This window comes from Trachurus trachurus, assembly GCF_905171665.1.
Source record: "Trachurus trachurus genome assembly, chromosome: 7".
Lineage (NCBI taxonomy): Eukaryota > Metazoa > Chordata > Actinopteri > Carangiformes > Carangidae > Trachurus > Trachurus trachurus.
Genome location: NC_139901.1, coordinates 3,270,832 through 3,342,920, shown reverse-complemented (window position 1 = coordinate 3,342,920; position 72,089 = coordinate 3,270,832). Strand labels below are relative to the sequence as shown.

General features: G+C 42.3%; 2 protein-coding genes across 3 annotated transcripts in view; both read left to right on the top strand.

Moving 5' to 3' along the window:
* The window catches only part of edem2 (ER degradation enhancer, mannosidase alpha-like 2), a 12,801-nt gene extending 8,355 nt beyond the window's left edge, over positions 1 to 4,446 (top strand). The window contains exons 9-11 of the mRNA XM_083975583.1: positions 791 to 935; positions 1,374 to 1,495; positions 3,549 to 4,446. Coding sequence (XP_083831709.1) covers positions 791 to 935; positions 1,374 to 1,495; positions 3,549 to 4,031 — 750 coding nt within the window. The 3' untranslated portion in view covers positions 4,032 to 4,446. The remainder of the gene's footprint in view (positions 1 to 790; positions 936 to 1,373; positions 1,496 to 3,548) is intronic.
* A 29,151-nt stretch (positions 4,447 to 33,597) lies between these two features.
* On the top strand, positions 33,598 to 53,844 carry LOC310988468 (peptidase inhibitor 16). Of its 2 annotated transcripts, XM_083975066.1 has the most exons (7): positions 33,598 to 34,129; positions 48,114 to 48,264; positions 49,344 to 49,411; positions 49,600 to 49,709; positions 50,956 to 51,047; positions 52,688 to 52,788; positions 52,966 to 53,844. In XM_083975066.1, the coding sequence occupies exons 1-7, from the start codon at positions 33,833 to 33,835 to the stop codon at positions 53,173 to 53,175; spliced, it is 1,029 nt and encodes a 342-aa protein (XP_083831192.1). In that variant the 5' UTR covers positions 33,598 to 33,832; the 3' UTR covers positions 53,176 to 53,844. The 2 variants fall into 2 exon arrangements, with proteins under 2 accessions (XP_083831192.1, XP_083831191.1); XM_083975065.1 differs by having other exon boundaries at positions 52,688 to 53,844.
* Positions 53,845 to 72,089: the final 18,245 nt, after the last annotated feature.

Below are 72,089 nucleotides of genomic sequence, written 5' to 3'. Positions count from 1 at the left end.
TTGCTGCCCTTTCAATTTGGTAGTATTTCCTGTTGCACCTGTCCTGTGCTTATTCATCACTTGGAGGCTATGTGGCCGTTATGCAGCCGTCCCTGTGAAGGACGGTCAGACAATAAACACACAGACGTCTGCATGTGTGTCTGAAGGATGGTGCGCTAAAAAAGAAAAGAAAAAAAGGACGGCACAGCAAAAAACAAAACAAAAAATATTCTCCCAGGATGCTGCGTTGCCGATCGGCATTTAAGCCTAGTCACATTCTGTTAACGGTTATTAATCGGATAACGACTTTCTGTTGTCAGTTAAAAAATATATTAAGAATGTGCATCCTTAACGGCGACGACTGCGTCCTCTCCAGCATCTGATAAATGTTTTCCACTGACCAGATATCCAGGAGGCAGCGTGTCTGTCTGTGCTCCATGTCGACCCACAGCTCATTGTTGATCATTTCCACATTTTCTGACAACAACGGAAGCCTGTTGAATCCAAAAAGGCGCTTGGATTTTGCATTTGGTTCGGGAAAGGTTCAGTTTGCATTCACACCGGACGCGAATCGCACCAGGGTTCGTTTGGGACTCTGGTGCGGACCAAACAAGTGAACCGAGTCCCAGCTGCAGAGGTGGTCTCAGTTCACTTGTTTGATCCGCACCAGAGTCCTGTAGCTCCCGGTAGCCCAAAAGGTCCGCACCAGAGGGAAAGTCCGTTTCAAGCGGACCAAACGAGCCTGGTGTGAATACGCCCTTAGTTCCACGACACTTTTTTATCCTAAATGCTATTATCCTTTGCGTTCCAGTCTCTGTTGGGGAACCTGGACAGCGCTGTGAGAACTTTCCAGAACTATTACTCAGTGTGGAGACAGTTTGGAGGTCTACCTGAGTTTTACAGCATCCCTCAGGGTTACACCGTGGACAAGAGGGAGGGATACCCACTGAGACCTGGTCAGTCCACCATTTGACCAACCAGCCAGCTTATTGCTTTTCTTTCTTTCTTTCTTTGACTGTAGGGTCATGTATTTCTTTAAGTGACTAATTCAGTAGAAGGTTGAATGTAAGCAGCATCCCTAACATATTGGTGTTGGATCTTTCTTGGGCTGCATTTGAAGACCATCTGCCTCACATGTCCTGTTTGGAAGGCCCCTTGCCTTCTCTACAAAGATCCACATCTTTGTAGACCATGTCTTCCATGGGATGTGGCCCTGAATTGGACCAGTGCAACGTAATATTAACTGAAGTTGTTTCAAGTTGCCTAGCACCCAGCAGCTTTAATTTTTTTGAAAGTAAGGAAAGGTTTGCCATGAGCAGATAAATTGACCGGCTAACTACCTGATAGTCTGGTGAACTGCTGTGAACTGGCTTGTGTTTTTTTTTTTCCCCTAGAGTTAATAGAGAGTGCCATGTACCTGTTCAGAGCGACAGGTGACCACACCTACCTGCAGCTGGGCCTGGATGCTCTGGAGTCCATCGAGAAAATCGCCAAGACGCCCTGTGGATATGCCACTGTAAGTCTGCAGGTCACATGGCAAAGCTTAAAGGAATAGTTAAATATTTGGGCAAATTGGCCCATTGCTATAATCCCTATAGTTCTAGCAGTAGGTTCGTTACCTTTAATTGTCGGTGCAAGCTATTTTTAGAACGGTGGAGCAGAGCCGCGAGCTGCTCAGAGCTACGCTATGGAGGCTAATGGGATTTCTTGGTTTTCCTCATCAAATACACAATCCAACAACTCCAAAACGCTCTGGTGGACAAGTTGTGACCTGCACATTAACCACGCTATGAAGTAATAACGGAACGTTACGAGACAGAGTTGTTTTAGAGGGAAATTCAGGCAAAACAGCTGATGCACGTTCCTACCAGGGGCAGTTTTTTGGCAAGCAGTCTCTGTATTTACCTTGAAAACAACGTAATTATCTCATAGTGTGGTGAATGTGCAGGTCACAACTTGTCCACCAGAGCGTTTTGGAGTTGTTGGATTCTGTATTTGATGAGTTTGATGAGGGAAACCAAGAAATCCCATTAACCTCCGTAGCGCAGCACTGCAGCTCACGGCTCTGCTCCGCCGTTCTAAAAATAGCTTGCACCGTCAATTAAAGGTAACGAAACTACTCCTATATTGACTGTAGGGATTATGGCAATGGACCAATTTGCCAAAATGTTGAACTATCCCTTTAAAGAAACAGGAAGACAAACACACACACACACAGCAGATATAAGCACCTGATTTAGATTTTTAAAGAATAAAGTCTTGCTCTTCTTATCAACTCATCTTTAATTCTTGAATTGAACATTGTTAGTAAGGATTTTTAAATTACATTTTCAAAGAATTATGACTTGACACATACACTGAATTTTACTTTTATTAGCATCTGCTGGGCAGTGGGCAAACCATGTTACAGAGACATTTATCCCTCAACTCCCCTGATATTCCCACTGTACTTAATTACATTCAGTCTCTTAAAGGCTGGCTACACACTTGACCATTTTGGGCTCGATTTCAGGAAGAACACAAAGGATTATTTGATTATAAGTGTGTTGTGTCAACACTATCATTTTACTGATCCTGATCCAGTCACAGCCACACCGATCGGAGAAAGCAGACCAGGAAGTGTTGCCAACTAGATGTTGCTTACTTCTACAGCTCACAAACATGACAGCTAACCAAGCTAAATAGTGAAATTATGGTAACACCTAGGGCTGTCCCGATTACCATATTTAGATAATAGAGTATTCGTGGATAAGGGTTACTTCACCCAAAATCGATAATTCACCAATTTTTTACTCACGGTCATGCCAAGGAAGGGTTTGGAGAACTTTCAGAGTCATCAAAACGCTTTAGGAGTTCCAGGGGGGGTCCAGCTGGCAACGGATTTTCATATAATGGCGGTGGATAGAGTTCACTTTTGAATTGTCCAAAACACACACTATGAAACATCCAGATACCTCCATACTGCTCATCTGTACTGAAGCCACCACATGAAAAATAATTTGATCTCTGTTTTTAGTCTTGTTGTAGCAGTAGCTCCCAGTGGCTGTGTTGATGTTTGTGCTGCGAGATGTTCGTTTGTCGTTGTAAACCATTGGATGTGTGATGTAAACACGGAAGAACATCTCATAGCAAATCTTGTGCATCTCTCTCAGCCACTGGGAGCTACTGCTACAACAAGGATAAAAACAGAGATCACATTAATTTTTTCCAAACAACTTTTCCATGTGGCGGCTTCAGGACACTTGGGTCAGTACAGACGAGCAGTATGGATCTGGATGTTTCATAGTGTGTGTTTTGGATGATTCAGAAGTGAACTCTATCCGCCGTTATATGAAAATCTGTTGCCAGCCGGGACCCCCCCTGGAACTCCTAAAGCGTTTTGATGACTCTGAAAGTTCTCCAAACCCTTCCTTGGCATGACGGTGAGCAGAAAATTGGTGAATTATTGATTTTGGGTGAAGTATCCCTTTAAACCAGTGTCTTTATTTCCTCTATGTGCACCACCTAGTGCTCCGAGGTGGATGTGCAGCTGCCTAACTGACTCTGATGACCTGTGCCCCCTCCTGCAGGTGAAAGACCTGCGAGACCACCAGCTGGACAACAGGATGGAGTCCTTCTTCCTCGCCGAAACCATCAAGTACCTCTACCTGCTCTTTGACCCCGACCACTTCCTGCACGGCGGTGGGACGGAGGGGGACGGGTCTTGGGAGGAGGGCGGCGAGGGGGGTCAGTGTGTTTTAGGCGCGGGGGGGTTCATCTTTAACACGGAGGCTCACCCTCTGGACCCGGCGGCGCTCTACTGCTGCAGCCGCCACGCCCAGGACCGACGGGACCTCCGGGACATTCTGCTCAACCTGTCGCAGCCCACGGAAAAGTCCGACCGCCGGTCAGACGGGCCTGCCGGGGGGACAGAAGGCTCTCCGTCCGGCCAATCAGAGAGCATCGCTCTGAAACCGGGTGAGAAGAAGGGGCCTCCCCTGCTGTCCTGTCCCGTTCAGCCGTTCAGCGCTCGACTTTCCATCCTGGGACAAGTTTTCAGCGATAATACCTGATGCTGTCGGCTCCGGTTCACTCAGTAGACTCTAATGTTCCATTTCTGGGCCGCAGCCTCTCGTCTGATTGGTCGGTTTCCAGCACAGGAGTCACAGCGGCCGACGTGTTGCCTCTCTCACTGGTTTTCTTGTCACTTCTTTTCGCTGTCATGTGAAAAAACCTTTCCACTTGTCAGCTTTCAGTGAACAGGAATATTTTGCTGTCAGCCACCAGGAGATCAGGAAATCACATCTGAAGCCACGTGATTCAAATTTCCAAGCCTGTTCAAGTCCAGTTCAGGGGAAGGACAATCATTCCTAAATTATATGCACCACCACTTTTCATAAAGTTTCTGTTGTGATGAAGGGATTCGGGACCAGTGAGCCAAGACCTGGACTCTGTTGACTGTGTCGCTCTAATTTAAATTAAAGGTGAAATATGTTTTTATTTATTAGAAATGTTGGGTTATGTGTTTTCATTTGTCTTATTCTCATTGTGAAACTGATCTGAAAAACTGAAAAAAGATCACAATTAAGAACATCGTAACTGAGAATGAAAAATTTGATGAAGAAAATAGACTGTGATTCTGAGGCATTTTTAATGTCTCAACCATCAGAGCTACAGAAGCCTTAAAATCAAGTTTCTTTCTTTCTCCAGGATCACTTTTGAAATATTAGCTTTTTTTCATCTGTGAAAACAAACTCTAGGAGGCAAGACATATTTGGCCATCATAATTCTTTTCTCTAATCTGTATAACAAACCCAGGGAAGAAATATATTTCACTAATGGAAAAAAAACAACTTGTCTCTCAGAGTTTCCTTCCAAACCACATGCTTTTCTGCATTATTTAAATGTCTATGGCCTTTCCTATTTAATAGATTTTGTAGTTTTGCGATGCACATACTACTGTGACTTTTTTTCTAAGTATATTTTTGGGGCATTTTTTTTTTTTTGCCTTTATCTGATAACATAGTTGAGAGAGACAGGAAACAGGGAGGCAGAGAGAGTGGGAATGACATGCGGTAAAGGGCCATCTGTTGTGGAACGCGAACCGGGGCCAACTGCAACCTCTGCATATGTGGGGCCTGCTCAACCCACAGCGCCACATGGCACCCCACTACGGTGACTATTAAAGAATAATTACTGTTTTTTTACAATCTGGACCTTATTTCTAGCATAAAATACGATTATTTACTCACCCAGATAACTTTGGTGTCATTACAAGTCCTTCCGACGAAGTTAGATCCAGCCGAGAGCTGCGTGTATCCGTATGGGTGGGGCAGCGCAATGCAGCCTCTAAATAACACATTTTCTGCCGAAGAACTCCAATATTTTGTTATGATACGCTAGTGCTATTCCCCTCTGAGTCCGGGGTTAGCTGTTATCAACATCCGGGGTCTGTAGGTTGACCTACTGACCTCTGACCTGGATGATGTCATCTCTGAGCGCGGCGCGGCTTGTTGCTACCGCTAATACTATGGTTCGTTTCTGACTTGTCAGAACAAAATGAGCAGCTGGATGAAGTTCAGCTTCCACAGGCTTCCTCTCCTCAACCTGGACTCACTAAAGCTCTGGCTAGTTGAGATAAAAATGGACCCAAATGCCGAAGCGGAATCATTATTATCAGAATGAGCCGGGCAGCGGTCGGAGATGACATCATCCAGGTCAGAGGTCAGTAGGTCAACCTACAGACCCCGGATGTTGATAACAGCTAACCCCGGACTCAGAGGGGAATTAGCACTAGCGTATCATAACAAAATATTGGTGAAATGAACGAGCTTTGTGGCAGATAATGTGTTATTTAGAGGCTGCATTGCGCTGCCCTGTAGTAGACTCCATTATACACATACACGCGGCTCTCGGATGGATCTAATTTCGTCAGAACGACTTGTAATGACACCAAAGTTATCTGGGTGAGTAAATGATCGTATTTTATGCTAGAAATAAGGTCCAGATGGTAAAAAAAACGGTAATTATCCTTTAATACAGGAACATCATGCCCGAGTGTTGTCTGTGTGTGTGTGGGCAGCAGTTCTGTGATTAAAAGCTGCCACAAGGAGGCAGCATAAGAGCAGCACCAAGCCTTCATCCATCATCAGACTGAGGGACCTGCAGGGACCAACATACTGTAGATCATCACACAGTCTCAGAGAAAAGGATGAAACTAGTCAAAAGCAGTATTAACTTTTGTGATTTTAAATGAAAATACAGGTCACAGACGGTGATTGTGTCCTACGCCGTCTCATGCTCCAAACAAGGCGCTCATCAGGCGGTCCCAACACTTTTTGAAACCCCTCACTTTGTTGGTGGAATGCTCGTAGCTTTTCCAACAGTTTGGGTCTTACCCAGGGGGCAAAATCCCAGTTTTTTTGAAAAACGGACACAGAGCGTTGTAAAAGGTTTGACACCAGAAATTATATCTAGGAACTTCAAGGATTAAAACCTGGGTGGACAACCCGGTCAACTAGCTGCTGGAAAGCTACAGGGGACCAAAACCCCTTTCCTGGGTCATTTTGCTGGCGAAATTATGTAAATGCAAATATTTAGGTACTACAATGGCATAAATAGTCATACAACTATAAAATTTGGCAGAGAGTATCTTGACACATAGGGGGAGGCATGAAAAAAAGATTCTGGGGTTTGTTGCAACTCGATTTTAAGATATCACCCTCAACATCCCAAAAAAGACCAAAAAAAGTACTGTTCGCCTGACAAATTCTAATGAAAATTATTATTTTTCTAGCCTAGAAATCTAGACGCACCCTAGCGGCAGCAAAAATATTTGCTCCGTAGGTGGGTCTAGAAACGAGCCATAGGAACTTTTTGAGTCTCGAACACCGATTGTGTTCACCAATCACAGCGCTCTATCTGTTTAGAGAGTCGTTGGGCGGGCTTAACGTGATGACGACATACATTTTAATTGGCTTGTCAGGCTAACGTCATCCTGCTCTTTGCTCTGATTGGTCGTAGCGCTAGCTAGCGCTACCCTATTGCGTGCAGAGGCAGTTTGAAAGACAGCCTTCATCCCGCCCCCTGGATTGAGCCGAGGTCTACCGGTCGTTTCCAGACTATACATTTTAGTGATATAGTCTGGCTCGTCAGGCTATTATTTTTCAGCACTTTATGGAGAATATCTATGCTTAAAGCAGATATCAGTGGAATGTTTTTGTTAATATAAGTCCTAAATAGTCCTATTTTCCGTCAGCAATCACTTACATGAAGTATTTCAGCCTAAACACGAGTCTCTCCGTCACTCTGCTCTGCTGTAACCCGAGGAGAAAATTTTCCTTGTGGGATACAAGTGTTATCCAATGAGGAGAGAGAACGGCATGAAGGGCTGTGTGTGCAGCCAAGGGATGCGCGTGAATGTGGTGACGTAGCACGAGGACCAATTGATGCCTGACAAGGGCGGGGGCTGCTAACTCATGGTGCGTTCAAAGAAACTCTTACTTTGTGTTTTTCCTTCCTGTGAAGTCATACCAGTTCGATCTGGTACGAGTTCACGGGTCGGAAGTTACGAGTGGCCGTTATAGGGAACTTTCACAGACAACAGGATGGTAAAAACACGAGCTACGGGTTACCTGGAACGCTACCAAGTCGTAGTTGTGACTTGAAGCTGTAACTTACGGTTTCAAAAGCCTGCCTTGAACGCAGCATTAGCCGAAACGGCCGTGAAGCTGATATCTGCTTTAATATGTAGTATATAGAAAATTTCCTTAATTCATAAGCTTCCATTTGAGTCCAAGATAGCCTTTCTACTAGCTACTGGAAAGCTACAGGCTAATGCAACACCTATTGTGAAAAACTAAATGTTAACTGGCATGATCAGAAATCATTCTATTTCTTGTCTCCCCAAAGTGAACAGATAGATAGAGAAGACCGTTGGCCACAGCAAGTGGGGCTTTTGAGATAGAAAGGCTATCCTGGACTCAAATGGAAGCTTATGAATTAAGGAAATTTTCTATGTACATGTTAAGCATAGATATTCTCCATGAAGTGCTGAAAAATTATAATTTTCATGAGAATTTGTCAGGCGAACAGTACTTTTTTTGGTCTTTTTTGGGATGTTGAGGGTGATATCTTAAAATCGAGTTGCAACAAACCCCAGAATCTTTTTTTCGTGCCTCTCCCTATGTGTCAAGATACTCTCTGCCAAATTTTATAGTTGTATGACTATTTATGCCATTGTAGTACCTAAATATTTGCATTTACATAATTTCGCCAGCAAAATGACCCAAGAAAGGGGTTTTGGCCCCCTGTAGCTTTCCAGCAGCTAGTTGACCGGGTTGTCCACCCAGGTTTTAATCCTTCAAGTTCCTAGATATCATTTCTGGTGTCAAACCTTTTACAACGCTCCGTGTCCGTTTTTTTGCTTTGCCCCCTGGGTATCTGTTAATACAGCGACTGATGAGGTGTTAAAAACGTTTTCTCTTCTCCCTCGCTACACACAACTTAGTGCAGAGACCATGAATGTCTCTGAGGACATTTGTGTGAGTCATGGCTTTGTGAGCACAAAAACACAAGAGTTGATGGAGGGGAGGGAGGGTTATCGAACACCAATCTCTGTGAGGCAGACAGAGCGGTCTAAGGTTTAATAAAATGGTACAGTCCACTTTAGGTGAAGGTGACAGATGTTGCCACTGGAGGTCAGTGTGGAGGAGAGTCTGGTTCTGCTTCAGTCTGTCATGTAGTTTCAGTAGAAATCCCCTCCTCTGTCTTTCAGGGTGGGGCTGACTCCCCCCGCTCCTCCTCTCTTCACCTTTTCTCCCCCTCTGTCCTCCTTCCAGTTCATTGCCCTCGCCTCTTATTCGTTCCATCTTTTCGTCACTTGACATCACCCCCACCCTTTCTCTCTCTCTGTCTTTGGGTGGGGTTCCTCTGTTTTATTTGACCTTTTCATTGCCCCTCCATCACCCCCCCCCCCTCCCTCCCTCAAACCATCCATCAATTCTCTTTGGTCCCTTAAAAATGTTTATTGTCTCTTTTTCTCGCTCTTTCTCGCTCTGTTTTTGATCCTCCCTCATTACTGTTTTTTCATTTCCCATCTTTCTACTTTACCACCAAACCTTCCTCAGCTTCCTTCTCTGCCTTTCTCTTTCTATCCCTCTTCTCTCCATCTTTCTTCTTCACCTTCTTTCTTTGTCTACCTCACTTCCTACATCCATCTTTTGAAATGTTTACCATCTCTTCCAACAACATCCAATCTTTCTTTTCTCTCATTCATTTATCTGTTTGTCACCAAACTTTCCCTCCATGGTCTTGTTTGCCGCCATTGCTTTTTCCATCTTTTACCCATTCCTTCTGCTATTTCACTCCTTTCCCTCTTCTTCCTTTCCTTCCCCTTCCTCTCCTTCCTTCCTCTTACCCCTAGCTCTCTCTCAGGGTGGGTCTCTGGATCTGTCCGTATTGATGACTGAATCATGACTAACTGAGTGTGTATACTTGAGTTTATTCCAAACAAGTCTTTAAAACAGATTAGAAAGATTCATCCCCATCCTCCCTGCTCACTCTTCTTGATGCTGTGTCTGATATCACTGTTTATCATTCAACTTTTCTTTTCTTTTTTTTTTTTTTTTTATCTTTTATTGACTGTCACATGAAGTATTTATGGTTCACACACTTCAACTCCTTTTTAGTGCTTTAATCGCTGTTATAACATTTCTTGACTAGGTTTTTTCAACACTTCAGCACTTTGTCTGGCACTTCAGGTTGCTTTCACAATTTACCTACACTTATATTTCCTACAGATCTCAGGCAGAAATTTCACCTGTTTTTAGCATCTGCACTTCAACTGACAGTTTAGCTGCTGCTAGTGACCTTTCACTTATTCCATCTCTTAAACTCCATTTGACACTTAATTTGCTTTCAGCAAAAACAATTCAACTTATCTCAACAGTTTCAAGGCATTTTTTTTTTTTTTTTTTTTTTTTTTTTTACTTTACAGCCAACATTTTGATTGATAGTAGTACTCCTACATTAGCTGACACTTGTACTGCCTGCAAATCATGCTTAACCGACTTTAAAGGAGAACTATTCATGTCTGGTAACTTTTTAGCTGTTTTGGTCACTTTTTTCTCTACAGAGCTCCCCCTACAGTTTTGAGTGGATATTTTCACTGTAGTAAAGACTCACGGGTCACGGCTAACCCACGGAGGAATACTGAGTGAGTTGGTTAGTTCCAGACAAACTAACTTTTTTCAGACCAGCTGATGCACTGTAAAAAAATTTCTCTTGAAATGGTTTGTTATTTTGAGGCAGTGAAAATACGCTGATTAATCATCCCCCATTCACAACAGTGTATTGCCTGTGTCTCGGTGCAGCACGATCAGAGGGGGGGAGCAGAGACCTTTCTACTGCAGATATTAGTGGCCATTTGTATGTCATACAACCCCACTTCAAAAAAACTGAACTATCCCTTTAACAAGAGATTACTAATTGTCTTGTAGTGCTGTAAAGCAGCCAATGTTTCTCACGAGACGAGATCTGGGACACCGGGTCAGAGGGGCTGATCTTCAAGGTTGGTTTTCAGCCAAGAGACGCTAGGTGGCAGCATAGATTTTAGTGGGAGTCTACAGTACTTTCCATATTTGGAGGAGATGCGGCGGTTAGCCGTCCGAGAAACCCGCCCGCTGAACTCGAAGCAACCAATTAACCCCCCCCCCCAAACAAAAAATGTACCAGGCTGTAAATATGTTTTTTTAAGCTGTAAAGTCGGCTATTTTAACATAGGGGTCAATGGAGAGTTTCTCCCTTCTGGTCCCAGCCCCTAGTGGCCGCCGGAGAACTGCAGCTTTTTGAATGCGGAAGTGGTCTTCACTTGTAGAACCCACAACTCCCCCCTTGGGTGGAAGGCAGAGAGCTTCCATTCTCCCTGGAACAAGTCATTTAGCCATCACAATTACTGAGAAGCTGTTTAATTAAGCTAAAAATCTTGCATAGTTCCTCTTTAACTCTTCCATTTTAAAATTCAAATGACACTGAAACTGACACTGCAATTGCTTACACATCCATTAAAATTTAAATTGCTGTTGGTGATCTTAGATCAACTTCAAGTGCATAGCCTTCTCCCTTATTTAACCTGAAATCTCAACTCTTAATCTGCTCACGGTTTTCAGCACTTCGATTCCTTTCAGGTTTTTCAGTTAATTACAGCTTTTTCATTTGCAGTCAAAATGCAACTTGCATATCCTCTGTGAGGCAGCATGGTGTGCATGGAGATTGCATGTTCTCCCCGTGTCTGTGTGGGTTCCTTTGGGTTCTCCAGCTTCCTCCCCCAGTCCAAAGACAGTTACAATAGGTTGACTGGAGACTTGTTGTTCATCACCCTGCGATAGACTGGTGACTTGTCCAGGATGTAGTCTACCCCGCCCTCGCCCAGACTCCCTGTGATGTTATCTGGCCCTCTGCGTTGTGTTGCACGTCCTTTATGGGTGAGTGAGTGCACCACGGGCCTTCTGTTACACCGGCACAGACATTCAGTAAAGACAATGGATGGATATCAACTGTCATCTCATTTCCAATATTCAACAGATAATTCAGCCGCACACACTTCACAGCTTTCGTCACTCTACTGACAGTTTAACTGCTTTTAATGCCTGCACTTAAACTGACACTTTAGTTGCTGTAATCTCAGGCATAGATTGACATTTAATCACTTTTGTATAAAACTTGGTGTAAAACTTTGTGACTCACACTTTTGTATAAAACTTTGTGACTCACAAATCAAATCAGAACTCACCCTTTTATGTGATTCAGTTAAGATGCCAACTTCCACACAATAATTTACACTGTTTACACCTTTGCAGCAAATCCAGAAAGATCCACTAGTCCCACAGCACCCTTTTCACCTTTATCATGTGTTTGCATAAATGTTTATTTAACATTCTTATACTTTTCAGTGTTCTGTCTCTACATCTCTGTCTAAACATTTATTTTTGACAAGTATTACTCAAACAAAGCCGCCCGTCCTGTTTGTTGGCTCACGGGTTTCTCTGCTCTCCACACTACAATAGTAGAACAGTAAGAGAAACATGTGGTGATGCAATTGGCCTCAGCTGCTCTGTTTCCTGTAGGAGTGAAGTCAGTCAGAGGGGATTTACTGCAGCTCAGCTCCAACACATCAGTTTTAACTGTCTCAGCTTTTCCTTTAAAAAAAAAAATCCTCCTGGAGTTTAAGGGTCTCATGAGAAACATGTTTAAATTCCTTTACATAAGTTCAAAGGTAGATTTAAAACTCCACCTGGCGTCAGCACCAGCTCTGTGACACCAACTGTAGCCCCACCCTTGGAGACATGCTGCAGCTGCAGGTGCTTAGTTTGTTGGTCTTTGGACAGAGGCAGGCATGCTCAGCTACGGTAACAACACTGATTTCACTCTCACTAACAAAGAGAAAAAACAACATATTACCCTACATATCCAACTGCTCCTTTATGATACTAATTCAATGAAATAAGTCAATTTGTGAAAGGACGTGAAGAGAGTTGTGTCATCGGAAGGGACCTCACTTATTTCACTTCTCTGATTCTGAGGGAGTTGCCCTGGATTCTTTTATAAAAACCTATTCTAATGGAGACTTGGAGAAATACTCTTCGTCTTTAGAGTTCTATTGTTCAATTCAACAATTTTCCCAGACAGGAGGAGCTGACGTTCTTTCTGTCTGCGTCTCTTCTCCAGAGTCTCAGTGTGATTCGGCATATTCCTCCTCCTAGCTGAAAGAGGAGATTCACATGACGGGGAAAAACGTGGACCTCAAGTCCGCAGAGTATTCACTCTGAGAGGCTTACTTCATCAAATTTAAAGATATGCTGTTTAGTGCTGATGTGTTCCTACAACAGAGATATCTCCACAATCCTGTTATTTTTGTGAAGACCCACTGGCCTTTACTTGTCACGGCTGTGCAGCAGTAAATGTGAATACATACTCACATGAGTCACACTTGTCCTTGTGGGAGTTTCCACTGCTGCTCGACACCACAGTAGGTGTTCTGGACACATCCACAACAAAACACAGGAGGGCCGCTGTAGAAAGAAAAAGTAGGCGCAGGGTGATTGCTCTCATTGTAGAGCAGAAGGTGCTTATCTGATTTAAGTGTATTTTGTTTAACAAAGACCATCAAGCTCATCTACAATAGTTGCAGTTACAAACTGAATGTTTATGGAGCCTGCTGTGATGTATGCAACAGGCCTAAGTACATCCACGTCAACAGCCTGCAGTTTTTTTTAGTTTTTCCTTTATTTGTTTGAGAGGGACAGTGTACATTAATGAACATTTAAAAAAAGATAAAATGTAAATGCACCCAGTTTTTTTTTTTTTTTTTTTTAATTTTACGTGCAGTTAACAAAACAAGACAAGACAAGACAGTGACAGTGATAGACAAACAAGATGACAAGAGACTCATTACGTGTGTGTGTGTGTATATGGGTGGGTGCGTGAGTGTATATGCGTGTGTATGCACGTGTCCATGCATGACTAAGATAACATAACATAACATAACATGACATGACTTAATAAAGCATAGAATAGCATAATATAAGACAAAGATGATCATTCTAATAAGAGTTCTGTATAACTTGGTTAAATGAGATACAATAAACTGAGATATTGGATGATGAGGCCGGACCAGGGATCTGGAGCACCGAGCGAGGGGGCACCCCGCACCCGGCCCGAAACGGGGGCCCTGGCGGGATGCGGGCCTGTTGCACCCAGTTATAGCCAAAACGCTAATTTCCAGAAGGAAAATGGCAATGAGACCTATAATAAAAGTAGCAAATTACATTAAAACAAATACGGTACATGCACAATATTTACAACAGCAACATTACACTTTAACCCCCACCCCTCCCACCGCACACATGCACAAACACCCTCCAATCCACAACCAGTATTCTCTTTACTCCTCGGCAACACAGTAATGTATACATCCCCCATTCAGGCAGGGGAATATTCATATCAACAACAACAACAACAAAAAGTACATATCAAATTACAATGAATGAATTAAGCCATGTACTACAGGGGATTCACTAGTGTTCACAAATTTGGTTTTCGATTAACCATTTCTTTAAATTGACTTTAAATGCACTGTATGAAATGGACTCTCGTATGTTTTGTGGTATTGTATTCCACTCTTTGCCTGCCCCACAGGAAAAAACTGACTGACCAAATAAAGTTTTTTTGAATGGGATCTCGCAATCTCCTCTAGCCGCCCCTCTAGTACCACTTGTTGCAGGTGATCTGAATTGTATAAGGCTGCAGAGTGGAGGCGGAGCTAAGCTGTGACGGATTTTGTATGTAAGGCAGCAGTTTTTAAAAAGAACCAGATTGTTCCAGTTTAGAAGCCTATATTTTTTGAGAATTGTGCAATGATGGAAGGATCTTGATTTTTTTTCCCAGGATTTTGAGTTTGTATAATGATATTAACGGGTTTTAAAGTAGTGGGGGTTGCAGTGGCCCAGGCGAGTATAATAGTTAATATGAGATATTATGAGAGAAAACATGTACATTTTTGCAGCTTCTGTGATTTCTGAGGTGCCTGAAATTTCCAAGTGTGACTTTGAGAATTTTGCTCACTTTTTTTTTACATGTTTAAAAGTGAGATTACTGTCTAACATAATACCTAGACATTTGTATTCACTTACAATTTGGATTCTCTGTCCAGAAATAAAAACATCAGGCTCAGTGTATGATTTTTTTTTACAGCTAATACACAGTATCAAAGATCGGTTGGATTATTTTTACACACCCCATGAGACATAACTCCATCTTCTTGTCAAGCTGTGATCTCTGACGATTTATGAAACATAAGATGAAGCTGTTAACAGTATGTTGGCTGTGGCTCAGGAGGTAGAGCGAGTTGTTAACTAGCTGGAAGGTCGGTGGTTCCATTCCTGGCGTCTCCGGTCTGCATGTGTCCTTGGGCAAGACACTGAACCCACACTTGCTCCCCAATCTGTGCATTGGGTGTGTGAATGAGTCTCCAGCACTGTTTGTGAAAAGGTGAATGCGACATACAGTGTAGAGTGCTTTGAGTTCATAGAAACCACAAAATCGCTATATAAGTGTAATTAGCAATTAACAATATCATTACCGCATGAATAAATAAGCCTATTAAATAAATGGTGCGGCGAACTAGCCCTATAAACTTCAAAGTGGCTAACTGACTGACTGACTGAGTGATGGTATTTAGACCACCAGCCAGCGGCCTGCAGACTGCCTTGGTGTACTCTAACAAGCTATTCTTCCTGGCTTTCTAGCTACTTGAGAGCAGCAGGGAAGTGGAGGAGGCCTTTCAATACACCGAGTCTCACTTACATTACATCAGATATACTACTTTCAGAACATGTGTCAATATAATAAAAGGAGGCAGAGGAATAACTAAGAGAGAGACAGGGAGATCATTGGTAACAAGGCCAGATCTACATAGACAAAGGAAGTTAGACATACAGATGTGTATTATAAAAGTCTAACACGTTCTGGAGCTTAAAGGGACAACGAGGAGTTTTGGAAAAGCGAAGCGTTTTCACACTACATTTATGAGCCTCCGCGCGCACCGTAAAATCCTTTTGACCGGCGCGAGACGGACTCATGTTTTCATTCATCAAGAATTAAAGTCAGAGGTTCAAAGAGGTTCACATACCGTCGTAGTTCCGACCATAAACGGCGATTCAGCTGCGTTATTCTCATGACTCGTTGCGAAACCGAAAGTAAAAAACGCTGGTCGGCTCGACCAGCATCTCCGCAACCACTAATAATAACAAAATAACGATAGAGACAGAACGATATATTTATCGAAAATGGGCCCATTAACAAGTGTGGGTAGCGGAGATTCATCCACATTAATGTGAGACTTTTTTATAACCGAATAGAAACTCCTCGTTGTCCCTTTAAGTTAAATTAAGGCTAAACTTTTGTGTATCCTATATTACGTCCCTTCTAACTTTCTCTCCTGCAATCACAGATTAAAGGGGAATACAGTTTTTTTTTTACAATCTGGACCTTATTTCTATCATAAAATATGATAATTTACTCACCCAGATAACTTTGGTGTCAAGGTCAAGGTCACGTTTATTTATAGAGCACCTTATAGACAACCTAGGTTGACCAAGGTGCTTTACATAAAATAAATAACAATAAAATACAAAGGTACATTTCAAAAGACAATTTCGGCAATGACGCATACATTCAGCAAACCAAACAACTTCGTCTCACACAGGTCCAAAAGCCTGGAGGAAAAAATGGGTTTTGAGAGATGTCATTACGAGTTCATGACATCATCCAGGTCAGAGGTCAGTAGGTCAACCTACAGACCCCGGATGTTGATAACAGCTAACCCCGGACTCAGAGGGGAATAGCACTAGCGTATCATAACAAAATATTGGTGAAATGCACGAGTTTTGCGGCGGATAATGTGTTATTTAGAGGCTGCATTGCGCTGAGTAAATGATCGTATTTTATGCTAGAAATAAGGTCCAGATTGTAAAAAAAAAACGGTAATTCCCCTTTAATCTTTTCATGCTCAGTTATAAAATCAGGATTTGACCACAGGTTGTTCAGACATATACAACATTTTCACCTCTTTAGATCACCTCTAAAGAAGGTAATTGAACATGAACAGCAACACATTCTGTTTATTCACCTGCTTAAACATGTGTTCTTACTGATCCAGATCAGACATCCAGATACAGATCAACAGCCACAGGAGATAAGGTCAAAGTGCTTCACATTAACAACTGTACCTTATTAAAATGATCATAAACATCAACCAGATTTGGGACATCTCTTCGATGTATAATGTGAATCTACTGACTGCATGATATTGACGCCAACATTCCCAAGTGCTCCAGGAATTTGAGCCAGCAGATTTTACAACTGAGACATAAAAAGACAAACTGAGGAACTTCCTGTCAAGCAAAGAGATGGAATAAAACATTTATCTGAAGATATTTTCCTCTTAGTACCAAGAGAGCTGTGAAACCTTGCACACCAGTAGAACCATTACAACTTACCAGTAAATCAAAGAAGAACAATAAATCACTGAAACTTGTGAATCCAGTAGAGAAACCAGTAAAACCTATGAAAACCACTTTTAATGACTGTGAATAAACTAATAAACCCAAAAATCAGTGGGGCCAGCAGACCCAAATGCCGCGTTTCCACCACGTGGTACTGGCTTGACTTGACTCGGCTCTGGTACCAGGTACTATTCTAGAGAACGTTTAAAGCAAGTAAAATAAAATGAAATTTAATATAGAACAGACCCGCTGGTGACGACTCTGACCAATCAGTGGTCTGCAGTGATTATGTGTCACATTTTAGTAAAAAATAGTACCGGGTACCAGATTCCAGGTACTTTTACCTGATGGAAACGCAAAAATGCAGAGTCAAGTTGAGCCGGTACCACGTAGCAGGCCCGTGCTGAGACCTTTGGAGGAGCGACTTTCTTTTTCTTTTTCTTTTTTCCTTTTTTTATGCAGCCGCATCCACACGGCTGCATCTTCACGTGGCCGTTGTGGAATTTGCCCATATTTCCCCACGGCCAGTCCGTCACTACTCCTGTTTTATAGTGTAAATGCAATTAGCGATTGTTCTCATGTTATGGTGCGATCTGTCGGATTTTTGTCCGAGCCCCGTCTCTTGCAGCCAGGGGCGTAGCACCAAATTCTGGGCCCTGTACACTCGTAATGTCAGTGGGCCCCTATCTCTATCCAAGCCAGTGCACGAAGCGCAGAGTTGTTTTTGAGGTAAATTTATACAAAGCCGTCAAAGCGTGTTTCCGTTGGGGACAGTTTTTCGGCAAGCAATCTCTTTTCAGCACGATACTGGCTTTGCATTTACCTTGAAAACAACTCGTAACGTTCTGTTATTATCTCATATCATATCTCCGCCGTTCTAAAAATAGCTTGCACCGACAATTAAAGCAGATATCAGTGGAATGTTTTTGTTAATATAAGCCCTAAATAGTCCTATTTTCCGTCAGCAATCACTTACATGAAGTATTTCAGCCTAAACACGAGTCTCTCCGTCACTCTGCTCTGCTGTAACCCGAGGAGAAAATTTTCCTTGTGGGATACAAGTGTTATCCAATGAGGAGAGAGAACGGCATGAAGGGCTGTGTGTGCAGCCAAGGGATGCGCGTGAATGTGGTGACGTAGCACGAGGACCAATTGATGCCTGACAAGGGCGGGGGCTGCTAACTCATGGTGCGTTCAAAGAAACTCGTACTTTGTGTTTTTCCTTCCTGTGAAGTCATACCAGTTCGATCTGGTACGAGTTCACGGGTCGGAAGTTACGAGTGGCCGTTATAGGGAACTTTCACAGACAACAGGATGGTAAAAACACGAGCTACGGGTTACCTGGAACGCTACCAAGTCGTAGTTGTGACTTGAAGCTGTAACTTACGGTTTCAAAAGCCTGCCTTGAACGCAGCATTAGCCGAAACGGCCGTGAAGCTGATATCTGCTTTAAAGGTAACAGATCTACTCCTGAAACTATAGGGATTATGGCATTGGGCCAATTTGCCAAAATGTTGAAATATCCCTTTAACAGTCGCTTCCCCTAATTCTGCCTTCTTTCTTTTGCTTTCCGCTTTTTCTTTTTCTGATACCCCGATTTATGTTTTTTTGGGTGTCATGATGAAAGCTATAGCCTCATTCAATCTGGGTTTACTGATGTTACACTTGTTGCCGGCCGCTGTTCAATACATTTGAAATAAATTATGACATAATTAATTAATTGGGGGGACAAATTCATTCAAAATAAAAACATCACACAAAAAAATTATAATTTCAGGATTTTCAGGGGCCCTCTCCCTACTCGGGCCCTGGGTAGTCAGGTCCCCTTTTCCCCCCACTACCACACCCATGCTTGCAGCGGCCGGGGCACGTCAGGGCACATCAGGGCATGTCTTGGTGGATCATGTGACCAATGGGAGCCAGGTCATTTCATTTAGGCTATGGTTAGCAGCCCCCGCCCTCGTCATGGATCTATTGGTCCTCGTCCCTACGTCACCACATTCACGCGCATCCCTTGGCTGCACACACAGAGAGGATCGCCCCTTTATGCCGTTCTCTCTCCTCATTGGATAAAGGTTGTAGGATACAAGGAAAGTTTTCTCCTGGGCTTACAGCAGAGCAGAGTGACTGGCAGACCCGTGTTTCGGACCAAACACTATAAGTGATTGCTGTCGGAAGATATAACTATTTAAGACTTATATTAACACAAACATTCCGCTTACTTCTGCTTTAAATGTTATTCTTGAAGGGCCACTGGCAGGCCTTCATAACACGCAAAAAAAAAAAAAGCACTGACCAAAGGGCACTTTGACTCAGACAACTTTATTAATCCCACCGGGGCAATTGCTTTCAGTGGCTTGCATACTGGCACAGTACAAAGAATGCTAAGGAATACAGTGTCATCAAGGATGAATAGTTGAATAGAGTGAATAAATAGATAGGTTGCACATGTTGACGAATAAGATGTACATGGTAAAAGGAATGAAATCATTATAAAGAATTTAAGAGACGAATAGCAGAGAGGATAAAAGATTTTAAAAAACGGTTAGTCTTACAGACAGGTGAGACTTTGGGCATCAAGGGGCAAAGGGGCAGGTGCCTCCTCCCTGCACGTGTCTGCCACGTTCGGCTAAAGAGTCCAGTGAAACCAAAGACCAGTTGCAACAAATAAAACAAAAAGCAAAATCAGTGGATACAAACCCAGTATAAGCAGTGACTTGACAAATGAAGCAACGGCATAGCTACCTGAAACCTACAATTCCCCTGAAACCAGTAAAACCATTTAAACCAATAAAACCAGTAAAAACATGATATGAATCAGACCAGTGACACCAGAGCCACCAGTAAAACCAATGAACTGAGTGAGACCCCAGTGAAACCAGTTCCCAGGGTCTCTAGTTACAGGGCGAGGTGCAACAGCCAGACTGTTGAGCGAGTCGGTCGTCAAGGTTTGACGTCGTCTCTAAGGAGCGGTCGACTTCCTGTACCCATGACATCATCAGGGAGCACGTGCGCTGTAGACAGATCCAGGAACAGATGATGGTGGTGGTGATGAAGATGACGATGGTGATGATGATGATGACGATGACGATGATGATGATGATGGACCAGTTGTGTCTCACACACCCACACACACACACACACATTATGGTCATGCTACACTATTCTACTTTTCTCTGCTATTGCATAATATTGCATGTGTGTTGCATGTGTGTGTGTGTGTGTGTGTGAGAGAGAGATTTGGCTCTTACACTGCGAACTAATCATACACTGAAGGGCTAAGAGGGTCCACACCCTACACCCTTATACACACACACACAAACACACTCAAATGCACACAGGCTCATCTGTTAGCCATTAGCAGCCAGTCAATGACAACAGAATCACATGGGCTGGGCTCAGTGCACTCACACACCATCACATACTATTCACATGATGTATGAATCTTTCTCTGTGTGTGAGTGTGCGTGTGTGTGAGTGTGAATGCGTGTGTCCATACCATTGCCAGGCCTGTCACGGAGCAGCTGGGAGGTATGGACGACCTAACATCAGCCCAGTTTAACATCAGTCCCAGTGTGTGACTGAAGGGAAATTCCAGTCAAGTCTCCTCCCTCTCCTCAGCTCTATTATCTCATCTCTCCTCCTTTTACTTCTTTATTCTTGTCTTGTATCCTGATTTTTGTTGCTGTAAAACCTGCACTGCCGCCTGGTTTCTCTTCTTTGTCCTAGGCTGCGTTCATAACAACTCGGAGGTCGGAAATCCCAACTCGAACATTTCCGACCTCTGACGTCATTGCGTTTACGCTGCAGGAACTCTGGAGAAAGAAAACATGGATACCTGAAGGAAGTTTGGCATATTGTGGCTCATAGCTGAATACGAAAAATAAATGCAGCAGTAAATGATGTTTATTTTGGAGGAGAGGAGACGCCGCAGATGAGTGCACATATAATGTTACAGCCTTGATAACAGTTAAACGTTATTTCCGTCACATACGAGGACCGCAATTTCACACCATACAACAATCACAGCTTAATATAAACGTATTTCATATAGGCTACTACAATAATACACAAAAATATGCATTCGAACATCAACAAATAAATTAAAATGTCTAAATTCTAACCGTTTAAGACAAGGGCTGCCATGTTTTGATGTTGTCGTGACGTGAAGTCGGAAAGTCGGAGCTCTGATATGATACCCGAGTTTCCGACCTGTAATTTCCGAGTTCGACGCCGTTCAATTCATTTTTTACAACTCGGAGCTCGTTTTTTTTACGACTTCCGAGTTGTCTTGAACGCAGCATGACTCTCACTTGTTGATTTGGCCTCTCCCTGACTCATTCTGTACATCCATCCTCTCAGGAAAACACTGACTTGGATCCCAGATCATCTCTGAGAGCAGGTGGGATGTACAGTATAATCCTCCAAAACTGGTCTCGTCCTAGGAGAGAGGCATCCTGATTGGATGCTGAACCCTCTCTGCTGGCTCCCCTCCACAGGGAGCTCCTCACCCTGTCCCCAAGGCTCACATCCACTATCTCTCAATGAGTGAAGCTGAGGGTGTGGATGTAGGTCAGCTGTTAAATCAGGCTCAGCTCCCTCTTGAGCCTTCAATCCAGGCTTCTCTCATTCAACAAACAGGGAATGTCTTCACGTGTACACTGAAGCTGCACTGAGCAGAGCTGCAAACTGTCAGAAAATGCTGCACAAACTGGGAATACAGATGGCTGTAGCTCAGAGTGAGCTGCTGCACCGTCGCCATCTTGGGAGGTGTGGCCAGTTTGTGGAAAGTGTACAGTCACTCGCCCAGCTGTCACAAAGCAGCCACATTCCCAATTATGCAGAACTTGAAGTCATAACGAAAAGAACCCTCTGTATAGCTGTCATGACTAAAGAAAATAGCAGAATAGACTGAAAATGTTTCTACCATCTTATTTCTGCTGTAAAGTTGGTCTCAAAGCATCTACAAAGAACTTTCATTTTATGTTGATTTTGGCGACCCCTGTGGACAAAAGCAGTAGTGTTTTGGCAGAATGCAAGACTGCATTTCCCATGAGCTCTACCGTATATTGTCCTAAAGACACTTATCTGGCTAGCACGTGCCGTCTCCGTGCCGTAAATCATTTTGTCCCGTGGACTGACCCGACCACTGCCTCCCGAAGGTATAGAGTTACACTATTTACAAATAGCCTATCTTCCCACTGATGGCCTCATTTGCTTTTGTAGGTCAAACAGAGACATCAGCAGAAACCAGAGACATTTGCATATCCAGTTAAAGGTAAGTTTAGAGGAACGAAAAAGCACTGGGCTTACTTCAGGCACTCACGTCAAGGGTGATGCGTAAAAGCCTTTAATTAATCAGGGCATACCTATAGAACAAAACTAAAATCTGCCGACCGTATCGGTAAAGGACATTTACCGACACGCCCTGAAGAAGACCAAGATGGTTGAAACTGGTCGGCGGTTTTTACTTTTGTTCTATATGCCCTAATTAATTAAAGGCTATTACGCATCACCCTTGTCTCCTGCAAGTGAGTGCCTGAAGTAAACCCAGTGCTTTTTCGTTCCTCTTATATATTTTTTTACTTCAAGTAAGTTCAAGTGCACCACGCAACACCTGGAGTTTACTTCTTTGTTCCACCACCAGCACTTGGTACCCCCCGCAGTCCCCCCTTTGACAAAGGTAAGTTTAATTCCTCCCAGCCAGTAGGTGTCCCACTCATACTCGCCCGCTCTCACTTTAACCTTCAATTGTAGCTACCGGTTGTCAGGTACGCCTATAGAGTGCCGAAGCGGAAGCAGGAAGTAACGGCCCCATGGGTCCTCAATTCGAAAAAAGGCTCCATAGAAATGAACGAGACTCCAAGATTTATTTTGTGATCCGGTTGAATTGTGCCATGACAAAAAAATATGTCCTCTACCTGTTTAAAACATCAGGTTTCATGCCGAGAAATCAGCAGTTTATCGTAAAACGGCAACAGAAGAATGTATTTTGTGTGACGACGCTCTACGGACTACAAATCTGTGTCCCACAAAAAATACATCACCAACTGACACGGGAAAGGGCGGCATGTGGTGACGTCACCTACGCGACTTGTAGTCTTTCTGGTTACGGATTCTTCGGAATTTTATTTTACAATAGGTTTACAACAAACTGCTGATTTCTCGGCATGAAACGTGATGTTTTAAACAGGTGGAGGACATATTTTTTTGTCATGGCACAATTCAAACGGATCACGAAATAAATCTTGGAGTCTCGTTCATTTCTATGGAGCCTTTTTTCGAATTGAGGACCCATGGGGCCGTTACTTCCTGCTTCCGCTTCGGCTCTCTATAGGGAGCAGCTAGTAGCTAAAGCTAAGCTAATGCTAACTGTATTTAACGAGCAGCAGCTCCGGTGTTGACAGCGGACAGGAAACACATCTGAATCATTTCACACTAACTCGCCTGCAGACAAACCTGACAAACCCACAGCATCACGCCTGCACTGGAAACGTTAGGCTACATCACCGGCTGACTGTTATTTAGCATTACCATTAGCACGATGCCATTTCTCCACAGAGCTATCACGATCTGGCTCGCCCTGAGTTCCGCCTCACGTGACATCAACATAATGTTGTTGGCGCAGAGATCATTTCATGCTAACGTTGGCAACGTAACCAGATGTAAATATTTATATATTTTGGTCTCAACAAAATTTATAAAACAATTATTTATAGGCTATGCTATAAAAAAACAATCAGTTCTTTTATTCTGCACCCCTCTAAACATTCTATGGATGTATTATTTTTGAAAAATTAATCGTTCTGATGAAAACATTGTAGCTATAACCTTTAAATGTTCTTTGTAGTTGCTTTAAACATCGTCTGTGGGGGCTTACCTCACTTTTAGTGCCAGCATCTAGTGGTCATTAGAGGAACTGCAGTTTTTAGCATTTCAGTGACTTTGCTCTTTAATCCCAGTTTACCACTTGTTAATGGTGATAACACTAGAGCTGGGACACACTGCCTGTGTTGTGTGTGTGATGACATCCTCCTTGGATTACTGCTCTTTGAATGTATGGACAAACAGCATAGAAAACTGGAAAAATAAGGCCACGTCCACTTGCACCACCTTTAAAATGAGCTTTGCTGACCTCACCACCTAACCTGTGAATTACATTCTGGTCTGATCCAGCAGTGATCTGACCTCAAACAAGAGGTTGTTGCACACCTGGAGAGAGTTCACACCTCAGCATCACCTCACAGCTGTGTGATATTTGAATGTACAGCACATTTGACCCTCTATATGTCTTATCTTCTGACACCAGCTCTGTGGGGACCTGTGCTCGGAGGAGGCTCCTCACCTCAGCATGAATGTGAGTAAACTTGTCTTTGGCTCGTCTCCATCTTCCAGCTGGAGAAAGACTGCGGGACAAAAGAACAAACTGACACTGAGCGCTCTGACTCCACCCTGCAAGTTTCTCGTATCTGGAAGAAAGATCTTCCAGGATGTGATTCACTCAGACTCTGCAGTACATCTTGTAGCGTGCTGTGTCGTCGCTCATATGGTTTTGTTGAGGGTACCAGCTGCAGGACGCTGAAACAGCCTAGTGTCCTGATATACAGGAATAAAAGATCAAATTGGCAAGTGAGGCATACTCTTGCTCCACTGCTATATTCATTTAATAATATATGCCTTGCAAAAGTATCCCTACCCCTTAAACCTTTCCACATTTTGTCATGTTACAACCACAGACTTAAATGTATGTTATTGGGATTTTATGTGATAGACCAACATAAAGTAGCACATAATTGTGAAGTGGAAAGAAAATGATACATGGTGTTGAAGATTTTTTTTTTACAAATAAAAATCTGAAAAGTGTGGCATGCATATGTATTCAGTCCCCCGTCAATACTTTGTCGAATCACCTTTCGCTGCAATTACAGCTGCGAGTCTTTTGGGGTAAGCTATGTCTTTGCAATCTTTGACCATTCTTCTTTGCCAATATAGGGCCAAAAAGTTCCATTTTGGCCATTGATTTGTAAAAATCTTGAACACCATGTATCATTTTCCTTCCACTTCACAATTATGTGCTACTTTGTGTTAGTCTATCACATAAAATCCCAATAAAATACATTTAAGTTTGTGGTTTTAACGTGACAAAATGTGGAAATGTTCAAATGGTAGGAATACTTTTGCAAGGCATATATATATATATATATATATATATATATATATATATATATATATATATATATATATATATATATATATATATATATATATATATATATATATATATATATATATAGCTACAGCTATATAAGAGAGAGAGAGAGAGAGAGAGAGAGAGAGAGAGAGAGAGAGAGAGAGAGAGAGAGAGAGAGAGACTTTGATTTACTATTCAACCTGTCCAATTTATTTGCATTCATAATTGGAGTTATTGTAAATATTCTTATCATCCAAACATGGAAACCTCACAGTTACACAAAGGCTGTTATTGGATTTCTCCAGCCATCCCTTGTCTACACTGTTTCCCCTTGCAGGGTCACTGGAGCCAATGCAAACTGATATAGGGTGAGGGTGGGGCGCACACTGGACAAATAACGCACGCACACATTCCCACTGACTGTGGGGAGAACCCGGAGAGAACATGCAAACTCCACCCAGAAAGGCCCCGGGCCCAGGACTCAAACCCTGAACCCTGTTGCTCAGAGACAATGGTGCTGAACAACATTATTTGTGGCCAAATTCAAGGCATATATTGTTAGTGCAGTGCACTGTACAAGTGTGTGACAGCGAGGTCAGGACACACATGTGGTGTGTCGCCCTGCAGACCGTCGACACGAGGCCGGTGTTACGGAGCAAACGGTGACCCCACAGGATTCAGTTTCAAACACTCACCCCCTCTGCTTCCTTTGACACACACACGCACGCACGCACGCACGCACGCACACACACACACACACACACACATTTAGGAATGTGTTTTACAGTGAAATCTGAGTCTGTGGGTACAGCTGGGTGTGTATTATGATGTGATGTACTTGGCTAAAAGAACGAAAACACAGCTTTAGTGAGTGTTCACACAAGCCACAGGCTCTAATTGCATGTGAGTCATGGATGGTACCTTGTGGCCCCCAACACACACACATGCTGAGGTAGCTCTACATGTACTGTACAGAGGGCACATCTCACTTATCTGATCCCTCTTCACTTCTAGATCCTTGTGTGATCTGGGTATATCTATCTATCTAAATATCTGGTCCAGAGTCTCAACAGATATTCAGGTCACAGATTGACTATAGGCGTCTCCGTCATTGCTTCTAACAGTCTCCTGTTTTTGCCTGTCCTACTACAACGCAGCCTGAAACAGCGTCTGATCTGATTTAAAACATGGTGTGAACATAATCTAAGACCAGCATAGCGTCTCATCTAGAACCGACTCGTGACTCTGGGCCTCCCACATGTGGCAATAAACAATCAAACAAAGCAATGAAAACAACAGCCAGAGCCCTATGTGACATGGAAGTTCAACATACTAAATGTTTTTTCAGTTTGAAGTGTATCCATTTCACACTTACTCATGAGCCTGAACACTGGAATACACATAGGAAAAATTAAGACACAAAATTGAACAGAAGTCACCCTAAAATCACTCTCAACGCTCACAATGGCCCTCGTTTATCAAACGTACCGTCAAATCTACCGCAGGGATCAGCATTTATCAATCTGAATGTGAACATATGCAAAAATCTCACAAGTGTCCGCACATTTTGAACCAGCGTAGAACATACTACAGGAATGAGTGCTGATGTGTCAGAATGATTATTAAACCATACTAATGCAGCGATGCGGACCTCATATTGTTGTTGTTCTTATTAATAAAATAAAATAAATAAATAAATACGATACAACCACATATTCATCAAGTCCATGTTGCAAACTTAACTCGACTTTTATTGCAACTGAGCAACTGAGGTATTAAAAACCACAATATGACAGATGCTCATGAATCAGCTGTGTAAACAGAAACAGTCAATGACAGACCTGTTACAGTATTGTTAGATCACAGACTGAAACTTCTAACATCTCCTGCAACAGACTGATGAACGGCTGCTCAGTCTCTTTCTCTGCCACTCTGTCACTCTATTAAAGTCCAGATATTTAATGGTGCCGCCCTCTCCATGTTGAAGGTGGTAGTAAAGTCCCTCTTCTTGGCCGTCTTCCACGCTGGTTCTACACCGAAATCGGCAGTGTACACACTTTAAAGGGGAATTGCCGTTTTTTTACAATCTGGACCTTATTTCTAGCATAAAATACGATCATTTACTCACCCAGATAACTTTGGTGTCATTACAAGTCCTTCTGACGAAATTAGATCCAGCTGAGAGCTGCGTATATCCATATAATGTGAGTCTACAGGGCAGCAGAATGCAGCCTCTAAATAACACATTATCTGCCGCGAAACTCGTTCATTTCACCAATATTTTGTTACGATACGCTAGTGCTATTTTCCTCTGAGTCCAGGCTGACCTGTTATCAACATCCGGGGTCTGTAGGTTGACCTACTGACCTCTGACCTGGATGTTGGGCGGCTTGTTGCTACTGCTAATGCTATGGTTTCTTTCTGCGTGTTTCCGACTTGTCAGAACAAAATGAGCAGCTGGATGAAGTTCAGCTTCCACAGGCTTCCTCTCCTCAACCTGGACTCACTAAAGCTCTGGCTAGTTGCACTAAAAATGGACCCGAATGCCGAAGTGGAATCATTATTATCAGAATGATCCGGGCAGCGCTCAGAGATGACATCATCCAGGTCAGAGGTTAGTAGGTCAACCTACAGACCCCGAATGTTGATAACAGCTAACCCCGGACTCAGAGGGGAATAGCACTAGCGTATCATAACAAAATATTGGTGAATTTTTATGAATATTTAGAGGCTGCATTTTGGTGCCCTATAGACTTACATAATATGGCTCTCGGCTGGAGAGTTGAAATCGGTTGAAAATAGTAGGGACCGGAGAGCATTCAACCAGAACAGGTAATAATAATAAAGGGGGGAATATTTTATCTTAACTTCTTGTTGTTTGTAGCAGTGGGCCAATGTTTCAGAGCTGCTTTAGTTCAGCTACTCCAACTATTGAATCCCATGCTAGACCAGGCTCCTTATCAGGACTGAAAAAGCTAACAATGCCACAGTAGTACAGCTGCTAGCTTAAAATGCCTCTGGTAGCTTGCACTAATGCTAGTAAACCAGGTGATGGTGGAGCTTTCAGGACAACTTCACGTTCTTACTGAAAAGGTAATCTTGAAAATGGAATTCCGATTAACCCAGGCAACCAGTCTTCTTCACTACTCACCGACTTTTGCTGGTCACTTTTCCACCTAGTAGGCTATAAGCAAATACCCGGAAGATTTTTCTGCCCACAACTTAACAAAATAGAATTGGCTAAGGCACTAGTCAATATTAGATTCATGTTTACATTTCATTGAATTACACAGGCCTTCGTTACAGCTACTGAAGGCCCTGCCTGCCAGGTGGTGTCACTGTTTCACCCAGATATCGAAGAAATGCGACTGGTCCATTTCCCCATTTTGTTATTGTTTGCCAAGAAACAGCTGTGACTCCGCCCGCTCCTTGATGTGGTTCTGGATTTCTGACTTCTGATGCTTATTTTTTTTTCTTCCTCTGACAACTTTTAAAAAACAAAACAACCTAAAAACCAGAAACAAAATGCACTTTCCCACTGATTACACTTATGAATGTAAGGGAGTGGTTCAGATGAGCAGCTGGTGATGCTTATTTTCAACTTAGTGCCAATAAATCACAATTGTCATTGTCAATGTTCAAAACTACAAGAAATGTATAAAAAAAATAATGATACCACAGCAAAGACTAATGTATGTGAGTCACAACCAGCAGTGTGGGCTGGTCAGTAAGTTAGAATGAGTCTGCATGTGTGTGTGTGTGTGTGTGTGTGTGTGTGTGTGTGTGTGAGAGAGAGAGAGTACATACCAGACTTCCACAGATTTCAACAAAGTTCTCATTGATCGAGACAGAGAGGCAGAGATAGAGGAGGAAGTGATTCTCAAGGACAGAGAGGGACAAAATGCTTATCTTATTTATCTTTTTTCATTACATCATACTGTCTTCTGTGTATCATGGTGCTATGGATATTTGAGAACCCATGAAATCTGAACATGAACGACTTATTTTTATTTATTTTTTTTACTGAAAAACAATAAAAGTGAGGGATTGTGGAGGAGGGGAGAGCAAACAAGAGAAGAGTAAAGGAGGAGTTGAGAGATCATGATTGATTGAGCCTGTCCTGTAAAAAACACACCCACAGGTCATCTGTACAGCAGGTAATTATGACCCATAAACACATTTTGTTTCTAGGCGACACCTAGTGGTCGTAGTGATCATGACGTAGTATACAGAGATAGATACTGTACGTATATGTCAGGGGAATGTGACACAGGAGAGCAGTGTTTGATTCCCGTGTGAAACTAGCTGTAATATTGTAACCATGTTACAATGATTACCTAATGCTGACAAAATATGGATTTTAACCCAAATCACAATCTTTACAGAATAGCATAGAACAGCAACTGTAAAACTAAATGTCAGTGCTACTCAAAAATGACACAGGATTGAAAGATAAAATCCACCTTGACTCAATATAGAATACATAAATTACTTAAAACAGAAGTAAGCGGAATATTTGTGTTAATATAAGTCTCAAATAGTTATCTTCTGACAGCAATCACTTATATAGAGTGTTTGGTCTGAAACACGGGTCTGTCAGTCACTCTGCTCTGCTGTAAGCCGAGGAGAAAACTTTCCTTGTATCCTACAACCTTTATCCAATGAGGAGAGAGAACGGCATAACTGTGCGTTCACACCAAAAGCTTCCAAAGCGTCAAAAACGCTCGAGGGTGGGCGCCAGACAAGGCAGCTCCCAAAACGGCAAATATTTTCAGCCGCTTTGGCCGCTCGTCACGTGACTGACGTCAAAGTTCGTTCGCGCTGGTCATTGGGGAGCCGAAATACAAAAAAAAGAAAAAAAAGGCAGCCAACGGACATCTCTATTCTGACAGGCTGCCGCCGGTTGCCGCTTAAGGGGCTGTGTCCACCAGACGCGCTTTCAGCTCTGACAGCGCTCTCAGTGCTGCTTTCCCAGCGCTCAGCGCTCTCTCTCTCCCTCGTCAGAATGCCGCTGTTGCTAGGTTACAAAACGAGTCCTCTGACACTTCCGTGTTCCTGCCTTGTTTAATGTAAACACTACAACGAGTGTCAGAAATACACAACAGCATTAGCAGCAGCTTTTGACATGGACCCTGAGGTCGGCCTACCTTCAATACAAGTGTGGGTCATGATATAAACCGAGCCACGTCTCCGGTTGTGTTGCTGTCGGTAACCTAAGTCCCGCCCCTTCTTGATTCTGATTGGTCAGTGCGGGGAAAAGTGACATTGACGAGCGTAGCGCTGTTCTAAAAGTTGAACAGATTTCAACTCGAAGCGCTCTGAGCGTCGCGACAAAAAGAAGCAAGCGCCCAGGGCGTTTTACCGCCGAGGGCGCTGAGCGCTGTGAGCGCCCAACTCAATAGGGTTTGAATGGAAAGTAGACGCCCAGAGCGCTGAAAACGCGTCTGGTGGACACGGCCCCTAACCGCGTCATAGCTCATTACCCTAAAGTTAAACCTGGCTCAACTTCTCATCTGGTGACGCTTTGGAAGCGCGGCGACGAATGTTGACGCTTTGGACGCTCAGTGTCGCGCTCATTGAAAATGAATTGACTTCCGGCGTTTTTGACGCTTTGGAAGCTTTTGGTGTGAACGCACAGTAAAGGGGCGGTCCTCTCTGTGTGTGCAGCCAAGGGATGCGCGTGAATGTGGTGACGTAGGGACGAGGGCGGGGACTGCTAACTCCATCGGCTGACAGGAAGTTAGCCAAAACCACCGGATCGCTTACTTCTGCTTTAATCATAACAGTATTGCACTTGTGCAACAGTATAACTATAACAGTATTGCAAACAGTATTGCACTTGTGCAATGATAAAATCCAGTTCCTTGATGGCTTATTATGAATATTAGATTAGAAAGACTGTAGGTGCGAGCCCTCATAGACCTGTAATGGCGCCCAGAGGGCAGCAGAGTGAGGAGGTGATTGACAGGGTGAGAGGAGTCCTGTATTATGTTTTCATTCTGTAGCTGTCTTCAAGGGAGGGTACAGTGTGTTGATGCCCTGTGCAGTTTTAATTACTTTCTTTATTGCTTTCTTGTCTGTCGTTTCCTGAACCTAACTCAGCCATGATTGTTACTACAGTAACACAACATGGTGACAAAGGAAGGTATGCAGCTATCAGTAAAGTCTGTCCATCCATCCAGTAGGTTAGGGTCACAGGGAAGCTGGAGCCAATCCCAGCTAACACAAGGGTACCCCAAGGACAGGACGGCAAATAACACACACACACTCACATTCACACACTATGGGCAATTTTGAGTGGCCAATCAGTCTTGTGTGCAGGGTTTCCATTGTCCGGTAATTACCGGACTTTGACTGGTAAAATCTGCCGAAGTCCGGAATTTTCTAACCCCGCCGGTCAAAATGTCCGGTGAAAATATTCCCTCCGAGTCCGAGCACAATTTGAATTTTATTAAAAGAACAAACAAACAAAAACGAAATCAGAGATTTCAGCGACATCTACCCCGAGTGGAGAGAGGCTTCTCTCTGCATAATCGCATCAAAACAGCACAGTGAAGTCACCTGGGGGAGAGCAAAGTCACACGACTGATGCGCATTTCAAGCTGCGTGCAGACACTGCACACATTTGATTTTAAAACAGCTGTAGCACATTTCACACACGCAAAAATGCGTAAAAAGTAAAAGAAAAAAGAGAACTTTTCAGTTTGTTTGTAGAGTTATTATTTCAAAGCAGAAGACTTTTTATTATTATTAGCCCATGTCAAGTTGCCAGCACGCTGCATTATTATGAAATGAGCCAGTCCAAGATGTGTTTTATGTTTGCAAATTATTGTATCTGAGAATAGGCCTTCAGCTTCTTTATGGTCTATGAGCGCAGGCTTGTGCAATATTTATTTTAGAATTTACGAGGTCAATTAAACAGTAAATTACGTCCGCCATGAATAGATGTTTCGACCAGCGCAACATCGTTCCGCTCAGTCATCTCCGCATAGCTCTCTTTCAGAGCAGCGCACATGCATGATAGTCGTGCCCCCCCCCCCCCCCCCCCCCCCTGGATGTTACGATTGCGACCCCCGCCACAGTGTGCTTGCAATAAACCTGTGGGAAACACTGACCTGGCTGCATATCATTTATCATTTTGAGCTCAATAAATTCAGATAATATTTGACCGGAATTTCAAACATTTGTCTGGTAAATTGAAAACCTGCTGGTCACGTTGTCCGTTTTTTTTTCTAGTGGAAACACTGCTTGTTTCCGGAAAAACACGGATGTTTTTGGACTGTAGGAGGAAGCTGGAGTACCTGGGGAGAACCCAGGCAGACGGGGAGAACATGCAAACTACACCCAGAAAGGACCCTGGCCTGGGAATCAAACCCAAAACGTCTTGCTTGGAGGCGAGCGTGCTAACCACCCCAGTCAGTTAAGTCCACCATATGGAACCACATTTCAGGAGACTCTCATATGGATCCTATCAAAGGGTTGATACAAACAACATGTGAGTAAATAGGTGTACGATGAGCTGCCAACACCAGTTCAACTTTAAGTAAAGACATTTTAAAACCTGCAATCTACAAAATGAACATATATTCTGTATAAGTTCAATCAGATTTTACATTTCATTACTGCTAAATGCTTAGAAGTTTTTTATTTGAGTGCTATGGTGAAACAGACGTGTCACAACATTTATACATCATTGCTGGGGCCCTGTCATTATTCCTCCCATCCATACTGGCTGGTCCCCTCCCAAACAATGTGGGACCAAATCCACAGTCCTGGCTTTGTGTAATATGGAGTCTTAGAAGTTCCGTGTGACTCAGACAAAATCAGTGGTTATATTTCATAGTGACTGCCTGTTTAGAACAATATTGCCTCTTTGATTGACTGTGTCTTTCATCACAGCAAACAAACACTGAGGGGAAACAGAAAGGGCTGATTTTCTACTAAGGACACTGTAACTGTGGAAGACGCCAGTTTGATTTGTCTATTTGGACTCACCAAGCCTAAAATTAAACTTCTGCTGAAGTAGAAACTTCTACAGAGAAAGGGTTGGAAAAGTTAGTTATAAGTCATATAAGGAAGAACAGTCAGGATAAATAATATATCAAGACTTGTTCAGACAGGAGAATAAAATGAAGGGAGGTAGAGAAGGACAGGAGAGGTTAAAAGGGTGAGAAGAAGACGAGGGGGAGAAGAGATCGACATAGAGAATATGGAGTAAGAGGATTGAGGGGGGTTGTGTTTGTTACGCGTACCAGTCAGTGCAGTGTGTGAAATGTGAACCGAAGTGTGTGTGTGTGTGTGTGTGTGTGTGTGTGTAGGGGAGGATCCTCTAACTCTTAAAGCCGGGTCAGAAAGAGAGAGATCGGCAGAGCTGAGAGTGAGAGGCACTGAGGAGGGAACACACACGCACACACACACACATACACACTTTTACCGCCTCTTAAACACACACACACACACGCATAGACACACACACAGACATTCACACAGACAAGGACAAGCGGCCTATTGTGCACACACACAAACCCGTGTGTTGATCACTTACAGACAAACACACGCTCTTCACTGGACTCTGGACCGACCTCTTGAGGATACGTCCCTCAGGAATCTGTTTCCCATCATGTACCAGTGGAGCCTCTCCAGGGAGCTCCAGGGGGCCTCTGCACAGCGGGGGGCCCCGACCCGGCGGACTACCCAGGATCAAGCATCAAGGACCTCCGGGGTGATAAGTAGGGGGTCCGTGGGCCACCGCCTGTGCCACAGAGGTGCTCCTCTCTGGGCCTGGCTGCTGCTGGGCGTCCTGCTGCTTCCCGGGGCATGGAGCTTTCTGAGCGAAGAGCAGGAGGAGCTGCTGGTGGAGCTTCACAACCACTACAGAGGACAGGTCTCACCCAGCGCCTCCGCCATGCTGCCACTGGTGAGACACCTACACCCCACACCCACAGCTTAAAATACTGGTACAACCATGCCAGGAACTTCATGTCGTCAGGTTACCTTACATCAAGACACACGGTATAATGAGTTACGTAATATTACCCATTAAAGCAGAAGTAAGTGGAATGTTTGTGTTAATATAAGTCTTAAATAGCTCCGACAGCAATCACTTATATAGAGTGTTTGGTCCGAAACACGGGTCTGTCAGTCACTCTGCTCTGCTGTAAGCCGAGGAGAAAACTTTCCTTGTATACTTCCTTGTATCCTACAAGCTTTATCCAATGAGGAGAGAGAACGGCATGAAGGGCTGTGTGTGCAGCCAAGGGATGCGCGTGAATGTGGTGACGTAGGGACGAGGGCGGGGACTGCTAACTCCCTCGGCTGACAAGAAGTTAGCCAAAACGACCAGATCGCTTACATCTGCTTTAATATTGCCCATTAACTGTCAGCTTCATTCACTCTAATTATTCAGTTGTTTTTTGGTGAATTAATCATTTTTGAAAAAGCACCATTACGTCAGTTTCTCTGAAATTAGGTAGTGAATCAAAAAGGCTTGGTCTTAACAAATGGGATGCCTTTTGATTCACCTTCTTCTAAATACCTCATAACTTGAAATGTCATCGTGAAAATAGAAGAGGTGATGCTATGTCCAAGCCAATCAGTGAAGAGTTTTATTGACTGTGACAGTGATTTTTTTGTAGCTCAGACAAGAAGAAAAAAAAATATTTGCCATGATTTTGGACATTAAATGGTATAAATACAATAATCATCAATATAAAAAATAATTAAATCCCAGTCTGAAAATATAGGTGCTGATCTTCAAAGGGTTTGGTCTTCAAAAGAAGTCAGACCCATTTTTTCAGTCAATACTACAGTCACCTACAAATGTCAGCTCTCTGAAGACTTTTCTCCAAGTGGTGAGAATCAGAATTAAAACAGAAAAATCAATTACACATCCACTGATTTGTGATTAATAGAAATTTCTGTCTAGAACAAACATGAAATTGGCAGACATTATCCTTTAACTGAGACTAGAACTATAGTTATTAAGGTTTCACGTAGTATAAAGGCAGATGTCCGTGTCCTGTTTGGTGATAAAGAAGCTCTAAGTTCTCTATCAATACTGTGAGAGTTATGCACACTGAGCCTTAAAATGAGCCATCAGGACTTCTGTGACGTTGTGATGTCACAACGTCCCAAGCCCCAAGCTCCGCCCACTGGGAGCCGCCATTCAACCTTGCAGGATTTGGTTCCTCTGAGTGTTACCCTGAAATCTGCTACAGTCATTTCAGTCAGAAAACAGTCAGAGGAGGGCTTCAGAGCCTGCTCTGCTGATCACTGGTTGAGGAACTTCTGGTTTCTGGTCAGTGTGTCATCGCTCTTTAGTATGTGACTAATGTTGACTGTAGTGTCACTTCCACTAAATCTGAACTACTGTACGTCATCATGAACACTGATTTACATCACACCACCTGCAGTTTATAATGTTGCAATACAAAATAAGCAATAATGTTTGGTAACACTTTACAATAAGGGTCCCTTAATTAATGTTAGTTAGTACATTATTAAGCATTAATTAACTGTTTACAGATATATTAACAATCATTATTACGTGTTACTTAGGATTAGGAAACACATTAATTAAGGAAGCCTGTTAGTAAGCAGTTAATTAATGTTTACTACTCATAGTTAGTTAATAAATTATTAAGTAATAATAAAAGTTGAATAATGTAATTAGTTATCATTATGTATGCATTCATTAACACATTAGTTGATATATTAATGCTTAATAATGTACTAACTAACTAACGTTAATTAAAGGACCCTTATTGTAAAGTGTTACCTAATGTTTTATTCCTGTTAACCAATGTGCAGTCTATCAGGCCAGTCTATGACAGTTGATCCAGACAAAGTGTTTCATGTTCATACAAATGTGTAACAGGGTTTCAGGAGAACTGGCTAAACAAGCTGTAAATGTCAGGAGCAGGTTGACTGAGATAAAAAGCTGATGGGACAGGTTCTCCGGTCAGTACCTACAGCAGAGGAAGTTCATGAAAAAAAGGCTCTAGTCACAGCTCAAATGGTGGAAAAACATGTGGGAATGTGAGGAAGGTGTCATCACTCCGCACAGCTCCAGATATTAATGGACATATTACAGTATGTATGGATGTATTCACTAAACCTTGTGTTGGTTCCATTGCACCTTGTTGCAATGGGAATATTTTTTCTGTAATACTTTCAGTTTTTCATTTTATAGTTCAGTGCAAAATTGTATTAAAGCTATTGTAATAGGACAAACTAAGGACACAATACAATACAATACATTACAAGGACAATTTACAGAACTAACTGACTGAACACTTTTGCCTTCAGTCATGCAGTACTTCTTTGATTTCTTCAGAGACTTCACTCTCAGCAAATGGTTTGATCAAACCTTGCTCTTTAATATATAATTATTACACATCTGCCATCACAGAAACCTGTGATTGGTGTGCTTTGCTTTCACAGGAGCCTAAAGGAACTGAACCAAATGGATAAAGGCACCAGTCCTAATCTTTGTTATTCTTATTTGATCCTTGATATCCCTAATTAACCATTTAGATATTAGAATAGAAACAGTAAAACCGTATAGACTGATAAGACAAAAACATCTAAGAAGATAAGAACTTTAAAAAGATAACCTTAAAAAACATGAACTAACTCTGTAGCAAAAACACAAGAGATGTCTCAAACAATCGACAAAGACCGATCTGAAACAATCAATGAGATCAAGCTGTATCAAGATGTATAATCAAAAGAAGATGAGTTTCTGTGTGAATTTCTGGAGACCAGTCTTCACTTTAACTGTAGAAGGTCTAAATTGATGGGAACAGCCAATGATAAAGACTCAGACCTCTGGAACGTCACAGTCTTGTTATTATGCTTGGAAAAGAGATACGACTGTTGAGTTTCACTAATCTAATTCATTAACTGCTGGAAGACCACAAATAGGTCATTGAGTTTTATTATTGTATGAGGATGATCTGATGATTCCTCCCAAACCTCAGCAAGGCACATTGGAAGTATTTGGGGTAGAAACAGGGAAAATATATTTTTATTTTTTGGTGTGACCACAATATTTAAAGAGTTTTAACAAGAAGACAAATATAACTAATCATTACTCTTGGTGAGTTACATAAATAATGTCTGAGTTGCTTGAAATGTGCATCCTTTCATTCTCTACCACCAACTGTGTCATAAGGACAAAGAATACCAACACAACTGCTGTCAATGGAGAAGAAAAATCAGGATTTATCTTTTTTTCCACAGCATCATAGCTCAAAAGTCTTACGTACGTAGTGTCCTTCATTGCATATTCTTCCTGTTTTCTTTATATCCCATCATCAGATTCAAACTACTGAATGTCTCCAACTAGGCTAAGCCTGTTTGTGTATCACGGCTTGATGTAGGCTATGTGGTTCCTTTGACCCACAGAGCTCCATTGTTTCTGAGAACCATTAAAACACATCAGTGAGTCACACTGATCACCATGAACACACACACACACACTGTAGGACTCAGCCCCACCCTCAGCACTAGAGGATTGATCCTAGTTAGCGCCCTACCTGATTAGCCATAACCTCAGCTAACTCCCTTTTAATGCTAGTTACTGTAGCTAACAAGCTAGGTGGGATATGTAGATCGGAGACTCTAATTCCTTACAATTACTGGTGACATGTAAATGATACTTTGACTCAGGGTTTGTCAGTTAACCAACTGGTCAGATTACCACATGCCTATGTTCCCACAGCCCTTTGTTCCCTCAGCCCTATGTTCCCTCAGTTTGGCTCGAGGTCCTGGTGCAAAGGACCCTAGGTTGAAATTACTCTGAATCATCCCTTTAAATGCGGTATAAAAATAAAAATGATTTGACTTAGAGTTTAATTTTGAGGAAATTCTTAGAAATAAGAAAAATCTTAGAAATTAGGCAACATAGGGATGAGGGAACATAGGACTGTGGGAACATAGGGCCTAATTTTCAAAAATTTTCAGTGAAAAGTTTTTTTTTTTTTTTTTTTAGAAATGAGGGAACATAGGGCTGTGGGAACATAGGGCTGACCCCCATTAAAACATTAAAAAATAAGCTTTGGGTTAGCCTCTGAGCTAGACACCCAGCTGTACAAAAAGCAATGAACCCCCCCCCCCCCACCCCTCTTTGTCCTTTTCTGGATTAGCTGGGAAATCATTGGTGGAGTCAGGCACTGCCAAGATGGCGCCAATGGAGCAGCTCACTCTGAGCTCGACAAGAATAAGCAATGATTCTACGCAGATGTTTGTTTTGTCTCATCATTGTCCACGATCTATTGTAATCATCTCCAGCTGTGAGCTGCTCCTTCATTTCTGTCTTACATTGTGTGGTGTGATCACAGTGTCCGACGACGGCGGCACACTCTGCAGTGACTTCAGCCTTCCATTTACTTCTCTTTCTCTTCATGGTCAGTGATGTGTGTCTGTGGTGACACAGACGACACAGGATGAGGGTCAGGTCAAATGATGGATTAGCCTAAAAAAGAGGGAAGGGGTCAAATAAGGAAGTCTGGCTAAGAGGAAGTCTGATCTGTTGTGTCTGTTCAGATCTTTGTCATGAGTCTAGGACAGAACTGATCCAGATTTGCTAACGTCATGTACATTCATCCTCCTCTTCTGTCTTTGTTTCTTCATGTTGAATAGTCCCGCTACACAAACAAACAAAGTTCTGGCACTGTCTACTCTTGCTCTGTCTTGTTCCAATTATCCCTGTTTATAGCTGGGTTATGTTTCCTTTACTGTAAGTGTTTTCATGATCAAACCACTTTTTATATTTATTCCTATTGTACACATAAAATCAGACCATTACAGTCATTACGGTTCATCTCCTCTAGAGATCCTGACAGGGAGTCGCCATTCTGACTAACAGAATGACACTGTTACTCAACTTAGGCTAATTTAAAAGTTTCCTACTCCTTACATTGCTGCCCTCAAGTTGAGAACAGTTAGTAACTCTCAGTTGGACGTGCAGGTGAATTTAAGGTCAGATTAAATTGCTGTGTTGGTTTTGTGTTTTGGGCTTCGGGCACTTGTTTTGGCTTGGTTGATGGAGCAGAGAGAAGCTGGAGGTTGTTTAACTGTTTATGGAGATGTGGAAGCGACCGATGTGCCCTTCTGGCACAGGTTTCAGAGAGGGGCTGTGACCACGTTGCCCATTTTAGGATAAAAGTACAGAACTATGACTTTCATCCTAAATCCTGTGACGACTGCGTTTGTTCCACAGTCTGGTTTTATCAAGCTTGTACCTTTCTGATAAAAAAAATGGATCATTTCATATTGTGAAGTATGTTTGTTTCAGATACTGCTGTAAAAGAACTGGTACAGAACAGATCAGGCATCTGTACAAGGTGAAACATGTCCAACAAGTTGTTTTCAGTTCTATGAACATGGAAGAGGATTCCTCTTGGCCTGAGCTACCAATTTGTTTTTCATATTTCATTGAGCAGAGATAAAAGATCAACTATTATGTAAAAGGAGGAGTCTCCATCTGACTTTTTCCCCGAGACGAACTCAGTTGAAGTTTGATAAAAACTCAGACAAGATGCTGACTGTGTGAAAAAACAATTTTAATAGCACATCTAAAAACTAGGGCTGACCCAAAGAAAATCGTTGAAGTCCGTGATCGATTTTTTTTTTTTTTTTTCCTTTTTGACACCGGTTCTCATCGGCAATTGTTACATTAAAATGAGCAGGCTACTTGGCATCCTGGAAACCTGCCTGATTTTGGAGATATGCAGTGTTTGTCTGCCATTACTTTCATTATTTCCGCTACGATCACGCACCCCCCGGCCATCGAAGCTTCGATTTTGAACGATTTTATGTCCACGAATATTCGATTATCTAAATATGATAATCGGGACAGCCCTACTAAAAACAAACCAAGAACTATGTAAAACACATGAACTTATACAGTGTTTGTATACATCCCAAGAAACTTTATGTCTGTTAGATTAAAGTAAGATTAAAGGTTCTTGTTCTCTATTCTGATTTGCTGACTGCTTTCCTAGTGTGATTTTATATAAAAGTGCAGCAGATTTCAGGTAAACACCCAATCTACAAGGTTGGACGGGGGGTCCAGGTGGGCAGTGGCTTGTTTCCAAGACCGGTGGCTGTTGTGTCGTTGTGACATCACAAAAGTACAAAAGCCTTGACAGACACAGTAGCCTTGGTTTCTGAATACAAGCTGTGTGCATTTCTCTGTGCTTTTGATACTTTTGCAGTAATAACACAGAGGCTAGACCTGCTTTATAATCCAACAACACATGGACATCTACCTTTATAGTACGATAGTATGAGATATGCATATGAGAGCTTTAATGCAATCTAAAATGGTGAAGATCATGAACAGATAAATATCTGTCATTGTGAGTTGCATCATGTTGTTACATTCAGGTCAGTTACTCTTAGTCTTGTATAGTTGACCCAAAGTTACAGTAATATGTTGCCTCGCACTCTCACTACACTTGTTTTTATTTCACAGTCGACGGAGCCTAAACGTGTTGAGAGAGAAGTGCGAAATGAAGAAAAACTTCCTCCGACTGATAAAAATCACAGTAATTAAAGACACATGATGGCGTACATCCATTTCAAGAATCTACCCCTCTAGTTCTAGTAGTGAGAACAATTGTTAACATCAAATCAGGGATTGCAGATGAGGATAGCCTCCTTACATAAAAACGCTGACTAAATCAAGGCCTGGGTTCCAGGAACAGACGGGTGTTTCCTCCTCCAGGCTCCATCCAGTTAATAACATGAGTGTTAGTGGAGGAACGCAGCAGGGAAATCATCCTCCAGGACAGACACACACACAGACAGACAGGGAGGGAGGGCAGGAGTCAGCTCTCAGGGTTGAGCAACAGAGGAGGAAGACTGTTGGGAAAGAGCTCGGAGACGAAGAGCAGGAGTGTAGTGTTTAGACAGAGAGAAATGAAAATTAGGTAGAGACTGAATGAGGACCCAGAGGAATCTCTCTCTCTCTCTCTCTCTCTCTCTCTCTCTCTCTTTGTGTGTGTGTGTGTGTGTGTGTGTGTGTGTTGAGCGGCAAAGGTCTCAGCCTCTATCCATCAGTATGGAAGCCCCACTGGGACATTTAAATACTGATGTTTTCTTTCTGCCTTTTAACTGGACTAGAGCGAAAAAGGGACAAAAAGAGGTAGAAAAGAAGGAAGGAGTGAACTGAATAGAGAGAGAGAGTGAGGAGCAAAGAGGGAGGGAGAAGCAGAGAAGGAAGGAAGGACAAGGAGACAAGGAGAGAAAGAGTGGAGAAGATGGAAGGAAGGGAGGATATTGTCAGGACTGGAGAGAGGAGAGGGCGAATGAAGGGAGAAAACAGAAAGTAAGGAGTATGTGTGAATCTGGGAGCAGTGGAATAATACAACATTATTAGACTGAGGTGTGGAGAGAGGTCAGTGTGCTGTAACATGACCAAATTCACATGAGAAATACATGTTGCTGTTGGCAACAGAAATATCTGGTCAGTTTAATTCATTGGTTTATTTGACACGGGCAGTGCAACACTGATCAACACAGAATTAAAAAGAAAACTGCAAGTGAGCCAGAGTTAGCCAGTAAGGCTAATTTTTATCCGTTGTCCCTGGCCGGATATTACAGGCAACCTAAGAACCAAAAAAGGGTAACAATTAAGCAATGCATTAAAGCAGAAGTAAGTGGAATGTTTGTGTTAATATAAGTCTTAAATAGTTCTATCTTCAGACAGCAATCACTTATATAGAGTGTTTGGTCTGAAACACGGGTCTGTCAGTCACTCTGCTCTGCTGTAAGCCGAGGAGAAAACTTTCCTTGTATCCTACAACCTTTATCGAATGAGGAGAGAGAACGGCATAAAGGGGCGGTCCTCTCTGTTAGTGCAGCCAAGGGATGCGCGTGAATGTGGTGATGTAGGGACGAGGGCGGGGACTGCTAACTCCATCTGCTGACAGGAAGTTAGCTAAAACCACCGGATCGCTTCTGCTTTAAGCAATGCATTAAAATACAACTTAACTTACATATCAATTTACCTAGTAAAAGCTCATAATAACAAATAAGACATGTACGTAACAACAGTCAGTGATTCCACAATCACTCCAATATGATACATAACCGGTCTGACCAATTCAGATACAACCAGTCAACCAGTTCCACTATTAAAACCAATATCTGAAACTAAATACGACATAAAAGCATGAGTGAAACCAGTTTGAACAGACTGGAGAGGACCAGTTAAAATAAAACAATACACAGGCTGGTCTACCACTTCAAATGCAATAGGTCTGAACCACACAGAAAAAACCAGAACCAGTTCAGATCCACCTCATACAAACCAGTTAAAGGGATAGTTCACCCAAAATTCAAATTTCACTCATTATCTACTCACCCTCATGTGGACTAAGGGCTGGGAGAAGTTTCAGAGTCCTCCGTGGCTTCTCTGAGTTACAGGGGGTCTCGGCGTAGCAGTGCATGTCCATATGATGGTTGCAAATGGATACCAACTGTCTTCGTAACAAAAAGACACACCAAAAAACATCCAAATACCTCCATGCTGCTTGTATGTAATGTCCATCTTGTATTGAAGCCCTGAAATGCGAAATTGTCCCGAAAAAAATTATATAAGTCTATATTTCAAGCTTGTTTTGTAGCGGAAGCTTCTCGAAGCTCCTCTTCCCAGTTCGTCAAAATTGGATGAACTGGGAAGAGGACAGACCCTGGTTCGTCCAAATTTGACATGCACTGCTACGCCGAGACCCCCTGTAACTCAGAGAAGCCACGGAGGACTCTGAAACTTCTCCCAGCCCTTAGTCCACATGAGGGTGAGTAGATAATGAGTGTGAAATTTCAATTTTGGGTGAACTATCCCTTTAAAGCACTTCCACACTTGTTGAGTGTGACCAGTTCAAATACAGTCTGATAGACATACCAGCACCATACACATGTACCAGCACAGATACAAGCAATCAGTATAAGCTGTTGATCTCCAGTGTGGTCAAGCAGTGTGTGTGTGTGTGTGTGTGTGTTGTTACTACATGACCATGTACATGACCTGAGAGTTATAACATAGACCAGATGTTGAGAGAGCGTGGAGAGAGAGAGGAATGTGAAGGAGACCCCTGGCTATTGTTTGTGTTGTGTGTCATCGCCGGACAAATAAACCAACACACAGAGACACACGCACACATGCGCGCGCACACGCAGGGATATTAAACTCAGTCAGGGTCCTCTTGCTTATTCTTTCAGTATCACAGCAACAGGGACACCTCGGACCACGACATGGAGACAACAGAGTTTCAGATATCCGTCACTCGTCATCAAACCATGAGGCCTCAGCTCTGAGGACACTGGCTGGTTCCTACTGAAGACGTCAAGCTGTAAAAACACCTCACTGATGGCGATTCATTGGAAACACATTAGTGGAGGACAGTCAGTGAACGTCACTCCCAAAAATCACAACAGCATGCTGCTTTCCCTCGTTAAACTGGAGAACATGATTGTGTTTGTCCATGGGAGTCAAAGACTTTGATCAGTGATCAGTGATGTGACATCTGAAGGCACGTCACTGGATAGAACTCTCCCATTGGCTCAGGTGGCTGCCAGTCAGAGCGTCTGACTCAGAGGCTTAAAAGAATAGTTCACCCAAAATTCAAATTGCACTCATTATCATCTACTCACCCTCATGTGGACTAAGGGCTGGGAGAAGTTTCAGAGTCCTCCGTGGCTTCTCTGAGTTACAGGGGGTCTCGGCGTAGCAGTGCATGTCCATATGACGGTTGCAAATGGATACCAACTGTCTTCGTAACAAAAAGACACACCAAAAAACATCCAAATACCTCCATGCTGCTCGTATGTAATGTCTGTCTTGTATTGAAGCCCAGAAATGCGAAATTGTTCAGAAAAACAAGCAAGCAAAATGCGATTTGCGCCGGGGTCAGTAATCGCACTGACGCTGGCGCAAATCTCGCGATATTTGGACAGACCAGGAAGAGGAGCTTCCACTGCAAACAAGCTTGAAATATAGACTTATTTAATTTTTTTGGAACAATTTCGCATTTCGGGGCTTCAATACAAGACGGACATTACATACGAGCAGCATGGAAGTATTTGGATGTTTTTTGGTGTGTCTTTTTGTTACGAAGACAGTTGGTATCCGTTTGCAACCATTATATGGACATGCACTGCTACGCCGAGACCCCCTGTAACTCAGAGAAGCCACGGAGGACTCTGAAACTTCTCCCAGCCCTTAGTCAACATGAGATAGATAAAAATTTCAATTTTGAGTGAACTATCCCTTTAAATGACAGTTGCTTGTGCAACGGAGGGTCCGGGTGCACCCATAAAGGATGTGCAAACCAGACTGCCAAGCGGTCATTGACCTCTTGGCACAACGGTGTGCATTGCCGCCCAAACCCCACCTGGGGCAGTCCGTACCGAAACTCAAAGCAGAGGGCCAGGTTGACATCGGCTACACATGTGTACCCAAACTACGGCCACATTTACACAGAGCTGGGAATTACAAAAACAATTATTTCCCCCTCTTCGTTTTTATTTTTTATTTTTTAAACATCGTTCACACTAGAGTGTTTTCAAAAATTCTTCATTTTACCAAACCTGTATAAATGTGCCACTCAGAGCTACTATGAGCCTGGTAAACCTATAGGCAGCAGTGTAATGAGAAGCATAAAGCCATGCTAGCCAATCAGAATCCTGGAAAAAACACAACAACGAATGACACAAGTTACTTCCGGTTCCTTCCGAGATGGCACGAGGTTCCTTAATAAACACAGGTGGCACACTTACCGTCTCATACTGTGACGCTCTGAAGCCTGAAACTCTGTCTCCTCCTGTCTACATGCAAACAGGAAATCTCTGAGTTTTCAGATATAATCATTTTTGGTGACTTGAAGCTCCGTTTCCATGTGAACTAAAGGCCAAAATGCAGTGAAATATCACAGTTTTTGCTTTGTGTAAACGGGGCCTTAATGGAAGCTATAATGTATTACCCTGCAGCTGAAAAGAATCACCAGAACTCATGAACTGGTAAAGAGAGAAACTTCTACTCACCCCTAGAACAACTCAAACACTTGTGTACAACGGTTTTTTTTTTGCTTGTTTTATTGACTATTATCCTAATGCTGTGTATACATCTTTATTGAGTATGTATATATTTACCTTTCATAGAGTAGAAAAAAGCAGAGTATGACTCTTGAGCTTCTTATTCAAATGAGAATCAGAAACATTGATATTTCCTTGCTGCATCATGTTACTTGCTGCTGTAACAACCAACCTTTGCCCTACTTTGTGAACTCTGCAGATGGAGAAAGGTTTCACATACTAATATGAATGAGTTCAGCCCCTTGCTGTGATAACGATGCGTGGACATTTCTGTCCTGCAGGCAGCAGCAGCAGCGAGCCGGCAGCTTGTCAGACATGAGTTAACAGGCTCAACAAATAAAAACATTAAAATCTCCTTCACAGCTCCCCATGTCTCAGATAAAAAAAATGTTTTTTGATAAGCTGCCCTTATATCTTAAATCTAAGTGGTCCATTTCTCATATGAAATCCTCCCAGGACTAAATCTGGCAACATAGAAATAGCTGAATATTGCTGAAATATAAAGCAGCCAAACAGTTATAGGTTTGGCTGCTGGTTGATAATAAATGCAAGCATATAACTCTAAACTCCAACCCTATAAAGAACAGTACCAGGCATCTGGAGCATTATTGACTTAATGTGAACTACAAGTCAGTGACGGGTTGTGAGGGAAACAAACATGATACTCGAACACAGACGTGTTTGTTGCTGACTCATGGTCCATCGTTCACTGGTTTCTCACTTTCTGAAGAGGAAACAGTCACATGTGTGATGGAAAGGAAATAGGCACCTCAGACAGGCAGGTTCACGCTGTGGTCAGGGTCAGAGGTCATCATCAGGGATAAGTGGGTGACAAGGACATCGCATTGCAAAAGTAAATTTCATTTTCATTTATTTAGATCTCCATTAGCTTTGGCAAAGGCCATCGCTATTCTTCCTGGAGTCTACTTTCACAGATAAACTGTCCATTGCAGTCGATAAATACAAAAAACACATCACACCATAAACACAATAACAACATCCATAACCACAACAACTCACAACGATCTACAAGACAAAACAAGACAAAACAAGACAAAACAACAAAACATAAACAATACAAACAACATATACATATTACTGGACCTTATTCATTTCCACAGTGTAGCTAGCTATTAACCATAGTTGTGAAATAATCAGATGTTTAAAGACATTCGTTCCTCATAATTACATTAACTTACAGACAGTACCCAATACACAAGCAGACTGAAGATATTTCAAGTAAATCAGACAAATACTAATTAATTGTGCCAAATAGCTTCAGCTAGATAGACAGTTGTTTGACTAATAAGTGTTCCTTCAATAGCTCTTTAAATCTGTATTTGTTATGTTCTTGGATGATATGTCGTGGTAGAGCATTCCATATTACCATGGCCCTATACATTACCGTGCTTTTTATCTTGTTTGTTTTTACTTTGGGTAAGGTGAATTTACCCTCCGTAGCATGTCTTGTTTTATAACAATGCTCATAAAAATGCCTGTCTGCATGTAAAGGAAACAGGACAGAGAGCAAAAACAAACCGTCCATATGAAATACTTTTGGATGAATGTCAGCCCTATGATTTCCTGACCTCAGGCTGATTCAGAGTCCGGGTCAAACACAATGTGCATTTAATAATCTAAATGTCTCTTCACTTTCCTGTTCCTGTGTTTTGTTTCCTTAATGTGATATTAAACATCCCATCATCCTCCAGTTAACCTGCCACAGAAAAGACCAATCATCACCCTTTCACTAAACCATCTTCAAGAGCACATAAAGAGCACTTTGATTATAATACTCAAGGTTCACACATTCACAGTCCACTCAAATTTGTCCAGTTTGATTGAAGCTGATGGAAACAAGGCTACATCAGCATTTCTTTGTAACACAACTACATCAACAGTGATCAATGGAAAAAAAAAAAAAAGATCTGTGTAGGTGTGGTTTGATCGGATTGGTTGACAGTGACCAAACCACTCATGTCGTCAGATATTTACTGCTGTGAGTCTGTGACATCACCTTTTCCAAAATGAGCCCTGCCTACTTCAAACCAGTGAGAAGTCCGCAGAGACAACAAGAACAGACATCATTCATGTCATATATCCAAAAAATGTTTTCCAACTTTGGCAGAAAATAGTGGTTTCTAGATGAGTCCCGTCCGTCATGAGAAGCTGACTGGAAAAAATAGTGTTTTAAAGGAGACATATTCTGCCCCCTTTCCACAAATTAAAATAGTTCCCAGGTGTCTTAAAGACATGGCTGTAACATGCTTCGGTCAAAATCCCCCAAGGATCAAACATCACAGCTCTTTTCATCCTCTCTAAACAGCCCTGTTCAGAACGGCTGGTTTCAGTGCCTGTCCCTTTAAATGCAAATCAGCCACTGCTTGCCCCGCCCCTTCTACTGGTACCAGGTAGGGGTGGGGTTATGCAAATTAAAAAGCTAGTTACATCATTGGAAGACATCTGAGGGAACAGCTCACAAAACCACATGGATTTCAATCTAGGGAGCCTGAAAATTACAGATTTTTTGGTCAATTCTCACATTTTGGGGACCAGAAGGCAAGACAAACACCTAAATATATGTGAAAGAGCCTTCAGAAAGTGATATTTACATAAAATGTCCCCTTTAAAGACGTTCATATCAGCCTGTTTGTGTATAGTGCTAATGAGTAAATGTTAGCATTCTAACACTGAGTTTTAGGATGTTAGTATCGTCCCGTGACCCACAGGATTCTTTAAAATGTGTCAGTCTGTCGTCCACACTATAGATCTTGACTGATCGAGTTTGTGCTGTGCAGAAATGGGACCCGAGCCTGAAGTTGCTTGCAGAGGGCTACGCCGCTAAATGCATCTGGAACCACAACCCGGAGCTGGAGGACACCGGAGAGAATCTGTTCGCCGGCGACGGGCCTCTGGACCTCAGAGAAGCTCTGGAGAAGTGGTTCCTGGGTGAGTTGGTTACAGGGTTGTGTTTCTAAAGCAGCTCATCCTCCCTCATAGAAAGTCACATATCTTGGCTTTTTTACTTAGCAAACTGCAGACAGACACAGTCAGAGAGCAGCTGGTGAACTCAGTGGAGCAGTTAGCAGCTACAGAGCCAGATGTTTCCTTCAGGAGCTGGTGGAGGCCAAACCCAGAGCTGAAGGAGAAGGAACACTGGACTGCTGTGGACGCAGGTGGTTTTGATGCATCACTGTTGGAAGAGCGCGAGTGTAGCTATTAAAATTATTGATGCGTTCTTCCATTCAGGGTCATATTTCTGCTCATGATGGCCCATTGTCATTGCTTGCAAGTGAATGATTGTTGATGTTATTGATACCACATGTGATTTCCCAAGTCAAAATATTTCCTGCGAAAAAGCCCTTCAGCAATCTGATGTGTAACAGGTTTGTTTTATTCTCCCTTTGCTTCTTTGGATAGTTTTTTCCACAGTATTTGTCAATGTTAGGGTCCCTGAAATGTCTGAAATGCTAAGAGGCATGTAGTCAGTCTGACTATGGCCCAAAATAGCAAAAACAATGAAATAATGAAATAACTGCATCAGTGCTAAATGGTGCAGGTTTCTAACTGCAGAGCTCATTATCAGTCCTTCCATATATGACATCATCTAATGTCCAACCTGACGTCTACTCTGATCCAAGAACTGTTACTCAAGCACCGCAAGTGCCAGTTTGAGCTACACATTTAATGGTGGAAGAATTCCTCCTCTTTCCATTTGACAGCCAAAGCCACTAGCTGAAAATCTGAAATACACCTCATATGATTCATCATCTCTATGATCGATGAATAAATTATTTTTATAGCGGGAGTCACGCACAAGTACATTAAGTCATTCAATTGACTTCCACCATGGACTGATACGTCATTTAAATGCTGCTTGACCTGCAGATACAGGTTAATGCATCTGTAATATTCACACATTGACAAAGGTCTGTGCTGTTACAGGTTCACTGTGATGGAGTATTTCTAAAGGCTGCAGGAGCTGATGTCATTATACTAATGTATTATAATGTGATTGATGCCTTTAGAGCACCTGGACTATGACTACCAAAACAACAGCTGTGATGAAGACAAGATGTGTGGACACTATACACAGGTCAGACACACTCCCACTGTACATTTATACACACACACACATTTATCTCTGGGCTGGATTAGCTAAATTTGAACTGTGTGTGTGTGTGTGTGTGTGTGTGTGTGTGTGTGTGTGTGTGTGTGTGTGTGTGTGTGTGTGTGTGTGTGTGTGTGTGTGTGTGTGTGTGTGTGTGTGTGTGTGTGTTTTAGATGGTGTGGGCGGACACACACAGAGTCGGCTGTGCCTTCCATATGTGCAACAACATGGAGGGACTGGACTGGGAGAGAGTCTCCTTCCTTGTCTGCAACTACTACCCAGCGTCAGTACAACTACTTTACTACAGTACTGTCATAGGATCAACTGTTTAGAACTGCTACTACACTGCAAAAACTCATATACTTATTTCTAGTCAAAACAAATCTCATTATACGTAAAATCACATTAAAAAGTAGCTTGTTTTTAGACACTTTTTACTTCTTTCAAGCATTTTAAAAAAAACTTGAAATAAGTAGAAAAATGTGATAGTAGGGCAAGTTTTTCTTTTTTATTACAAGCACAAAAAACGTCTTTCACTGGCAGATTTTTCTACTTATTTCAAGTGAAAATTAGTTTGAAACAAGTGAAATAATCTAAAAACAAGTTAATTCTTAGGTGATGAGTCTTATTTAAAGTGGAAAGAGATTAGTTTTGATTAGAAATGAGACATTTTAACAAGAAATATGACAAATATTCTTGGAAAGATTTTGAGTTTTTTCAGTGTATTGAGCTGTACATTTACTTGTTTTCCTACAGAACTACCACCACCACTACCTATGCTACAACTTTTAAAACTACTAATCCACTGCTGGTGTTCCCACTGCTGTTAGTATAGCCACTGTTACTACCACAGTTACAATTACCTATGTTACCACTACACTGCAAAAACTCAAAATCTTTCCAAGAATATTTGTCATTTTTCTTGTCAAACTGTCTCATTTCTAGTCAAAACTAATCTCTTTCCACTTAAAATAAGACTCATCACCTAAAAATGTACATGTTTGTAGATAATTTTCACTTGTTTCAAACAAATTTTCACTTGAAATAAGTAGAAAAATCTGCCAATGAAAGCAGGTTTTTTGTGTTTGTATTGAGGAAGAAAAACTTGCTCCACTATCATATTTTTTTAAACTTATTTCAAGTGAAAATATGCTTGAAATAAGTAAAAAGGTGTCTACAAACAAGCTACTTTTTATGTGATGTTTCTTGTTTTAAGTATAATGAGATTAGTTTTGACTAGAAATGACATTTTGACTAGAAATAAGACAAATATTCTTGGTAAGATATTTGAGTTTTTGCAGTGTACAGTACTGCCACTACCACCACAGCTACTGTGGGACAACAGCTCCCTCTTGTGGTCAGTACTGATCTTCTTCACAGGGTGTTGATGTGGAAATATAATTATTCCCTGTGTCACTGGGAGGAGCCTTTACAACAAATAATGAATCAGACTATAATAATGATAGTCTGCATGTGTTCATGAGTAGGCTACAGTATATCTATATATGTGTGTGTGTGTGTGTCCTCAGAGGGAACTATGAAGAGGTGAGGCCGTATGTGGAGGGTGACTGGTGTTCCAGATGTCCCGAAAACCTGCAGAAATGTGAAAACAACATGTGCGGTACGACACCTCTCTGTCGCTCTCCTCCTCATGAGCTGCTGTGACTCAGCTGCTCACGTACATCCATTCAACCTCAGGCCTCACAGCTTGGATCAGATGGTTCAGGGTTTAGTGCCGGTCCTGGTCCCGAGGATCCAGACTGCTGCAGATTTCATGACTAAGCAGCTTGTTCACTGCAGTAATCTGCGGTCACTTGTGAATGTGAATCAGTCCCATAAAGTTGCGTGAAACAGCAGAGCTCTGAGGCCAGCTGTGAATTCAGTGCCATGAAAAAGTATTTGCCCCCTTCCTGATTTCTTACTTGTCCCACTTAAATATTAAGGATCATCAAACAAATTTTAATATTAGAAAAAGATAAACCAGGTAAATAAAAAAATGCAGTTTAAATGATTTATTTTTTACTTTTATTAAGGGCTATCCAAACCTACCTGGTCCTGTGTGAAAAAGTAATTGCCCCCCTTGTTAAATCATGAAGTAACTGGGATTAAAAAAAAATTATTTGGAAAGCTGAGGTTAATTTCATCATTTATACCCAGACCTGTTGAATCAAGGAATCACCACAATAGAACCTGTCTGACAATGTGAAGTAGGCTGAGAGATCTCAAAAAGCAACACATCATGCTGCAATCTAAAGAAATAATAATTAAAAAAAAAACCTTTTTCACACAGGGCCAAGTAGGTTTCGATTAATAAATTATCTTTTTAAAACTGCATTTTATATGTATTGGGTTATCTTTGTCTAATATTGAAAGTTTGATGATCCTAAACATTTATGCGTGGCAAATAAGTAAGAAATGAAGAAGGGGACAAATACTTTTTCACAGCACTGTTTGTCTTAAAGGGATAGTTCGACTTTTGGCAAATTGGCCCATTGCCATAATCCCTATAGTCATAGCAGTAGGTTTGTTACCTTTAATTGTCGGTGCAAGCTATTTTTAGAACGGCGGAGCAGAGCCGCGAGCTGCTCGGAGCTACGCTACAGACCCTAATGGGATTTCTTGGTTTCCCTCATCAAACTCATCAAATTCACAATCCAACAACCCCAAAACACTCTGGTGGACAAATTGTGACCTGCACATTCACCACACTATGAGATAATAACAGAACGTTACGATACGGAAACAAAACCACTGATGTGCGTTCTTTTCGGGGGCAGTTTTTTGACAAGCAGTCTCTGCATTTGCCTCGAAAACAACTCCATCTTGTAGCCTATCGTTCCGTTATTTCCGTTATCTCATAGCGTGGTGATTGTGCAGGTCACAACTTGTCCACCAGAGCGTTTTGGAGTTGTTGGATTGTGTATTTGATGAGTTTGATGAGGGAAACCAAGAAATTCCATTAGCTTCAGTAGTGTAGCTCTGAGCAGCTCACGGCTCTGCTCCGCAGATCTAAAAACAGCTTGCACCGACAATTCAACGTAACAAACCTACTCCTAAAACTATAGGGATATGGCAATGAGCCAATTTGCCAAAATGTTGAACTATGCCTTTAATGTTTTCAGCTGTTAGTTGGATTAAACATTGTGATGTTGGTCACATGTGACCAAGTAGTATTTAACTTAATTATCATGGTCCCTTTCTGTCAGTCTTCAAGAAACAATCTGAAAAGGTTTTAAAAAGTGATTTCCTTATTGTTTCTAGTTGCTGACACTGTGGACGAGGGAGATGATGGAGACTGGTGGACATCCCCTCCACCAATGTCTGATCCCTCCCTTCCGCCTGCAGAGGAGGACAATGGGGAGGTTGTTCTTTCTCCGACACCAACTGATGCCCTGCCTGCGGTTGAGGACGGTGATTTAACAGACACCCCCGCCCCAGATACACCCAGTGCTGGAGAACCAGCAACACGGGGAGAGGAGGAAAATGTTGGAGAGGAGATGGACAAGGGGAAGGAAAATGAGAAGGAGCAGGAGCAGGAGCAGGAGGAGGAGAAGGAAAATGAGAAGCAAAAGGAGAAGGAGGAGAGGAAGGACGAGAGAAAGGAAACTGTGGATAAGGTGGAGAGCGAATGGGAAAACGATGTAACGCGAAAAGCACACAAGCAGCCTGGTAGTAACACCACTGGTTTAGTATCATCACTTTTCCTCCTTGTAGCCTGTCTGACTGGGATCCTGACTCTGAGGCTGTGAGGAGGAGAAGGAAAGAGGAGACACCACGTTCACCTCACCTCACCACTCGCGCATCGACTGCACATCCCCTTGTTAATCCGCCCCGTGGTAACTCTCTCCCCCTGCAGAGCGAAATGGGTCAATTAATAATTCACACTCATCAGAAACAAACATCTGCCCTTTTTAAAAAAAAAAAACATCTGCAAGTAGTCTGGAGTAACATCTGGGTCAAATAACACGTATAACCTGCTTCAACCTGTCTGGAAATACAAAACACTTCACTGTCACAGAGTTGCAGTCACTGACAGCTACTAAATCTAATTGTTCTCATTTAGAAGAAGCACACAGGCATCAGGTGACGACTGAGAAACGGCACAGACTTCTTTTGGATAAACACAAGGTTTATGAAGTGAAGCACGACATGATTTACGACCTTATTCAATTTGATGAGATGATCGAGAGACGAGACAGCACAGGAAGCAGGGGAGACAGCCAGCCTGTCCCTGTCCACCAAGCAGCACCTCTGACACGTTGCACCGCAGACTGTCCCGTGAAAAACGAGGACACATCTAGCGGTTGTAGTAAACACGACGGGAGCAAAGGGAAACGTGTGGGGATGTAGACAAAACAGAGGCAAAGTCAGGAGGAGGCTGTGAAAACAAATATTCTGTTTGAATAAAACTAAATCAGAGGTGGGTTGTTGCTCAGAGGTCTGACCTCAGGTTAGCTGTTTCCCCCGGATTAGCCACAAAACCTTTAACCAGAAAATAAAATAAAAAATAAATGACCACGTCATGGCTGTCTGCCTCAGGCTAGTTGAAGGCTGCGTCCCTGTTCGACCGAAGTCATAAAATATTTAACAAACAGTGTGAAATTTTGTCATAATTTCTATGAAGTCTTAAGTAATGCGGCTAAAACATGTTTTTGTGAGGTCACTGTAACCTTGACCTTTGACCACAGAGTCAATCTAATCAGTTCATCCCCGAGTCCAAATGAATGTTTGTGCCAAATTTGGACAGGTTATGGAGATATCGTGCTGGACAGAAAACAATAAGCGTCCAGCTCTGGTTGTTTCCATCACAAATGCATTGGTTTACGACTTTTAAAGGGATAGTTCAACTTTTTGGCAAATTGGCCCATTGCCATAATCCCTATAGTCATAGCAGTAGGTTCGTTACCTTTAGTTGTCGGTGTAGGATATTTTTAGAACGACCAAGCAGAGCCGCGAGCTGCTCAGAGCTACGCTATGGAGGCTCATGGGATTTCTTGGTTTCCCTCATCAAACTCATCAAATACACAATCCAACAACTCCAAAACGCTCTGGTGGACAAGTTGTGACCTGCACATTCACCACGCTATGAGATAATAACAGAACGTTACCAGACTGAGTTGTTTTAGAGGTAAATTCATGCAAAACCGCTGATGCGCGTTGCGTTCAGGGACAGTTTTTCAGCAAGCAGTCTCTGTATTTACCTCTAAAACGGCTCCATTTCGTAACGTTTCCATTATTATCTCATAGCGTGGTGACTGTGCAGCTCACAACTTGTCCACCAGAGCATTTTGGAGTTGTTGGATTGTGTATTTGATGAGCTTGACGAGGGAAACCAAGAAATTCCATTAGCCTCCATAGCGTAGCTCTGAGCAGCTCGGGGCTCTGCTCGGCCATTCTAAAAATAGCTCGCACCAACAAATAAAGGTAATAAACCTACTGCTAAGACCATAGGGATTTTGGCAATGGGCCAATTTGCCAAAATGTTGAACTATCCCTTTAACATTTTTGATTTGGATAGAGCTCCATGAACACTACTCAAACAGAGCAGTACTTCCTTTGTGCTGGGGAAAGAGGCCGCCTCAGATCTGGCAGTGGATCATTAGTATCTGCAGGGTGACAGCGGCATTAAGATCTACACACACAGTTTCATCTCACGTGGTTACAAACCACTGTAAATACCAAGTCGAACCAAAGGAGTGGGAGATATTTTTTTTATTGTGCTCTTAGTGTTTGGTGAATGCAGGAGAAATGACTGTGTTTCAAACTGACGACCCTGCTTCTTCTCTGATGACTTTCACAAATATATATCTACTGTACACTCTGTATACTCTCTCAGACTGGAACTACAACTGGACAGAGTCCCTAATAATTTGCATATCTCTGTTACACTGTCTTATAGTCAGGAGGATATTACCATAACTATCTTCATAACTTTAGCAAAGATTGCTGTAAATGTCTGTATATAAGATTAATAATGAAATAAACCTTATTTCTCCTTTTTGACATCACACTGTATGTGTCATTCTTTGTTTCAATTTATACTGATTTGTACAGATTATAATACATTTGACTACAATTAGTCTTTTCTCCTTTTTTTTTTTTTTTTTTTTTACAGAAGCAACCACAGTGTATTTACTAAATCTGAGAACTGCAAATTTGAATGATCTTGATATTGAGAATATCAGTCTGAAAATATCATTTGATCTCAAGATTCTATCTCTAACACAAACCACTGTAATCATTAGATACTAAAATAATTACTGTAATTCAAAATCTGATAAGATTAAAAAAAAAAAAAAAAAGCCAATTTTTGTATCTTTTTGAGCAAAAAATAGATTTTATTGATTAATTCCTGCTTGTGTTTGAGGTAGGGATGTCACAATTGCAAATTTTCTTGGTACAATTATTGTCAAAGAAATAATCACGGTATTACGATTATCACGATTATTATGCATTAATTAATTTCACAACACTATGAATGTGTAAAATCAAATACAGTCAAAATATAATTACATTACTCATTATTTACACAAAATATTTCAAGTATCTAATAATATATGACCAATCATTAACCCCTCAGGGGAAGCGTTTGAAATATTCAGGTCATAAATTGTCATCTATACCAAATGTTACGTTTATTTTAATCATTTTTTGTTTTATTTTGTGTTTTTTTTTAAATACAAATGACACGATAACATTTAAATTTCTACCAATTCAATGTTACGTTGGTTAAATGGACCAGTATCTAAACATTTACCTTTATTCTGGTGCACATCTGCCGATATGGTTCCGACATAATCTTTTTGGGGAAGTGACAGTATTTAGGAATCTTTACAATTAATTAATTGTTGCGTTTAATACCGCAATTAATTATGAAAACAAGTAATCGTGACATCCCTAGTTTGAGGTTGATTTCCCCTCCTCCTCCCCCCCAAAAAAGTCTCAGTCCCACCAGTTGTCTGGAACTTGTTCTGGTTTTTGCAGCATCAGACCTGGAACACGCCACTGTCTGCAGGCTGCTGATAGTGAAGGCAGCAGCAGGACCCGTTCATTTCAACATCTCAGACAGAGGCAGCAGCTGAGTGGGAGAAAGTGAGATGCACCAGAGACAAGACAGCTCCCAAACACTCGCTAACAAGAAGCTAAAGCAGCTGAATCACTTCCTGTCACATCACATGTGATGAGAAGGTTGGTGGGAAAGTCGCTGCATATCACTTAACCCTAGAACACTAACGTTAAAATAGTAACATCATCACTAACGCCGGGTATCTTTTTAACCCGATATAATATACCCATAAAAAAATATTTCTCATCAAAGTATATTAAAATACAACAATTCATGGCAAATTGAAGTACACTTCCTTTATTTTCCACTATACAATGTTTCACAAAATGAAAAAAAGGTATCATGGTGACCCTATAAAAAAATGTACAAAATTTGTGATTTATTTTAGTTTTTTTAACTAAAACTTCCTTTAAAAAAAACTAATGGAGCTGGGACTTTGTCCTTCAGACCACCCATTTGTGGGACATTTGAGAGTTATTTGGTGGAGTTAAAAGAAAAAAGAAAGATTTTCAGCATCACCAGAAACGGTCGCCAGATTTAATACATAAACACTAACGTCGGGTGAAATCCACCCGAACACGTGCCTGCTGAAAAAACTAGGGATGGGAGCAGGGTAACATGCCTACCTTCAATGACGTCAGTGAGCAGTATGAAGCTACACAGGGACCCATGAAACTCAGACAACAGCAACATAATGAAAATTATGAAACAATATTTCATGGGTGAAAATCACCCGACGAGAATTCCGGTCATTTTTGAACCCTAAATCGTTGTCCTGATGGTCACCCAGTGTTGGAGGGAGCAAAAAACTCGACTAAAATTGATGCAGGCAAACTGGAGTTACACCATGGCTAGACGGTGCTAGGGACAGCGACAACACTAACCTATGGGGGCAATTCTTTCAACCACAACCAACACTCAAAAAACAATCAAATATCTGGAGACATAGACTGGAATCCTTATGACACACCACTGAACTCATATAGTGTACAGTATAAAAAGTATAAACTTTGTGTTTTTGCATGTAGTCACTCACCTCAGACAGCTCTGAAACTCTGAAACATCCTGGAAAGACATTACTATCTGATCGCACAGCGCCTGCTCTCCCCGCCACAGAAACAAACACTTTTTCCTTGTTGTGATGATTTCTTTACAAAAACAAAGAGTCTGAGATATTATGGACATTACCACTGCACTGCTTGACCCCACACACTGTAGCTACACAAACTGCATAGTGTACATTCAAAGACAGAGTTGCAGTTTGCACTTTGACCTCAAAAGTGAAACTGAGTTTACTTTTGCATTGATAAATTAAAAGTGAGTCTTTTTTCTAAGGGAAAAGAAAGATCATTGAATAAATGATAAATATACACTGATCAGGCCTGACATTGTGTCCACTGACAGCTGAAATGAGTAACGCCTCATCGTCGGTGGGATATTAAGCAGCAAGTGAACATGTTGTCCTCAAAGTTGATGTGTTAGAAGCAGGAAAATGTTGCATGTGAAAAGCTGCAGCTCTTGTTGGCTGGATCTATCAGAAGTTGGTCCAAGGAAGGAACAGTGGTGAAGCGGCCACAGGCTCATTGATACACGTGTGCTCCCATCCAACAGACCAGCTACTGCTGCTCAGATTGCTGAACACATTCATGCTGGTTGTGATAGAAAGCTGTCAGAGGCAGGTGGTCAGAATGTCAGAACTGATCAGTGTAGTTTGATATTAAAAAAATTTAATGAAAAATGAATGAATATCTTTAGGCTTTATTGCCCAGCCTCTCTTTGTCATCTCATCTCATCTCATCTCATTCATATCATATCTTGTCTAAGTGTATTGAGGCTGTTGGTGGTTTTTACTAACATGGTTTCACATTTATCTGAATGTCGTGTTTGGGTTTCCTCAGCCATGGAAAGGAAAGGGAGCGGAAGAGGGAGGGGGAGGAGGGGGAGGAGGGTGTTATGAGGCACTCAGACTGGTTAAAAGAGAGGATTAAAAGTTTAAAGAGAGGTGAAAAATAGAAAAGGAGAAATTGCAAACCTGGAGGAGAGAGGGGAAATTTAAAGAGACGGCGAGAGAATAGTTGAAATATTCATTGCTAACTGCTCTTACAGCTCTCAAGCTATTTCTGGTGGAACACTTACTGCAAAACTGAACACTGAGAGGCTGGCTGCGTGTGTGTGTGTGTCTTCCCTGCAGCTAAACAGCATTTCCGTTCTTGTATTAAAATGATCTTGTCTCATTATATTTCTCTCTTGTGCATCGCCCTCTTATCTCTCCCTCCGTCACTGTCTGGTGCTGTTTGTGCTGTTGTGTGTTGCTGACAGAGGGAGACAGTCTGAAGTGGTTTCGGAGAGGAAGATGTCCACAGTCACTGCACCGTTTATTAAGCTCATTCTAGACGAGCTGCTCTGAGGTTCTGACCACAGTGAAGCTGGTTCTGAGGCCGTAGCAGTGTCCAGAATCTATCACACCTGCAAATTCTGGTATTAGATGGTACTTTGCCAGTATAAGTATAATCATAATCTATCATTTTTGGAAAAAATAGAATCAGAACTCCTCCAATGAAAAATGATGATAGGTTGACTCTCTGGGTCATGTGAAGACCATTAAACGATAATTACCGTTTTTTTTTATAATCTGGACCTTATTTCTAGCATAAAATACGATCATTTACTCACCCAGATAACTTTGGTGTCATTACAAGTCGTTCTGACGAAATTAGATCCAACCGAGAGCTGCGTATATCCATATAATGCGAGAACACGGGGCAGCGCAATGCAGCCTCTAAATAACACATTATCTGCCACGAAACTCGTTCATTTCACCAATATTTAGTTATGATACACTAGTGCTATTCCCCTCTGAGTCTGGGGTTAACTGTTATCAACATCTAACACCTGGATGATGTCATCTCTGACCGGTGCCCGGCGCGGCTTGTTGCTACCGCTAATGCTATGGTTCGTTTCTGTGTGTTTCCGACTTGTCAGAACAAAATGAGCAGCTGGACGAAGTTCGCGGCAGATAGTGTTATTTAGAGGCTGCATTCTGCTACCCCGTGTTATCGCATTATACAGGTATACGCTGCTCTCGACTGGATCTAATTTCGTCGGAACGACTTGTAAGTTATCTGGGTGAGTAAATGATCGTATTTTATGCTAGAAATAAGGTCCAGATTGTAAAAAAACGGTAATTATCCTTTAACATTATTTTAATAAGCATGGCAACAACTGGCACACCAGAACAGCTGCTGTGTTTGTCATGGTAACAATGATAACTGAGGTTTATGGTGTGAGACACTGTAGCGGCAGTGTTTCAGGAAACACTCATGAGAAAGTAAAAAAACAAAACAACCTTTTGCTTCTTTAGGCTGGAAGACTTGTTGAGAGATGTAGCCTATGTTTAGTTCATTTGTAAAAAATTAAAAAAATATTTCCGGACACTTTTACCGATTTCGATTTGTTGCCTATATCCCATTTTTGGATGGATTTGACTGTCTGTTTACATGTTCGATTAGAAGTGACTCATATCTGATTTCTGCATTTACACCTGCTTTGCTTACATGCTTATAACATGTGCAGAGTTTGCCTATGGAAATATGTCAAGCAATTTGTTTTGTAAAACATTTTTAGAGATGCATAGAATATTGGTCGCATTTTAAGGCCGAGGAGAAAGAAGAGAGTCCTTATTAACACCATTAAGTGATGATTAGATAAAATATATTTTTTAATAAGAACTTAACGTTACATTATTACATTATATTGCACCACATTTACAAAATGTTGCTGTTTGCTCCCACAGCTTCTCCTGAAGGTTGCTGTATTTATATCACCTGCAACACAAGAGGGCAAAGAGAGAGTAACAGAAAGGAAGGAGGTATAATGGTGCATGAGAAGAGAAAGAGATGACAGAGGGATGGAGAGGGAACCAAAGACACAGAGAGGGGGCAGCCAGAGGCCACGTCACAACTCATTGTCTCTGGCTTCAGTGACTTTTTTTTTTCTCCATTTCTTAGTTTCTCTCTTTAACTTTCTCTCCCTTTTTTTATTTTTCTTTCTGCTTTTCTCTCACTCTGGTCTTCTTTGATCTTGTCCTCGCTCTCGTCCTCTCGTCCTCTGCATCTCACTCCACACACACACGGACACGGACACAGACACACGCTGCCTGAGGAAAGGTTGTTGGTACCGTGGTCACCAGAGGCCTGTACAGTGGTGCAGTGGTTGACTGTGCGTTCACTGCAGAGGGAGCTTCACAATGACGGGGTCACTGCAGGACTTTTAATGAGTTGCTGATTTCCAAACTTACTTAAACTTTGAAAGTCCTTCAACTGCAAAGACAAAACATGTGTCACTTCTGCTATTAGCTTTAAAGGGACAACGAGGAGTTTTGGAAAAGCGAAGCGTTTTCACACTACATTTATGAGCCTCCGCGCGCACCGTACATTTCTTTGACCGGCGCAAGACAGACTCATGTTTTCATTCATCAAGAATTAAAGTCAGAGGTTGGAAGACGATCACATACCGTCGTAGTTCCCACCATAAACGGTGATTCGGCTGAGTTATTCTCATGACTCGCCATGAAACCGAAAGTAAAGAAACGCTGGTCGGCTCGACCAGCATTTCCACCACCACTAATAATAACAAAATAACGATATATTTATCGAAAACGGGCCCATTAACAAGTGTGGGTAGTGGAGATTCATCCACATTAATGTGAGAGTTTTTTATAACCAAATAGAAACTGTCCCTTTAACCTAGGAGTTCAACTGAGCAATATAAACCATGACAGACAAAAAACGTTGCAGAGAATATTAGGCCGTCTTTACACTACATGTGACACAATTCTGAATATTTTCCTCTCCAGTGGCACAGATCAGGTCTGTAACATAGGCGTGTACACGGGCAAAGTATGCATGAAATTGGATAATGTCAGATCGGATTGAGGCCTCCTTCATATGATGAAAAAATCAGATAGGAATCAGGTATCTGCCAATATGTCTGCTGTAAAAAAACAAAACAAAAAAAAACAGACAGATCTGATATTTCCAGGCTTTTTTTCCCCTTGAAAAAAGAGAGGGGGTATGCCCGCACCCTGGTAGCCACAAAAAGATGACTTTATTTGCACACACAACGTTTCGAACGGTTGGTCTTCTTGAGGTGCTATTAGGAACAAAGGAAGAGAGATGACATCATCCAGGTCAGAGGTCAGTAGGTCAACCTACAGACCCCGGATGTTGATAACAGCTAACCCCGGACTCAGAGGGGAATAACACTAGCGTATCATAACAAAATATTGGTGAAATGAACGAGTTTTGCGGCAGATAATGTGTTATTTAGAGGCTGCATTCTGCTGCCCCGTGTTCTCGCATTATATGGATATACGCGGCTCTCGGCTGGAGCTAATTTCGTCAGAACGAGTTGTAATGACACCAAAGTTATCTGGGTGAATAAATGATCGTATTTTATGCTAGAAATAAGGTCCAGATTGTAAAAAACTGTAATTATCTTTTAACAAACCTAAGGAAAAGTTAAATATTAGGAACATAACTGCAGCCCTAAGCTCACTGGGTGGTATACAGTAAAATACAAAACAACTAAATCTGACCAATCAGCACTCAGATCCTGAGATCAAACACAACACCACTAAAGGAAGAACCTGAGTCAGCTGGGGGAATCCTCAGTCTGCATCCATCAGGTCAGCAACATTCAGATGGGTGTGATGTGTGTGTGTGCGCAGGTGTGTGTGTGTGTGTGTGTGTGTGTGTGTGTGTGTGTGTGTGTGTGTGTGTGTGTGTGTGTGTGTGTGTGTGTGTATGTGTGTGAGAAAGAGAGCTTGGCTGTGTGTATGTGTCTGCGCCTGCGAGGAAGTGTGAGATCGAGTCTGGCTGTGTGTTTGTGAGAGTGTGTGCATGCAGGCCTATGTGTGTCAGTCTGGATTGGAGTGGGTGTGTGCGGGTAAACGCGTGAATTAGGTGTGTGTTTGTGTGCGCATGTGAGAGAGAAAGAGAGTATGGATATGTGTGTGTTGGGTGTGTGTGCGTGTGTGTGTGGGGAGGTATGAACGAGAGAGATAGTCTGGTTGTGTAGGTGTGCATAGTGTCAGTGAGTGTGAGTGGCGGGTCTAGCTGTGTGTGTGTGTGATAGAGTGTGTGTATGGGGGCAGAGTCTGGCTGTGTATATCTGTTTCTGAGCGTGCGTGGGTGTGTGTGAATTAAGCTTGTTAGGTACACCTGTACTAAAAAGGTACCGCAGCACTAAAGCATTTAAAATTAAAATGTATTATAGCTGCTGTGTTTGGAAAATAACTACTTCTTCTTTTAATGCAGATTTACTATTAAAGTGCTGTCAGCAGCAGTGACAGGAAGAGAAAACAGCAGAGAGAGAGAGAGGGGGATCATCCCTATGTCCCCCACTTTGTATGGGACCGGGGAACATAGGACCCTTTTTCAAAAAGAACATAGGTACGTTCCTGAGAGAGGGATACAGGGTTTTAGCTACATTAGGTCTCTGTGTTGCTAACCCTCCTCTCCTCCATGTGCATTTGTTTTCAATGGATAACATTATTTATGATGTTACCATGTGTATATTTGTGTAGTCTTACGCCAGGAATACACTGGGAACGGCTGCGACGTGATACGTGAGCAGGACGTTTTTTTAACTGCTACACCAGGCACGGACGCGACGCGACACGGCTTCACTGTTTGTTGTCGCAGCTGTCAGCTTCACCTTGTCAAGCCTGCAGTAAATGAGTGCACTTTATGCATCTCAACTTATTTTTACATCCCTCCTGTTAAAATGGATTGACAGTACCTTTTTCACAGGTAATTTGCTGACTATGTAGGGTTTGCAAGTGCAGACTATATTAAATGGTATCAATTAACTGTTTAACTACACGATCATGGATCCACAATGTAAAAAAAACAAACCCCATAATGTTGCACTGCTACTGGCTTTGCCTCTGGTACATGAGACATTTATTTTAATCACTTTTAAACGTAATATATTTGTTTTATACACAGTTCTCTGTAGTTTTCTACCTGTTGGAGGGCCGCGTAGCCACGCGACGAGGAAATAAAATAGTCTCGGCGCGAAAAAGAAGAGAAAGGCCGCGCGACGGCCGCAGGAGTGCGCGTCGCTCACATGGCCGGTGGAGGAGCTTCCATTGGGTTACATGCTGCTATTCCGACATACCGCTATTTCGACATTGACTTCTAATTGTCGGAATAGCGGCATTAACATTATTTTTCAAACGTCCCACTATTCCGACATTGATTGATTACGTTATAGTCAGACGTGTCCTTCTGATTTTTTTTTTTCTTTTTCATCTGAGACACTGTTTCTCATACACAAATACATAGGCCTATTAGAGAAGAAAAAACAAACCCTCCAAGTTTAAAAACACACAGGCAGCTCAGATTTGGGAGGTTTTTGTTTTTATTGTAGCTTATTAAAATGCAAGATCATTTTTCTGACTGATTTATTGCCCGATGTCGCCGTGTATCTCGCTTTTTCTATCCCCCACCCTCCGCCCGTTGTCTTCGTTGTCACTTTGTTGTCGCTCCACAGAGCGCACATGGCTAATTAATATGCACGTGCTGACCATATAAGGTTGTGTCTAGGCGTTCCGGGGGCGGAGGTGTGTTCACGTGCGCAACTGCGCACCATTCTTGGATCCAGTTTGATTTATCAAAGAGAAATTGTGGAGAGTTTTGCACGCACAGTTTGATAGATCTGAAAAAGGTGTAAATATTTTGGGTGTCTTTTCACCGTAGGCCTAAGCAAAAAATTTAGTAGCAGCAGTTTTACACTACTTACTTACAGTTTTGATAAATGAGGCCCCTGGCACTAAGCCCAGAGACGCACAGCTACAGCTCCGCGGCTCATCCGCGGCGCTGTCCGTGGTGCTGAAGGTGACAGGTTAACTTGTCAAACAAACTGCAGCATAGTTCTGTTTGTTTATCATGTGTGTCAGTTTTGTTTGTGACTTGATAGTTTAGTTGTTGAGATTAAGAACATCACTCCCTCATCAAACCAGTGATAGGCATGCTGAAAAGAAAAGAGAGAGAGAGACGCGCCTGGGTATCGCAGCTGTAAAAAAGAAAAAAAGAAGACGTGTCGGAATAGCGGTATCAAAAAGTGTCGGACTACCGGCATGTCTAGATAGAGGGATGTCGTAATAGCGGGATGTCTAAATAGAGACATGTCGGAATAGCGGGATGTCTGAATAGCGGGCGGACCCCCTTCCATTGACTGAATGGGCGTGAGCTGCTGCGGGTGTCGTGCGACGTACGTTCCGCGTCGCGGCCGTTCCCAGTGTATTTCAGCCGTTATCGGTTATGGTGTGCGATTGTGTCATCCCCAATTACTGTATCCGTCTCCGCTCCGTTCAGACTCAGATACGGTTTTGCTCCGTTTGACGTATCAAACCCTCATGCGTCGTGGCTCCGATCCGTCTCTGGTGCCCAGTTGGAGCAGCTGGAGACCCGAGATTAAAATGTAAGAACAGATCCCTTCGTCTTTCGGGTCCATGCCTATGTTCCCACAGCCTATGTTCCCACATTTGAGATTTATCACATGGCGCATGCTCTGCTACGTGTGGAAAGATGTCTGGGTGTGATGTTATGGGAACATAGGGCCTAATTTTCAGTGGGAAAAAAAAGTTAGAAATGTGGGAACATAGGGCTGTGGGAACGGATGCATGCTGTCATTCGGACATCCCACCATTCCGACATGCCATCGTCCCACCATTCCGACAAGGCTTTATATAAGGAAATGTGCGTTAATCAACAGGTGACTTGCTCCTACTTCTCTGGACTCTATCTATCTGGCCTGTCTATCCTCTACTTGGTCTTTTTACTAAACTTAACCAACTCCTTTCATCATTGCCTAAGCCCAACCAGTGCAAATTTTTTTTTGGGAAAATACGCTATGGGACCACCGGGCCTAATTTTCAGTAAAAAAAAAGTTGGAAATGTGGGAACATAGGGCTGTGGGAACACAGGGCCTAATTTTCAGTGAAAAAAAAAGTTAGAAATGTGGGAACATAGGGCTGTGGGAACATCCCTATGTTGAGCATTGAGCATTGTGCCCAACACAAACAGGTCCATCAAACTACACAAAAACCTTGAAATATTCCTCCACACTGCTCGTCCGCAGCAATCCAAGTGTCCAGAAGGGATATAGTCCAGAGTTTACTGGAAACGACGTCATTTAGGCAAGTCCAGTCACATCCGTGTCGTTTTGAGTAAACTCTGGACTATATTCCTTCTGGACACTTGGATTGCAGTGGACGAGCAGTGTGGAGGAATATGAAATGGTTTTTCTGTAGTTTTAAGGATGTTTTTGTGTCGGGCCCTATTACTCTTATATAAAGTTTTTGTTGGACTACGAACCGGCCTCCCGGGTCTCCAGATGCACTTTGAGGAATAAAAAACTACTCCAGAGTCATCAGCATGAGGGTGAGTCACTAATGACTGAATTTCATTTTTTGGTGAACTATTCCTTTAACGGCCCCATGCTCGAACTGAATTATATCCAGACAACGAAATAAATTCACTAGAATATCATATAATATCACGATAAAACAGACTCTGTTATAACGAGACAACGAAAAAAAGAAGTAGCCTGGTTATCACAAGAAAGCAGCAATAAAAATGAAGATAAAACAAATACATGACTGTTCTCTGCTTCCATATGTCGGCACTGTGTTTAAAGTTTGTCTTTGCTTTTCTTCTTGTGAACAGTCAGTGAGTTCTTAAACCTACTTTGATAAGTGCTAGCGTGTGTTTGTATATTTAAGTGTGTGTGTGTACCATATGTTAGTTTGTCTGTGTGTGAGTGTTTGTGTGTATTCAGGTCTCCCTGGACTCAGTGGGGCTTCATTAATCTGCATTAATTTGACTTATATAACTCTGCCTCTACAGCTTCCTCTCACTCTATCATCAACCTCGTTCTTCTCTCAGGGGGACGGCTCATCACTCAAAACTCTTCTCTCCTCTTCAGTTATTGGAGCAGTTTTATAACTCTGGGAGTTCTTGATAGTTTCACATTATTTCGTTTTCCTGAGTGGTTTTTTTTTAAAATATCTTCTGAATTACATTCGTCAGATTGATTTTCAACTTGAAATATAAACATTTACTATCACACACACACACACACACCACTTCTAATTTTTAGTGAGTGAGGCACTGGTGGTGACATCACCTTTATTTGTGCACAACCCAGGCTTAATGCAACACTGGGTTGCTACAGTAATGACTTTAACCTTCAAAATAAAGGTCATCTGTGGACTTCTGGACTCTCCCCTACGCTTGTGCACTCAAGAAATGGCAGTACTGTTCCTATGCCTTTTATGACTTTTAGTATGTGAATTATTTATTGTATTTCCTTTGCTTTTCCTGAGGAATGTGTGTCTTCTGCAATGTAAACTTTCTGACTCATCTGCTGCCAATGGATGAAGTAATCTGTCTGATGAAATGAAATTCTGTGTACAGTGTAGTGATGTGCAGATCGATACTGAAATATCGATACTTCCATACCAGGGGCCTCATTTATCATTGTGGATACACCTTTTTTTTACACCCTTTTTCCCCCGTTTTGTGCGTACGCACTTTTCTCCGCCAAATTTGGGATTTATCAAACCAAAACCTGACGGGAAAAAGTGCGGATATTTACACCTGTAGGAGCCATTTTGCCTGTTCTCTGTTTGACCACCAGGGGGGGTATTGTGTTGGGTGAAGGTGATATAGGTGAGGGTGTAATTGGCCTCCGGTGTGTGTGTGTGAGGAGGAGAGCAAAAAGTTTTCTGACCGTGTCAAGACCGTGTCAAGACCGTGTTACGCTGGGAAAGACGTGTAAAACCGTGTATAGGACACGCAGAGTGAGTTACCGTGATTGAGTGTTGAACAGTGTGAATTACACTTACCTGAGAGCAGCAATCCGTGCTTACCTGGACTTTATGTGTAAATAAATAATAATTATTATGCAAACGACCTCACGTGAATGGACATTGGTTTGTGGACACGCGTCCGGAAGAGTTCCACACCCACACACACAGGAACTTAAACGTGCACGGCTTTATTGGTAAAAAGACTGTACATTTAAGTCAGAAAACTGCTTTGACAAGCTCGTCTGGATCGACTTCCACCGGAGCAGCCAGGTGGCAGTGATTGGAGCTGCGGAGCTGGAGCTCGGGCCAGCAGCAGAGCGAGGAGAGCTGTCTGGTGGCAGAGCTATTGGAGCTGCCGTAGCCGCACCGCCGCCGCGGAGCTGCAGGAGATTGGGCCAGCAGCGGAGCCACTGGAGGTGCCTGCCGGGGGGGATCAGGAGCCGGAGCCAGAGCCAACAGCGGAGCGACTGGGGCTGCCTGGAGCTGCCTGCCGGGGAGACTGGAGCTCGAGCGAGGAGCGGAGCTGCGAGCCGGCCGCCGGCGCGGCTGGACACTGGTGGTGGATCGATTGGAGGTCATCACGGCGCACGGGCTGGATCGGCGCGGCACTGGTCGGGTCAGCGCGGCGCGGACGCTGGGTCGGCTGGGCGCTGGTCACGGCACAGGGGCTGGATCGCCAGCCACGAGGACGGATCGTTTGGACAACGCGGGGCAGACGGCGTCTGCTAATGCAGCTATCTCAGCTGCAAGCTGCTGAACGCACGGACCGACACTGAGACAGTCAGCCGGCACATGAATGGATCAGAGGTATCCCACCGAGCATTTTCCGGTCTAAAAGACGTCTAATAGACGTCTAAATGGTCCCTAGACGTCTAGGCTAAAATCGGTCTACCACTGGTATAAAAGTGAAAGTTTTTTAGACGTCTAAGTTTATACTAGCCGTCTAATAGACGTCTAAAAGACGACTACGTCTAGACATCTTGTCTAATCATAGACGTTTAAATAACCGCTAATAGACGTCTATTTATAGACGTCTAAATTTAGACGTTTGCCAGACGTCTATTTTTATACCACATGTATACGTCTCGTCTAATCTTAGACGTTTAAATAACCGCTAATATACGTCTATTTTTAGACGTCTAAATTTAGACGTTTGCCAGACGTCTATTTTTATACCACATGTATACGTCTCGTCTAATCTTAGACGTTTAAATAACTGCTAATGAATGTCTATTTATAGACTAATTTTAGACGTTTACTTTTATACCATATTTAAAGCCCATTACAAAATCTAGACATCAATTAAACATACTATTATATGGATATTCTAATAAATCTAGATATTTAAGTCATGTAATTACAATCTATCAAATTATTAACAAGAACCCTATATTAAAAAGGACATTAAAGTTGTCAAAATGCATCATGACCAAATTTAACCTGTGATCCTTACCTTGATGTAGTTGCAGTATGTTATGACAATCTATTCACATTATGTGTTTTTTTGGTCTTTTAAATAGGTTTCAGTAACACTAATGTCATGCTTATTTTACCACTGGATATAAATATATCTCTTGATGGGAACATTAACCAAACTATCCTACTGTAATCTCAATCAACCTACATTTTTAAAACAAATTCCAACCATCACAAACATATGAAAGTGCAATATAAATATTTTTAATTCCTTTACAAAACAGAAAATACAAAACATGGAGGGAGGGAACAAGTGGATCAAGAAGAAGGAAGAAGGAAGGATGAAGGGAAGGAAGGAAAGAACCAAGGATGGAGGAAGTGAACAGATTGGGTCAATTTGAGTCAGAACAGAACAGGAGGGTTAAAAACATTAGAAATTTGAAAAGAACACCCTTCAACTGTGAACAAAAAGACAAACAACTACACACTCTTGTAGCCCCCTCCACCGCTGCGAGCTGGGGCCTGCTTAAAATGTAGCCCCGTTGCTGAGGCAATGAGGTCATCTGTGGCATCCTTAAAGGACTTTCGTACAGCTTCTGCAAACAAAGCAATAAAATAAATGAAGAGAAATTGCAAGTGTGGTTGCCCATTGTTTTACGTGATGTCACAGAGATACTATCCAATAACAAAAGGTAGATGGTTTCAAAGGACTTGACTCAATGGGCATTGGTCACCACCCATTTGAGACTTGGGGCTCTAGTTTCATAAACCAGGCGCAGTCGCGCCAACGGGGTGTGTCTAGGAGCACTTTACAAGTTTGGTGCACGGCGCAGCTCGGCACAGGCACTCCTCCCGTCCCTCTACTCCTACCGGCGCAAATGGCAAAGGAGAGGGTGCGAGTCCGTTCTTCACCAATCAAATGAGCTCCTCTCCTCACCTTTAAATGCGCCACGAGTGATGCGCACTGCAATTTTGTCATTTCGACATGGACGAGACTAGATGGAGCCAGTGGCGGAGCATATCAGATATAAACAAGTGCAATCAGTTGTCAGAGAGAGAGCAGCCTCGTTTGGTGATAAGAAGAACAAGTTCTCTAGTGTAGGACATGAGGAGAAAAAATATGCCCCCCCCCCCCCCCCTCCCCCTCCCTCACCGTGCGATTGGGGAAAGGAAAAAAAAAACTCCCTAGTCGACACGGCAGCTCTACGTCGCGCACAACCACAACAACAGCTACAACTTCCTCCTACAAATGCACGACGGAGTACGTGCAGACCGCAGTGGACGTCTCCTTAGTCCATGAGTTTCATGTCTCAGACCAGATCATGTAAATCCAACTGCAGAAATATCCGGGGGACGGGAGCGTCGCCGTAACTGTAGTAACTCACACACACAGACGCATACACATGTCTGGAGAGGAGCAGCCTCTCTGTTTTCCAAAACTACAGAGTGGCCCGCGTTAATGTGCCGTTAAAATCATTTTTGTGTCAACACGTTAATAACGCTGAGAGGACAGCTGAAGAAAGACACAGGGGCGTGGAGAGAAGTGTTCTACCGAGCGATTCAGTGACTGTAAGCAGCCTAACACTGCTACATTACAATTTTCTATTGAATTTTTCCGATTTGGAGTTTGGTTTTCCGCGTTCCGAGTGCAATTAAACGCAGCAAGCGCCGGGCCGGCTTGGATCATAACAGAGACAAATTCTGCATTTGCCCCACGGACACTACACTGTTTGCTATTTTCTTTGTAAATTTATTTATGGCTCCCCCGACCTATCTTTTGCATATTTCAGCTTATTTTATGCTATTACTGCTGTATTTGCGATAATGCTCCTTTAAACCCCTGTAACCACTGTGCACAGATCACATCAACATAAAAAAATAGTAATGGGGATGAAACCAGAAGCAGCTGTGCGTAAAGGACGCATCGCAGAGCGTCTCTCTCTCTTTTTTTCCGGAGATGAGCAATGCCGAATATATATTCACTCTCTGATGCTGTTTGTGGTTGGCTGAGAGAGATGTTAACTTGTTATTTTGCATCACATTTTAATCTGTGTTAAATCAGGCAGGTTGAGTTCCATTACACATGCCAACTGCCTTTGATCTGACATCAGATGTGACGGGACAATCTATATAGATATAGATGTATGTGCTGATTAAGATGATTGCATTGAATAGTGACAATTGCAATTGCATTAAAATGTGCCTGAACCTGTGGAAACCTGCCTGTGAGGTCTTGGTGACGTGTGCACTCTGCGCCTGTCAGCCAAACTACCACTGCACTACCTTGCGCTGAGAGTAGACCTGATTTTAGTTGGCAAGCATTCAGCGCACCGTCGGCGCTGCTCTTTGGCACGAAACTGTCACTGCGCCAAGCTGAATGTGACTCCTCCCCCTGCTGCACCGCCACACCCATCTCTGCACACCTCTGTCTACCAAACTGCAAACTAAGCGCGTGCTGCACTGCGCTGGACAAAACTTGCACTGCGCAGTAAGTCTGTAAAGATTAATAAATTAATAAATAAAGCCTGGCTATAACTGTATTATGGTTCCCTTTCATGAAACAACACCAATTAAGTTTCATAATTGTCAGTATTACAGAGATTACCTAGTACAGTCCAGACAAATTGTTGTTTGTTAATGTCATGTCAGTCACACATGTTTAACATGAAGCAATTTCCAAATAACTAGCAGACAGTTTTTCTATTTACCTGTGACCACAGAGTAGAAGGCAGAGATGGGACCAAGTCACACATGTGCAAGTCTCAAGTAAGTCTCAAGTCTTAACCTTCAAGTCTCAAGTAAGTCCCAAGTCATTTTTCTTTGGGCAAGTCAAGTCAAGTCAAGTCACAGGTTATGTCAAGTCAAGTCCAAGTCAAGTCGTGCATAGGTCAAGTCAAGTCCAAGTCAAGTCACCTTATTATTGCAATTTCACCCGCAGAATCTAATCTAAATAAAGTGAAGACAATATATTAGAATAGAATAGAATAGAACGTCTATTATGTCTTATGTCTTATCATGTCTTATAATGCATTAATGAGCCTCTTCATACCTGATCTGATCACAAAAGGTTAACTCCTACTACATCAATAGAATAGAATAGAAAATCTATTAGCTATATTCTATCATGACAACACCATTCTCAGCCTGCACTCATACCAAGTAGTTAGATATTAATTTGATATTTTATATTCAAAAGTCAAAGAATGTGTAACATTGAAACATTCCTTGATGCTATGAGTGACAGGCAAACAGCTGTGTAGTCACTGCAGATTCTGCAGCAGTGAGAACGTGAGGCTGAAGGA

Bases quoted from the DNA above. Each gene is read 5' to 3' on its own strand.
- LOC310988468 (XM_083975065.1), top strand. From the start codon at position 33,833: ATGTACCAGTGGAGCCTCTCCAGGGAGCTCCAGGGGGCCTCTGCACAG. The intron at 49,412-49,599 runs GTCAGACACACT...TGTGTGTTTTAG, and splicing joins TGTGTGGACACTATACACAG to ATGGTGTGGGCGGACACACA. The intron at 49,710-50,955 runs GTCAGTACAACT...GTGTGTCCTCAG, and splicing joins GTCTGCAACTACTACCCAGC to AGGGAACTATGAAGAGGTGA.